At 47.1% G+C, this 62,928-nt stretch overlaps 1 protein-coding gene across 4 annotated transcripts; it reads right to left on the reverse strand.

Moving 5' to 3' along the window:
* Positions 1-6,975: 6,975 nt before the first annotated feature.
* Positions 6,976-58,339, reverse strand: LOC148506581 (major histocompatibility complex class I-related protein 1-like). 4 transcript variants are annotated; one of them, XM_088446540.1, is made up of 7 exons: positions 58,096-58,339; positions 49,390-49,659; positions 41,240-41,527; positions 24,518-24,787; positions 19,875-19,990; positions 15,802-15,910; positions 8,093-8,168 (listed from the first exon to the last, which is right to left on the reverse strand). In XM_088446540.1, the coding sequence occupies exons 1-6, from the start codon at positions 58,193-58,195 to the stop codon at positions 15,803-15,805; spliced, it is 1,152 nt and encodes a 383-aa protein (XP_088302666.1). In that variant the 5' UTR covers positions 58,196-58,339; the 3' UTR covers positions 8,093-8,168; position 15,802. The 4 variants fall into 4 exon arrangements, with proteins under 4 accessions (XP_088302665.1, XP_088302667.1, XP_088302666.1 ...); XM_088446539.1 differs by lacking the exon at positions 15,802-15,910 and having other exon boundaries at positions 6,976-8,168; XM_088446541.1 differs by lacking the exons at positions 15,802-15,910; positions 19,875-19,990 and having other exon boundaries at positions 8,051-8,168.
* Positions 58,340-62,928: the final 4,589 nt, after the last annotated feature.

Raw genomic sequence — 62,928 nt, forward strand, 5'->3', positions numbered from 1 at the left:
TACTAGGGGCAGATGATCTGTCTGTAGGGTTGGGTCATTTTGTGCTAAGGGACGATGATAATCTGTATGGGGGAGGGGGCCTATTCTGTGCTAGGGATGAAGGATGGTGCTGAGGAGATACAGGATGATGTTGCTGGGGAGAAGCAGAAAAATGGCATTGGGGAGACACAAGGATAGTGCTGGAGAGAAGCAGGAGATGGTGCTGGAAAGGCACATGGGGGGATGGGCTAGAGACACGCCAGGGCGATGGTGCTGGTGATACACACAGAGGATGGTAGGACTGCTGGTACTATTAGAAGAAAACACTGGGGGACAGTAATCATCAGTAAGACAACAATTCCACGGAAACCATATTACTGATGCAAATGGTACCAAATGAGCAAATATATTTTATTAATATAAAATTGTTTGATATGGGAAACTCACATTTTGTCCTCCCCCAAAACTTATGTTACTATCTCTGGTTGAACCTATGCTGCATGATAATGATATTGGTTTTATTGCAACACAAACAGGAGGTGGCTTCCAGACCATGTGATCTCCTGCATGAATAGTGAATAGCGCCTCAATACACCGCCTGTACAGGGAGAACCAATTTCTTCAGAGGTTCCCCATTGGAGAAATATCATATAGGTAATAAAATACTCATTCACATGCTTGCTGTGCTTATTCACTAGCGAGAGGGACTGTGGGCATGCCCATCAGCTCCTGGAGTGGTGGGCATACCCCCAGCATGACTAAAATGGGGAGAGTGGCTTGTGGGCATAGCATGTAACATTAGGCCACACCCCTTGCCACAAGGCCACACCCACTTTTCTGGGCGATAGGGCCACTTCAACAGTTTTTACCAGGGCCACTTTAAATTCCCAATCCGCCCCTGGGCAATCTTATCAGATCCCAGAATTGCCCACATAACCTTCATAGCTTCCATGTCTTCTTACATCCCCTCTCACAGTCCACACATAACCTCACATATTGTCTTTCTTTCACATCCTCCTGACATTTGGCCGACAATCCTGTGTGACTGGATCATGCAGCCAACCAAGAAACTCTGCATTCTGGCCGGACCAAAACTCAATATATAGCACCTATCCTTGTGTATCAATGCCTACTTAACTAGATTGCAAGCTTGTGAGCAGGGCCTTCCTGCCTATATATCTGTGTGTTATTACCCAGTTTTGTTCTATTAATGTTTATAATTGTAAAGCGCAATGGAATATGCTGCGCTATATAAGAAACTGTTAATAAATAAATAAATAAAATATTTCTGCAAACTACAGTAGGAAGTTTGTGGTCAGTTGAATATGTTTATAGGTCTACATTTCTGTTCTTTGTCATCTCGTCACCTGGCAGGAGCTGTTGCAGGGCTGCCAGGAGCTCACAGTCCAGCCTAACGGCGGGATTTAAAGGGTCCGGTCTACGAAAAAGAACATTTAAGGCCGGCATAGAGCAGTACTGGCGCAGAGCAGACGGTAAGTACATTGTGATGAGTGCTTGTGTGTGTTTGTATTATTGTTCTGGTTTTCTTGTCTGTTTTCCAGTGTACGTGTAGGGGGTGTGAGACGGCATGCCGCCGGTCAAAAGACAGACAACAGCATCCCAATCATCAGCATAACCCTCCCCATTAGTGCCTAAACATTATTCTCCCCCCTTAGTGCGTTAAACGAACCCTCCCCCTAGTACCTAACCCCCCCATGGTGCCTAAATCTAATTTCCTCCCCCCGCGGCATAAAACTGTACTTTCATACTGTAACATCGTTGAGGATGCCGGCTGTCAGGATTCAGGCGTCAGCAACTCATACCAGGTCTGGATTCTGGCGTCTGTCTTTAGCCGTGGTTCCGGATTCAGGTGACGGGATTTTGACGGCCAATATCCCAAAAGCGGGCAAATTATCTACATCCGTTAGAAGGGCTGTGTAAAAATGTGTTGAAGTTTAGCAATTTAAATTAAAAAAAGTGTTAGAATGACAATTTAGGATAACTATTCTTTAAAAACATGTTATATTTTAAATAATTTATACCAGGAGGGAGGCAATTGTTGGACTATTTAGTCTTCTCAAGCCAACATTGAAAGAACAAAACACAGGTATCCCACCAATGCAAAGTTTATGCACAAATGTATGATGTAGCAAACTCCCAGCCCACAAGACAAATTAAAAAAATAATATTGAAAAAAAAATATTTGAATAACCTGTTCCACTACTTTTGTTCAGATATATTGTAATAATACATAATTCAAGAAAATTGTGTTTTTTAATGTTTAATTTGTTTTTATTTTGACAGCTTTCCACATCTTAACAAACTAAGGACAATTCTTCACAGATGATAATTGGCTGTATTCTGTTATTAAAATCTACAAAATTATGCTGTTGTCGTCATCTTACATCAGGAATGTTGCTGGAGTGCCTGCTGACGTAACCAAGTAGCTGGTGTTGTTTGATGCAACTAATATCACATATCTGTGAGATACTTAAGGGGTTATTTATTAAGTTGCATTTTTTTAAATTGGAGATGGTTTCCTATAGTAACCAATGACATTCTACTTATTTATCTAGCACCTTCTAGAAGATAACAGGTACAATCGGATTGGTTACTATGGTCAACATATCCATTTTTAAAAACACACACTTTAGTAAATATACTCACAAGGGACTAGACTGAGCCTGCAAAACTTCTACAAAGTCAGGAGAAAGCTGCTCTTCCAGTCTCACATAACAATATTTACACAATTCTCCCCTGTGTGACCTAATCCAGCACCTGCAAAGCACTTATATGTAGGCTGACTCGAAAAAAACGGAATTCTCCCATAGAGAATTCCTGAGGGGGTGGGCATGATGTTTAAGGGGTTACACTTCAAAAGCTATTGGACCTACTGAGCTGAAATATTGCATGGAAGGGTAGAACTGTTGCTCAGTGCTGCACACCAAATGTCAAGACAAAAAAATTAAAATGAGGACTTGGGAGTAATCTAAAGTTCCAACTGCCAGTTTTTTCTGACACTTTCCGTTAGGACCACTTTTCTGCTTTAGGTTTGGATTTGGGGGATTTTTGGAAAGGCATAATTCAAGGTAGAGGACGAATTAAGACTTGGGGCCAAATGTAATAGGGTTCGAGTTTTAGATAAAATCCAACTCATAAGTTCTCGCATTTTTTAAAGGTGCGAGTTGGTACTGGCAAGTAAAGTCCCACAGTTATTATTCAAGTCTGTAGCTGCAATTGTATGACCCAATTTTACTAAGGACTATTAATTACCAGTAAAAAGACGTGTGTCACAAAAGCGGCAATCTGTCATGGTGTGATGCCGAAGGTCTGGACTCCGGATATATTAGGAGCTTACTGAAGAAGTTACCAGACCGGCTATAGTAAGCTCGCTGGCTTCGTCATCCTGGTAGGGAGGATGGCAGCCGTGCCGCTGCTGAGTGGGCTGAAACTGCTGATGCCTGATTCTTGATAAAGATTCAATATAGTAGTGAAACTAGTCCGTGGCTCAGGACACCTCCTGTATCATTTGCAATTTGGCACCTTCGCTGTTCTTCTGGCATCGGAGGTGCCACAAGGAGGGTTCGGGGGCTGCGGACTGCATCCAAGTGTTACTTTCCAGGGGAATGACACTAAAATACCAGCTTGTCCAGAATGTGATCACCAGGTCCCGATGCAAAGTCCGCTCTGCGGCATTACATACCTCCAGCCTTTGGTTCACTGGTGCCGAGTGCGACTCCCATCATTTTCAAACTCTCGCTCCTGTGCTGACTGATACTTCTCGTGCAGTAATGCGTCATTCTTCAATACCATCAGCGAGGATGCCGGTTCATGGGCGTGGCCATCTTGCTTCCGCCATCTAGCTCTCAGATCTGCTGGGAATCAGTCGCCAATCAGCGACAAGCACTGCCTATATAAACCCTTCATGGACGTTCATTCAGTGCCTGTACAACGTCTTCTCAAGTCCTAGTATTTGACTCCTGATTCCTTCTAGTCTTAGACTACCTAAGTATTTACGTGTTCTGCTCCATTGTCTAAAGACACTACTTTGGGTTCAAACCCGATGCACCTAAAGACACTACTCTGGGTACTAACCCAGAGCACCTAAAGACGCTACACCTGCGTATTCCATCCATATCTCCGTGACACATCTCAGTGTACTACACCCGGAGTTCGATGCACCTTTGTGTACTCAAAAGACCCAGACTCATCGCAAGCCAAAGTCATCACAGTCTGGCTAGATATACCTCTATACCTTTGACTCCCGTCTCATCTTGCTGGGTGAACCCCAGTGACTTGGACTCAGGATTCCTGCATTCGTCTAGTGAGGATAATTCAGTGTCATCTGACTAGTGTCCTGCTTGTCGTGGATTTTATACACTAGCACCAGTCATCCTACTCCAAGTACACTGTTACCTTTTACTTACAGATTCTCAGGACTCACGTGCTAAAGTCATTGCCCTTCATTCTGGACTATTAGTTCTGCTTCTATTCATCATTTTAACCAGTTCCCTGTTTCTCAATAAAACCCCGCATTATTTACCATCAACTTGGGTTATAACCTTATTTCTCCTATGAGGAAAAGCTTTCTGAAACCTCCTCAGTTTCTCTACCACAGTCCCAGCCCACAGAGTCTGATTCATCACAGGAGGCCAACTTCCTAGAGTCGTGACACAACTTCTCCACAGCCACAGGGAGCCGGGTGGTGCACTGCAACGTTACCCTGCAGCACCATGCTCCTGTCACTTGGTAATCACAGGAGGGACAGCCTGAATGCGGTTAGTTCACGAGGTGCAGGATCTAACAATGGGGAACGTCATACAGAGGAGCTGTTATGTGTTTCTGATAAACTGTGGGTGTTTTATTGGAAATATTAGTAACATACTAAAATACAAACAAAATTGCTAATTTAATAACATTTTCATAGTGACCTTTGGGGATTTTGCAAATGGTTGAATTGGAATTGTTGTGTCCCAGCAAGTTTTTACTTCATTTTATGTCATTATTGTGACATTACCTGTACTTCTACTAGAAATAATCTGCATATTGTTTGACAAAGAAATTGAAATGGTTTTGTTCTGCGGTGTATCAATAAAAACTCTTGATTTAAAAAAAGGTCAAAATATAAAGTTGGGGCATTCAAAATAATGGTCACCCGAATATCTCCTTCTCACATGAGCGAAGTGAGATATAAATTACAGGTGCCAGCTGGCAGACCGACCTGGCAAACACAATTGAGTGTAAACCATCCAAAACAATACTTTCCATTCCAACATTGCCAAATGGAAGATTGGGATACGCTGGGGAACACCTTTTACCCAGACAATGGCCCCTTCTAGTGAGGCCAGACTGTCCCATGAAAATAGGACAGTCGTACACATCTCTACATGTAGTGTCGGACTAGGGAATGAAGGGCCCATGGGGGTCTCGGCAGTGATAGGGGCCCATATTTAGCAGTGTGGCCAGCCTCCAGAGGGGGTGTGGCAAGCCTCTATAGAGGTTTAATAAAAACACAGAAAAAAACAGGCGCTAACCTGTTGGGCAATCTGAACAAACACAGTAATTAACTGACAGCTGCCACCATATGTATGGAACTGGACACCCCCCAAAAATTTGAAAAATACAAGCATAACAGAATGAGGTGCTAGTCAGTTAAATAATTTATTATCAACATTAAAAAATATATTTGCATATATACACCCCTTATATTGGGTCAAAAACAGTGTAATAAAATACAGTGTAATGGTCACAGTTATAAAATCACAATTAAAAAAAAATTCCACCTTACAGTGAAGACAATATTCCCAATTTGTACAATTTACTTAAACTCTCAAAGAAGGAAAAAAAAAAAATATATATATATATATATATATATATATATATATATAATAGAGCAATGATTGAACAGTTGTGCTGAATATTACTAGTGGAAAGAAACAGATAATTGATGCTGTTTGTACGCAGTAATAATTGATCATATGATCCTTAATTAATCCTCAGGTTGATATTTCAATCCTATGATGTCACTGTGTACTTTTTGTCATCTGAAGATCGTTATTATATCCCCTTTTGATTATGTGGAGTCCAAAAGCACTGAATCTGGTATGATTGCAAATAAGTTACATTTAGCACATTCTATCCAAAGATACTCACAGTAACAAATCAGTTATTTGCTATTAGGAATAAGCTAGCATATAGCAACAATATTTTGTTTAAATGAATCGAGAGAGTTACTTTGTATTATAAAGAGCAAACTGTAAAATGTACAGAGATACATAGGGAGAGTTTGGGGCTTTTTAGAATAGCATGCATGCAAGAAAATGCCCCTTTTATAAAGCTCTATCCCTTAGGGCTTACCCCACCGGACCTTCCGTTCAGTGTATAACTTCTGTGTGGCTCGTGCTGCTCCTCACAGGAGCCGGTGTGAATGTAATCCACTTGTGATGACAGAATCTGGTTCACACGAAGAGGGATATTTGAAGGTCTCTCTGGCACTGAATACTCTAATCAATGCATTAAGTAGTCCATTGCTTTATTGTAATTAAACCTTGTAACACAACCTTAAGCTAACTTATATAATAAAATAACCATACATACACCAGTGCATTGGTTTAAGGTCACGATATTTATTAATTGAATGACCATATTTTAATTCCTAAAAAGGTGGCAAAGAAGGCGCTACCAAACCCAGCTCCAGCCAATTAAAAACATAAAAATAGGGGTGGGGGGGCGACTAATACGGTCCCCCCCTGTATATAGGTGTAACCCACGCTGCACAGGTCTCACCACCCTTTAATATGGCACAGTCCGGACGCTACCGCAAGGCAGCGCCCACTGTCCCGCCCGTATGAGTGAGACATACCCGCCGTCATTCAAAAGGGCAAGTGCCCCACAACGACCACTTACACCAAATGTGGCCGCTGGTTAGCAGCGCCTTCCCGCCTACTGTAGCATTTTATTATAATCCCTAAAAGACAAACAAATGTATAGCGAGGCTTTGGGTGGGAGGGTGGGACTTGCAACTGAAAAGAGGCTGGGCTAAATTCAGACTGGCCCTTAAATACTCCTGTAACGTATACGCCCCCTTGAAAACTTCTAATTGGCTACCCAGCACCCATACAAAACCGACTAACCCTGCCTAGCAACAGCTTACTTACACTAAATTACAAAAAATTAGGACTCTTAAATAGCCTCGCGCCTAATCAGCCCTCATCTAGTCTTCTCCGCCTTTGTACTGACTCAGCGGCTTCATCAGGAAGTAGGTTCAGCAAGTGTCTATAGAGGTTTGGCTAACCATTAGAGGGTGCATGGTCTGGGTCCCTTTAACAATATATTTATAATACTGCTAGTGAATGAAAGAGATTGTAACGGATTAATAACAGCAATGCATTGTAGAAAGTACACCATAGTCCTGTGCAGTATAATGTAACATATGTATAAAATTATAATTCAAGTGCACAGTCTGGAACCTGATCCCTAGAGGAGGGGCTGGGGCCCTCAGGCAGTGAGGCTCACCTTGGGTTTCCCCTGAACTCCTGTGGGCCAGACCGACCCAGTCTATATGCACCAGGCTCTGCATAGTATAAGCAAATGTACATCAAATCTTCATCGCCTGCAGGTTTTTGCTAAAAGATATAAGAGCTATGCCTCCCAGCCGGGGTCTACGTATGCCTCTGCAGGTCTGCACGAGCCTTAGTTATTGTACTCAGCCTATGTTTTAGCCACTTCCTTCCCCTGTTCCGCATTTCCAGGCACCAGTGGCAGATACAGTATGTGCACGTCTATATTGGTGGATATGAGTGCCCTCTCTTTGTGGTACAAGTTTGTCTGAGCTGCGCAAAATGTAGTAAACTCAACTGAGTTCACACCCATAGTGTCAGCAGCCACAAAAGGTCACTGTAGATGTACGCTGAGTGTGGCTGCGGGAAGTTGCATCACGCCATCCACCCTGTATTCAGGAAGTGTTCTGATGTCCATTTTGGTTATGTAGTATTTCAAGTAAGGACGTGTTTCTTGCAGCTTTCCAGCCTCCTGTCGTGAATCTGCCACAGTCAACTTCACATGGTGCAAGGAGTCATCAGTGACGGCCTAAGGGTCCCAGAGGCATTGAACCGATGGTCTTTGATGATGTCATTGCGGATACCTGGCTCAACTTCAAGAGGAAATGATGCTTGTACTGCCGTGCTGGGCTGTCAGATAAATAGAAAGAGGTGTACAGGCTTACACTCTTTGAATTGTTGCTGGAGCAGAGGGACAGTGGATAAGACAGATACATTTATCTATACAGGAAAAAAACAAAAAATAAAGTAGCTATTGGCGCTTGAAAAGAGACACATTATATCAATATTTCACCTCACGCAGCTGTTCAAAAAATGGTTGCAAACCAGTAAGAGAGAAAACAAATTAAAATAGAACAGCGCTGTGAAAAGTGAAAAATTTACCCGTAAATGAAAACATTAAATATAATTTATTTAAACACATAAGCAAAAAAACCTACAGAAGACAACAAATGCATATATGATGTAACATTTCAAATTGTATCGATACACAATGGCATGTAACACTATCAATGAATGTCTAAAATGCAACAATAGTAACAATATAAATATTTAGATTTATGTGTCCCGCTGCCAACGGGGTTATATCTGGAAAACAAGAGAGGAGGACGCCTGCACTGAGGGCCTGATTCAGACCCGTTCGCTAAGCCGCGAACACTCGCTATGGGTGATAGTCGCCCGTCTGCGCATGCGTATAAGTTGCAGTGCGCCAGCCAGTCAGTTGCGATCGGGAATTGTGCGCTCGTAGCACAAAGACTGGACACTACTTTGAGTGACAGAGCCATTTGTGGGTGGTAACAAGGGAAGGTGGTTGTGAACGGGGGAGTGGTCTGGGCGTCAAAACTGAGTTTTTTGGGTGTGCATAATTAGCATGGAGGCGTCATTGTACACGTCACTTGGTTGTATTTTGACCAGCAGTGATTGCAGTGCTTGCGGTGGGTAGGGTCTACCGCAAGCGCTGCGTGCAGCTCCGATGGCTCTCGATGTTACTGATTATTCATACACTTCCTGGAGATGACGTGTGCTAAGAGGGAAAAGTGGGCGTCTTTATACCGGCGTGTGATCACTCTGCCATCGCTTTCTAATACATAGAGGGCGTCCTTACACTACACAGTGCGATCGCTGCATTTGCATACCCGGCCCCTTTCGGCTGCGAGAGAGCGCAGCTTAGCGTCTGGGTCTGAATCAGGCCCTGACTCTCCACACAGGCCCCCTCCTCAAAATGCCCCTGACAAAAAAACAATACCAGCAGCAAAGTCTTTGTAGGATGAAGTATATAAATCCAGCACTGTACTGTGGAGATATTGTCCAAAAGCACTAATGCGTTTATTCCTGTAGGGGGATTTCTTCAGAGGGGTGTCAGAAGAAATCCCATATGAGAAGAAACGCGTTAGAGCTTTTAGTGGCGGATTTATATAGTTCATCCTACAAAGACTCTGCTGCTGGTATTGCATTCTTGTCCGCCACCCGCTATTTCTCACTGGACAGGTTTTCCAGATATACCTCATTTACAGCGGGACACATCAGCAGCTCGCCGTTTCCTCTGCTGCCCACTCCACTCACATGGAGGCAGAGAGCAGGAGATCTGGGAAGCCGGGCAGCACTGCACTCTGACAGCTTCATTGTGCTGCTCCACTAATCATCTGCCGCCCACTCCCCCTGCTGATTATTAAGAACTAGAGAGAACGTGGAGCCGAGCAGCATCCTGTGTTAGCTGGTTTACCGGGGAGACTGCCTGACCAGTAGAGGACTACAGTTACCAGCAGGTGATCAAGACTAGACGCCGTTTTACAGCTATATTAGTGGCCCACATATGAGGTAACACCATATATACCAACAGTGGAGGTTTACCAATATTGCGATGGCCATTGCATTAGAACATTGCACTATATGATTATGCTCCCTGCAGTGGACATGTATATATATTAATTTTAAGCTCATATGGAATTGGCCTGTGGGCTTATCATCGGTGACTATATTCAGAGATATCTTCAGCTGGACCCAGCTGTGAGGAAGTATTTAGTCATGTTAACGTTATCTATTTATATGCCGGAGCTGTGGAAATTCTAAATATTTATATTGTTACTATTGTTGCATTTTAGACATTCATTGATACTGTTACATGCCCCAGTGTATCAATACAATTTTAATGTTGTGTCTTGTATGCATTTGTTGTCTTCTGTAGGTTTTTTGCTTGTGTTTAAATAAATTATATTTAACGTTTACTAAATCATTGTGTGTGTATGCAGCTTTAAGCTGCATACACACAATGATTTTGTAAATGAACGATTTTAGTAAATGATTTTCGTTAATTTTTTCAAGGGAAAAAAGAACGAAAATCGTTTACTAAAATCGTTCATTTACTAAATGTAATGAACAATTTTTTTGAACTACAAACGATTTTTGCATATTCCCTTAATGAAAATCATTGAGTTGGTCAGTCTGACTGAACTACAAACTACAAACGTGAACACGCATGAACAATAATAGTTCATCATTTTAACTTTGAAAGTGAATGATTTTTTCAACGATTGAACGATAAACGATATCATTAACGATAATCGTTCAAAAAATCGTTGTGTGTGTATGCACCTTTAGGGGTAAGTTTACTAAAGTGAGACTTTTTAGAAGTGAGTTTTAGAAGAGATTTTGCCCAGAGCAACCAATCAGATTCTACTTTACATTTAACTAGCACCTTCTAGAAGATAATAGCTAGAATCTGATTGGCTGCTATGGGCAACATCTCTTCTAAAACTCACTTCCAAAAACTCTCACTTTAGTAAATTCACCCCATATACTGCCAGGCTTAAGTTATTAGCAATAAAATGTGATTATGGACCACTCACAAGTGAGCTCATCAGGGACAGGATTGTTTGTGGGACTTACAGTGATGTAGCACGTGCGCACTGGCTGCGTGAGAAGGGGATAACAATAGAGACTGCCATACACATCAGCATGCTGAGCGAGCAGTCTAACAAAAGTGCCCAAGAGAGTCTGATGTACGCGCCCTCCAGCATCGCACCCAGCAATCAGTACACTGTGTGATTTGTGATGGTTGCCATTCCTGTGAGCATCATAAATGTCTTGTATTTAATAAATGCTGCAATCTTTGCGGGAAAATGTATAACTATAGAGACTGGTGCAGATCAAAGCCTAGAAACAGAAACAGGCATCCTCATGTTACAGACTCCAGCAGCCCACAGCATCGGATTACCATTGTGCAGTCAGCGACGGAAACTACGCCAGATGACAGCTTCTATTTTGAAAGTATTGATCTTAAGGGCTCAATCCTATTAGCCGTGAAGGGGGCAAGTTGCCACTGCAACGGCATAGACCCGCTGGCAACGGCACCTCAAACTTCCCCCTCGTGGTCTGATATGACCCCGGATCTATGGGGCTGCGAACACTAATCTGCAGTCCAGAGGTACCATAAGTGTGGCACTCAGCTCACTTAGGGCTCTATTTACTACAATCTGCATATTGAATGCGGATTGTAGTGTGATATTACCGAGTGAATTCGCATTGTGAATTCAGGCAATATCACAGGGATTTACTATAAATCCCTTGCAGGGACAGAGCTTGCGATAAAGCTCTGTCCCTGCGGATCCCATCCGCACTCTAGTCGCGGTATTTTCTGAAAAAAATATGCGACTAAGAGCCCGCGCATGCGCCGTCCCACAGTCGCTGCTACCCCCCACCGACGCTAAGCCCCGCCCCCCACGATCGCGGACCCTCCCCTCCCTTCATTACACTTACCTGCATCCTCCTGGCCTCCGGTGATCTTCTCCGGGCTTCCCGATCAGGTGATCTCCCATACTGCACTGGGACCCGATCACCTGATGACCAGGCCCCAGTGCACTGTGGGAGACCAGCTGACCGGAGAGGAGCCATCACCGGAGGTCCGATCACCGGTCCCTGGATTCAGGTAAGTAAAAAAAAAATGTTTCAAATTTTTTTTTTCTTTTTTTTTTACAGCAATCAGCTTGCGGTCTGTTTAGACCACATAGCTGATTACTGGTACCGGCTCCCGCCTCTGCTCTCCCCGTTAGAGCAGAGTGGGAAGACCGGTAAGACCCTGGATAACGCCACCTCCAGGTGGCGTTATTATCACAGGGCTTCCCCCGGTATTTTTTTACAATTTATTTTTAGTAACTCTGGTCGGATCACATTTCCCATTACAATTATGGGAAATGCGATCTGCTTTACTAAAAATAAGTGATACTAGGGGTTGGAGTAGAATTTTACTAATTCTACTCCAATTGCCCTGTAATAACTACAGGTGAAACTAAAATAATGTGAAAAGGGTGTGAAAACACCCTTTTTCACTTTATTTTAGTAAAAATAATGTTAATAAATAGAGCCCTTACTCATGGGATTCAGTGGCAAACTCAGGATTTCTAGAGGGGGGTTTCCAAATGCTTGATTTTAGAGTGAGTGTGGCCAGTCCATGAAGAGAGTAGAATTAGCACTTAACCAGCTTTAATATGCGTCACACAAAGTGTATTGTGTGTCATAATTCCAGCATATACAGGACCAGCGATCACAGTAAGCCATTAGATGCGGCAGTATGGCCATCCTGCCTGAGCTGAATGTTTTTATTTTAGATGTGGGCACCATTCCAGAGTATTAGAACAAGTCCGGGAGTCTGGGATTAATCTAGCACTGCCCTGGACATATATGTACATATTGGGCTCTATAGCAGCACATCCCTAATGGTGAATGTTTTCCAGATCTCCTAGTTGATGCACAGGTTATTTATTACTAGCTGATACATGTTAAAAGATCCACAGGTGGTGCTAATTATTTCATTTGTGATACTGAGAAGAACATGCAGCACTTGTAAAATTCTATTATATTACTATTTATATTGTGGTGATGGAGTGGGCTGGGGAGGGGGGTTTCCAGGCAGATGGAAACTCCCCCCTGCGTTTGCCTATGGGATTGAGCCCTAAGACTGACAAAGGTGAAATATTTTCACCATAACAGAAAGAGAGACACACAACGTAGGTGAATTGCTCCCACCAACAGTGTCTGCCCCAGACATGTACCGCTTGCCATGAGAGACAAGGTAATAGCAGAACTCAACCGTATGACAGCACTAGTCCCCTGTGTGATGATTGAAGAGGACATCCATATTTGGTGATGCACCATGGAGGAACACAATATGCACCTCCAAAGAATCCATGAGATCAATATGAAGCTAAAACCTGACATCTGCCACTTTAGAATATCTAAAGTTCCGTAAGAGGGTCACTTCCTGGCCTTTCAGGATTTCTAGCCAGTCCTAACCAAAACCCTGTCTATCCAACAAATGCCCACCCATGGACAAGCTTACTGGGCAAGACCAACTACCTGTCTAAATTTATGCCGCACTACAGTGCAGTCACTGCTCCAGCCTGCCAGCTCCTGCATAATGACCCTGAGTGGTGTTGGATGGATTGGCCAGATGCAGCGGTCTCTCTAGTCCATGCTGACCAGCAGCCCTGTACTCCAGTATTTTGATGTTCATCGCCCAGGTCTCATTCCTGCGGATTCCTCTCAGCACCATTCAGGTGCTGTGTGCATGCATTGCATTTGCAATTGGGCCCTCACTGAGGCAGAGTCATAGTATGCCCAAATTTAAAAAAGAAAACTGTTGGCATTTCCTGTAAAAAAAAATTATAAATTCACTTATTGACAGCCATGTTGGTTGAAACTGACCATCAACCTCTGTGCAAACCCCTACACTCTGCCTCTGCCAGGGTCCAATGTTTCATGCTCAAGCTCCAGTGTTGCCACTTGTGTACAAACGTGGAGAGGGAAATCCATGTAGTGCCCTGTTGCTGGTGCACCTCCCAGACTCTGATGTCACTGATAGTGATGATCTCGTTATTATGGAATTTGATATATTGTCTTCCGGTGGTTTGGAGCAGCTCTGTGATGCCACGCTCAATGATGACCTCCGCCAATATCTGCCCCCTATAATTCTCACTTGCTGCTCTTCATTGCCCAGGGAATTGCTTTGTGACCCGAAGTCATTTGTGATGAACTGACACCTTCCAATGGCATTCTCCTGCGAGGTCAGTGGTTTGCGATCCCTCATGCCTTGTAGAATTTCTGCAGAGCTTCTACACACACAGTTCACCAAGGTCACCTTGGGTGTGAAGCCAATAAGCGCCGGACTAAAGATGCCCTGTTTTGGCCCATGATGTTGACTGATAATGAGCAGGTTTCAGCTGCTTGTGCTCCCTCTTTACACCAAAGAAACGTTTTCTCTGCATGAAGTTCCCGATCTTCCTTGCTCCACTAATGCTACAGACATTTTTGATTGGAGGGAGAAGGATCACTTGGTGTTAGTTGATTGATACTAGTTCGAGATGGATTATCTACCCAACCTTACAAGTACTACAGTCATCAAAAAGATAAAAAAGTCCCTTATGTGCATGGCATACCACGATAGCACCGACTGCCATGCCATTCATGAGTAGTGAGTTCCAGACCTTCACAAGTCAATAGGACCCTACACACACCCCCGGCAGCCCTCGCTGTGCTACTAAGTAATCTTACACATGAAGGCGAAGGGATGAACGGCATAGACGGGTGGACATTCACATTAACGTACGGTAGTAAGTAGACTGCCACAGCCGAGATGCTTCTGACTTAGTATCAGCCCCAATATGTCTTATATATTCATACCGGAATGGTAATACACCAAAGAATAGTGTTCATAATTCATAGTGACATAAACATCTGGATGTCTTAATAATCAGAGGAGTTTGGCCCATGACACACCTCAGTTATATTGAAACTGCAGTTGTCAATTATCCTTCTAAATTCTGCGGTAACTCCTAACATGCTAATTAAATGAAAACTCGTGTTCCTACAGTGTATGTACATGTAACACCCCCTGACTGCAAACAGCGGCGTCATCGGGGAGGGAAGCAGTGGGAACAAATGCTTCCCCTGGCACAGTATATCCTATATCAAATTATTTGGGCTGGCAAGTGTCTCAGCTGGGTGCGTGCTGCATGTTAGCCTTACAGAGGCAGCACGCAGCCACTTACACTACATGTGTGTGACCGTGCAGCCCAGTGCCCCCCTCCACTTACCCCCCATGCTCCTCCTCCTCCCCTGTGCAGCAAATGAGCACCGATCAGTTACTGCTGACAAAACCTAGTGACATACACCTGGCACAAAGGAGTTTCCTGCATCCTGCGCTGCCTCACATCAAACCTGACTAGGGGCCTGATTTAGAGATGGACGCTATTGCGTTCGCAGTTGCGATTTCGTACGGAACGCAGCTGCGAAAATATGCTAATGGTTTAAATGATCACCCGTGCATAGGGACACCCAGTGCTGCATTCTCAACTGCGTATGCCGTCGCTTACCAGCGCAAACACCGGTAACATCGAGCGACCATCTTGCCCTTGAGCACTACTGACGTGCAGGCGGCTCTCATGCTGCGTATGCCGTCACAGTGGCTACTAATCTATGCACTACCCTGTAGCAGCATTCAAACGGCCAGGCACACCTGCGTTTTGCCGACCACCCCCAAAAGGTACTCACTTCCTGTCAATCACTCTGCAATGTGGTCTGCGTGATCGCAGTGCGATCGCAGAGCTGCCTTCGTGCACTGCAATGCATACACATGCGCAATGGCAAATAATCGCTCGATCTGTGTTAAAACTGCAGTAGCGTCCATCTCTAAATCAGGCCCTATGCCGCTGACTCCGGCCCTCTAGGGGGCGTTAAACAATAAGTAGTGCGCCATTGTGCATCCTCTCACCTCAGTCTCTGGTGCAGTGCCTACACCCAAGTCTTCTTCTGTAGCTTTTTGGCGGATGTGTATCATCACAGGGCAATTCGGGTGATAACATGTCCTCAGTACCAGCCACCTCAAGTAGACACAATGTTTACTTTAAAAACTATCTCTGTATATTTACTGACAGTGAGGTAGGGAAATAAATATATAGTATAACTAAAGGGGTCATGACTATGAATACATACAGTGCATCCGGAAAGTATTCACAACGCTTCACTTTTTCCACATTTTGTTATGTTAGAGCCTTATTCCAAAATGGAATAAATTCATTTTTGTCCTCAAAATTCTACACACAATACCCCATAATGACAATGTGTAAAAAGTTTTTTTGAGAATTTTGCAAATTTAATAAAAAAAAACCCCACTAAGAAATCACATGTACATAAGTATTCAGGGCCTTTGACATGAAGTTCAAAATTGAGCTCAGGTGCATCCTGTTTCCCATGATCATCCATAAGATGTTCCTACAGCTTAATTGGAGTCCACCTGTGGTAAATTCAGTTGATTGGACATGATTTTGAAAGGCGTACACCTGTCTATCTAAGGTCCCACACTTGACAGTGCATGTCAGAGCACAAACCAAGCATGAAGTCGAAGGCATTGTCTGTAGACCTCCGAGACAGGATTGTCTCGAGGCACAAATTTGGGGAAGGATACAGAAAAATATCTGCTGCTTTGAAGGTCCCAATGAGCACAGTGGCCTCCATCATCCGTAAATGGAAGAATTTCGGAACCACCAGGACTCTTCCTAGAGTTGGCCGGCCGTCTAAACTGAGCGATCGGGGGAGAAGGGCCCTAGTCAGGGTGGTGACCAAGAACCCGATGGTCACTCTGTTAGAGCTACAGCATTCCTCTGTGAAGAGAGGAGAACCTTCCAGAAGGACAACCATCTCTGCAGCAATCCACCAATCAGGCCTGTATGGTAGAGTGGCCAGACAGAAGCCACTCCTTAGTAAAAAGCACATGGCAGCCCACCTGGAGTTTGCCAAAATGCACCTGAAGGACTCTCAGACCATGAGAGACAAAGATTGAACTCTTTGGCGTGAATGCCAGGCATTATGTTTGGAGGAAACCAGGCACCGCTCATCACCAGGCCAATACCATCCGTACAGTGAAGCATGGTGGTGGCAGCATCATGCTGTGGGGATGTTTTTCAGTGGCAGGAACTGGGAGACTAGTCAGGATAGAGGGAAAGATGAAAGCAGCAATGTACAGAGACATCCTGGATGAAAACCTGCTCCAGATAGCTCTTGACCCCAGACTGGGGCGACGGTTCATCTTTCAGCAGGACAACAACCCTAAGCACACAGCCAAGATATCAAAGGAATGGCTTCAGGACAACTCTGTGAATGTGCTTGAGTGGCCCAGCCAGAGCCCAGACTTGAATCCGATTGAACATCTCTGTAGAGATCTGAAAATGGCTGTGCAATGACGCTCCCCTTCCAACCTGATGGAGCTTGAGAGGTGCTGCAAAGAGGAATGGGCGAAACTGCCCAAACATACTGTAGGTGTGCTAAGCTTGTGGCATCATATTCAAACAGAATTGACGCTGTAATTGTTGCCAAAGGTGCATCAACAAAGTATTGAGCTAAGGTTGTGAATACTTATGTACATGTAATTTTTTAGTTGTTTGTTTTTTTTTTAATGAAATTTGCAAAAATCTAAAAAAAAAAAAACTTTTTACATGTCATTATGGGGTATTGTGTGTAGAATTTTGAGGACAAAAATTAATTTATTCCATTTTTGAATAAGGCTGTAACATAACAAAATGTGGAAAAAGTGAAGCGTTGTGAATACTTTCCGGATGCACTGGATAGAACAACTAATAATACAAGGGCTGCAGTAAATAACAATTTTTAGACAATAAAAAAACATTCTGTGTGAATCTACTGTATACCTCTGCACATCTCAACATACTGAAACAGACTCATGCTAGTATCTATGGCTAACTAACAGAATAGAATATTTCTGTATGCTACAAGTGAACTCAGGGAAAAAAGCATATTACTAATACCCCTTTTACACCAGAGCTAAAACCTGGGTTATTGCAGGGTTAACCCGGGCAGCTCCTTGGTGTAAAAGGGGTGAGGGTTGCATCGCTGGGTCGAGTGACCCGGCAATCCAACCCAGGTAAATAGCAGGTTTTAACACGGGCGTAGCCCGTGAAACCCTGCTGTGTGTACGGCGCACCCTGGGTCTTGATGACCTGGAGTGAGCCGCATGCCGGCCAATTGGTCCGGCTTCAGTGGCGCTTGGAGATGACGTCATCTCCAAGCGTCTACTTTCACGCCGGAAAAGCCGGGTCTATGCAGACCCGACTGAGGTTTGAGCGGCGCCGACTCGGGAATATCCCGAGTCGGTGCCGGCTAAATTCTGGGTCTGATCCGGATAGGAACCCTGTTCCAACTCCAGGTCAGACCCGGAATTTTGGTGGAAAAGGGGTATTAGTCACAAGAGGCGAAATGCATTGATAAAATGACATAAGGGACTTCCGATCACCACCACTGCTGCTAAACTGCCTTGCTGACTCTACTCACCGCGTCCGAACCCACATCAAGTGATGGGCACCCCCACTGCCAAACCTTTATATATTCTACCTGCTCACCATCTTTCTATGGAACCCGCCGATCCGTCATCCCCAGGGGATACCACGCAGCTGCCGGGATTCCATCTAACTTCAGCAACCGCCCCTCTGGTAAGTTATTATTCTTCCCTGAATCAACTTGTCCCTTATTAGACTATTGCCATATAGTTCGTTTTTATATGCTTTTCTTTTCATTATTCCATACCAATTTATTGTTGTTCTTTGGTAATTAAAATTCATTTCTATTTCAATGGCGGTTTCGCTGCTTTTCTGTGCAGTCACGGAATGAATATAATATGCAGTTATTTAGCGCTATGTCTTTGTGTTATTTTTTGCACTATTGTACATTATTACTGAGGAGAGGTTCTCATTAAGGAACCTATTCATTATCACTAATGGGCCTGATTCTGAATCGCACGCAGAGTGAGCGACCACGGCAACCAGAGTTAGTGCCGTATATTAATGCAGCGATCCACGCCACCCACTGTTTTTGGGTCCACAGCCCCAACTGTCATCATTAGTATCAGCACATAGACCTTCCCCATGCTGGGCGCAAGAGATCCGTCTAACACAGGCAGCTCCTCGCCATATGCAAACAAAAAGTATGGTGGTCGCTCACATCAGCTTAGTGACATTGCACAGGTGCTTGTAAAGGGCGGGGTTTACACTGAACCACAGAAAAAAAAGGGAGATTCCCTCCAGCACAGTGCAGCAATATCAACAAAAATACTTAAATCCTACATGCTACTAGAAATTCAGAGGTATTAGTTACATACATTTGCAAATATATAAATAAGGGTCAGGCCAACATCAAGGCTCCTCTATACTGGCGTCCCTAACATTAAGGGGTTCACGTCCGAGGAGCAGGGTACCCCAAAAAATTCCAGCCAAGGACCATACCCAGGGCATCACACGAAAAAGGTGATAGTGAAGTGTAAAGTATAGATGTGTAAAGATAATCAATAAGTGTTAATAAAATGAGGAAGAATTAAAATGACTTAAATAATAAACAAATATTTGTTTATTATTTATGTCATTTTAATTAGTCAAGGAGCCTTGACGCTGGCCTGGCGCTTATTCATATATTTGCAAATGTATGTAACTAATACCTCTGAATTTCTATTATCATGTAGGATTCAAGTACTTTTGTTGATATTGCTGCAGTGTGCTGGAGGGAATCTCCCTTTTTTTCTGTAGCTCCTCGCCATATGCCATCCTCAGAATAGCGCAGAACTCGGACTATACGCCAATGGCACTGTCACCAAATGGTTCTTTTGTGTGCATTCGCTAAGTAGCCTAAATGCCGAGATCCGCCCAACATGGAATCAGCTTGTTCAGAGCAGTATAAAGGGGCTACAAGACATTTCCATAATGTAAAGCAGTAAATCCCATTCATGTTTTACCCCCAGCTACACACACAGACACACACAATAGCTGTAAATTCTGTACCTACCTGACGCACTTTTAGGTATAAAACCACCAGAAGTATGATTGTGATGAGTACGGCAGCAAAATAAACCCCAATATGGCTTCTGTTTGTTTTGGAAACTATTAGGAGATGGTGTAGTGCTAATGGTAATGAAAAAAAAGATAAATGAAAGGAACAGTATAAGGGGTATATTTACTAAAGGTCGATTTTAATTGATTTAAAATCTATCAAAATCGATAATCATCGATTTTGTGTTTCTGGCTAAATCACACATTTACTAACAGACACTTTTTTATTTAGCTTTTTACGTATTAGCAATAGAGATGAGCGGTTCGGATTCTGTGGAATCCGAACCACTCCGAACATTGGGGATCCGAGTCCACTCGAACGCTGTTCCGGTGTTCTCCGCCTGACTTGGATCCCCCTTCGAGACCGAACGGCGGCCTCCTGATGTCGGATTCTCGCACGAGAATCCGACGTCAAGGTTACTAGTGTACTAGTGAAGGGCAGAACGCAGTGATAGCGGTCTGCCCTTCACAGAAACAAACACACAGTGGCCAGCGGCAGCTGTGTGTTTGTTATAGCAGCCAATGAGAGTCACACAGACTCTCATTGGCTGCTGCACGGAGGGAGCCGGCTGGAGCTCACTCATGAGCTCTGTCTTCCGGCTCCCTCCACAGCGCGTAATAGAGCAGAGCGGACGGCGGCAGGAGCTGGGATTCAGATATGTTTTTTTATTTGTGTGTGTGTAAGGGGGCGCTCCTGGGGTCATACTACTTGGGGCACCACTGCTAATGGGGGCCATACTAATTGGGGCATACTACTGGGGGCACTACTACTAATGAGGGCATACTACTGGGGGCACTACTAATGGGGGCATACTAGGGGCACACTACTAATGGGTGGCACTACTAATGGGGGCATACTACTGGGGGCATACTAGGGGCACTACTAGTGGGGGCATACTACTGAGGGCACTCTACTAGGGGCATTACTACAGGGGGCACTACTACAACATGCATTACTACTGGGGGCACTGCATAGGGGGCCCTACTACTAAGGGCACTGCATAGGGGTCACCACTACTGGGGCATTGTGTAAGGGACACCACTGCTGTGGGCATTGTATAAGGGACACTATTGCTGTGGGCATTGTATAAGTGGCACTACTACTGTGGGCATTGTACAAGGGGCATTACTACTGTGGGCATTGTGTAAAAGGGTCACTACTGTGGGCATTGTGTAAAAGGGGCACCACTGTGGGCATTGTGTAAAAAGGACACTACTGTGTGTCTTAACATAAATAATAGACACTACTTTATGGTGTAATGTGAATCAGGGGCACTATGGGCCTGATTCAGAGCCGCTCGCTCTGAATCAGGGCGTGTTTTTTTTTTTTCTCCAGCCTGCTCACAAAGCTATGGGTGACCACCCACAGCTTGTGCGAGCTGCCTGGAGTCCGTCGCGATTATCGCGACCATACGGCTTGCGACGAGACCCTGTGGTAGGGTCTCGGCTCCCACAAGCCCGAGTGGACTTCCTGTTCTAATAGAGCAGGAAGTCCACTACTGACATCACTAGTGATGTCAGTAGGGCCGCCCACAAACGCCAGGCGTTCCTAAGGGATTGCCTGCGTTTGCCTAACCACCACCCCCTCCCCGCCTACAAACGGGACGAGCTGTTACTCACCATCGACAGCCGCCCCGTCTTGTAGCGAGCCCCGCAGCGACTGAAGCTCATTCGCTCTTCAGGGCTCGCGCACACCGGACGCGATGCATGTGCAGTAGGGAACCATCGAGCCGCTTGCGAACGCCATGAACTTGTGAGCAGCTCTGACTGAGGCCCTCTGGGCCTGATTCAGAGCCGAACGCTCTGACCAGAGCGCTCGCTCTGAATCAGGGCCCTCCTACCTGTTCTTGAAGCAGCTTCATGGACGCTCGCATAGCTGTGAGTTACCACCCACAGCTATAGCGAGCGTCCATGATGATGGTCACGATGGTCAAGACCATCGCGACCATCAAGCTTGCGACGAGACCCTGCGGTAGGGTCTCGCTGCCGTAAGCCCTGGAGTGATTTTGGCTCTATCAGAGCCAAAATCACTCCCACTGATATCACTAATGATGTCAGTGGAGCCGGACTCAGACACGGTAGGCGTTCCCATGGGAACGCCTCCGTCTGGCAGCCACTCCCCCGGCACGCCCACCAAAGGGGGCGTGCTGTGACTCACCATCGACAGCACGCCCCCTTTGGTGTGAGACCCCGAGCGACGGATTCCTCGTTGCTCGCCGGGTCTCGCGTATGCGCACGACGGAGCTCCCTCCATCGTGCGCATGCGCACTTCGGCACTATCGACCCGCTTGCGAGCGTCCTGCGCTCGCGAGCGGGTCCGAATCAGGCCCTATCTGCGGTGTAATGTGAATAAGATTGTGCACTGTGACTCCTTGGGCTGTAGCCCACTTTGTAAACAAGTACTGTGACTCTGCTGGCCGTACCCCACTGGGTGGGTGGGAGGGCTCAAGGACAATTCCATCTTGCACTACTTTTCATTCTGCCACTGCTGTGTGGCAATGTTTCATAGATGTGCTTTATACTGTGGTGTCTGTGCCGCTGCTCTGTCGCTTAGTAACCAGTCAGCTCACTGCAACCTTTGGCCAATAATGGTGAAAACAATATTATAAGCTGTGAGGTGGTCTAAATTGACTGGAAATTAATGTTATCGAGGTTAATAATACTCTAGGAAGTAAAAAAAAAAAAAAACAATTTATGTGATTTTAGCTTTTTTTTTGTCAATTTTTGTAAAAAATCCAAATCCAAAGCCAGTCACCGCAGTTTGGCCAATCCAAATCCGAAGCCAGACGACGAAATAGTACCAAATCCAGCAAAAATGGTCCGGCGCACATCCCTAATTAGTAAATTTGTGTGATTTAGCCCCAGAAACAAAACATCGATGATGATCGATTGTGATCAATTTTAAATCGATTAAAATTGACCTTTAATAAATATATCCCTAAGGCTCATACACTCAGGCATCCATTGTAAGTGTTCAAAACGCATTGTTGGAGCCTGTTAACTTGTTAGTCGCCCTTCAACACTGGCAGTAATAATGTAAGGGAATGGGGGGACACACACGCTTTCTGACAGGCAAAAATGTCGGCATTACCTGTAGCACCAAAAAATAGCAGCTCTTACTACGTTATAATGTATTCCCATGGATGTGCTCAGGGCCTGATTCAACGAAGGACGCAAAGGTGATTACGCACGCAATTGAGCAACTGTTTGTCATTGCGCATTCGCACTGTGATTACGGATGCACATAGGAATTCATCGCAGAGTGAGTTATAGGCCGTGAGCGTTTGGGGATGGTGACGGGGGAGTGGTCAGAGTAACGCAGGCGTGCCTGACCGTTTGAACGCTGTTGCATGGGGGTGCATAAATTAGCCACTGCAATGGCATGCGCTTGTGTACTCACTGCGTGCGATGAGACAGGTCAGAGCTGCTGTAATTGTGCGTGACGGGCCGATGTTCCTCAATGTCACCGATGTGTACGCAGTACTGCGAGGTATTACAGATGTGAGAGAGCGGTAATGGGCGTCTCTATGCTGGCTGAGCGGTGGCAGACATTAGCTTATTTTCGCAGCGGCACTGCATGTGATTACGGAACTGCGATCTCCATAGCGATCCGTGCTGAATCAGGGCCAGAGTTCATTGTGCTGCAATAAAGGCTTTGAGAACACACTTCTAACACTGCCAAAAGCAAATTATACAGTGCAAGGTTTTGTCTACGTTTTTTGAAAATTATAGGATGCGCAACGCATTGTACGGAACAATCCATTAGGTGTAAGACTAGTGTTATAGGTCCACTGCGCCTATAGCAGCCAGACCATTACTTCTCATATTACTGCTATACTCTCTGTAGTGTAATACAGTTCTCCAATATGAACTTCTGTTTCTATACTACGGCTGGTGTTTTCTTGCCATGATCTCATTAGAGAAAGCAGAGGGCCTGATTCAGACCCGCTCGCGAGTGCACAGCGCTAGCAAGCGGGTTGATGGTTCCCCACTGCGCACGCCGGAGCCGGCTCCGGGGTACGCATGCACGAGACCCGCACCAAAACAGGGCGGCTGCCGATTGTGATTGACAGCTCGCCCCGTTTTGGAGGCGGGCAGGGGGGGTGGCTGGCCAAACGGAGGCATTCCCGAAGGAACGCCTGCCGTTTGAGGGCGGCCTCAGTAGTGAGCTTCCGGCTCTATTAGAGCCGGAAGCTCACTGGGGCTTGCGATGAACGAGACCCTATCACAAGGGTCTTGTCACAAGCCCGATGGTCGCGATAGTCGCGACCATCACCTGGCCGCTCGCAAAAGCTGTGGGTCACCCACAGCTTAGCGAGCGGCCAGGAGGCAGACACAAAAAAAAAATAATGCCGCCCTGATTCAGAGCGAGCGCTCTGAAAAAGCGTCCGGCTCTGAATCAGGGCCAGAGTCTATATCACAATGAAAACAGAATGTATATTGTAAAATCAGAGGTGGGCTGCGATCTCTTCATTTCATTTGTAAGGTCTATTATTTTAAATTCAGTTTGCTGATAGGGTGTCATTACTGGTCACTTTATTAGGGTCACTCTAATTTACATGCCGGCCACAGACTTATTCCTGTTTAGCTGCTACTCACCCAATTTCTCACTGAGTGTCTTCTCCAGGCTGTTGTGATCCACATGACAGGAGTAACGCTCCTCCCCGACTGGAACTTCCACAGTGACTGTTGTCTGATAGGTGCCATCAGGATGGGGGAGGATCCGGTTGTCCTCACCTGAGAGAACCTTTTCTTGTTCATTCTTCATCCACCACACATCCACAGATCGGGGGTAAAACCCGTACACCAAGCAGTGAAGCTTTGTGGTCCTGTCTGACTGGTGACCTGAGACCTTCATCTGTGGGCGAACTGACAAATATAACACAAATAATATAGGGAAAACATTATTGGTTCAATTTCAGAACATGGGGCCCCTGGAAACTGCTTCAGAAAATAGGGTCCCCTGGGTTACCATAACTAAACTTCTTCAGAACATGGAGCCCTTGGGTTACTATAACTAAACTGCTTCAGAATATGGGGCCCCTGGGTTACCATAACTAAACTGCTTCAGAACATGGGGCCCCTATGTTACCATAACTAAACTGCTTCAAAACATTAGCACTTTCAGTGTCACTGTCTGGAAGATATAGGAGACATATCTGCAGGAACCAGACCGCAGACATGGTCCCATGGTAATGCTAACAGCCGGCACACCGCAGGATTTCCAGTGGGGGGTTTCCAAATGCTTAATTTTAGAGCGAGTGTGGCCTGTCCATGAAGAGGGCAGAATTAGTACTTAACCAGCTTTAATAAGTGTCATACAAAGTGTATTGTGTGTAATAATTCCAGCATATACAGGACCAGCGATCACAGTAAGCCATTAGATGCGGCAGTAGGCCATCCTGCCTGAGCTGAACGTATTTATTTTAGATGTGGGCACCATTCCAGACTATTGGAGCAGGTCCAGGAGCCTGGAGGAGCAACAGAAGAACCTAGCACTGCCCTGGACATATATGTACATATTGGGCTCTATAGCAGTGCATCTCTAACAGTGCATGTTTTCCAGATCTTCTATTTGGTGCACAGGTTATTTATTACTGGCTGATACATGTCAAAAGATCCACAGGTGGTGCTAATTATTTCATTTGTGTTACTGAGAAGAACATGTAGCACTAGTAACAATCTATTATATTACTAATCTATAGTGGTTATAGTGTGGGCTGGGGAGGGGGGTTTCCAGGAAGACGGAACCCCCCCCTGCATTTGCCTATGCACCCTGCACAGTCACTGCCGCCGCTGATGAGGAGACATGAGGACCCGAGTCACAGACATACTCCCATGGTAATGCTAAAGAGCCGGCACCGCTGCCTCCCACACACAGGACCTCATTCAGAGGCGGTCGTTAGTTGCAAGCTGTTGCACTGAATCAGGGCGGTCGTTTGCATCCTGAACAGCCGCCTCCTTGTCGATCGCTAAGCTGTGGGTTAACACCCACAGCTCTAGCGACCGACATGGGTTATGGTCACGATGGTCAAGACCATCGCGACCATTGGGGCTTACGACCAGACCCTAAGGTTGGGTCTGGGCACTCGTAAGCCCCAGGGAGCTTCCTGCTTTGATTGAGCAGGAAGCTCCCCACTGACATCAGCAATGATGTCAGTGGGGCCGCCCCCCAACTGGAACGCCTCTATTTGGCCGGGCACGCCACCTGCGCGCCCACCAAACGGGGCGAGCTGTCACTCACCATCGACAGCTCGCCCCGTTTGCTGCGAGACCCCTAGCGACGGAGCGCCCGTCGCTAGCCGTGTCTCGCGCATGCGCACGACGGAGCCGGCTCCGTCGTGCGCATGCCCAGTGGGGCAACATCGAGTCAGTTGCGAGCGCTCAGCGCTTGCGACCGACTCTGAATGACCCCCACAGTCCCCGCGGCCCCTGGAGGAGTGATTGAAGGAGAGAATGGTGGCGGCAGGGACTGTACGAAATTGCAAATTACCTATTTGTCCACCTACCACGGGCATGGAAGGATGCGAACATTCTGCATTTGGTCACTGCTGATGGGAAAACAGCAATGTGCCTACTTTGTAGACGCCTGGCCTGAAATGTGCATGCTGGGAATGGTAACAATATTCGTTCCTGTTTATTATCACTTTAATCATTTATACTTTTTTATTTACTTCTTAAAATACTGCTTGTTCATCTTTCCCATATGTATTGGGGGTACCACAGGACCACCTTTTTTGCGTGTCATTTCTCAACCTACAGTGCTGCCATTTACCTCTCTAACCAGTCATATTTGAAGAACCTCATCTCCTCCCAGTCCTCAAACTCCCTTCACCACTTTCAACTCCCTCCTCTGCCGACACCCTCTTCGCGTCCCCTCCACAATCTCTGCCCTTGATTTTGACACCTACTTCACATCTAAAAATATGAGATATGGTAAGAACTTACCCTTGTTATCTCTATTTCTACGAAGTCCATAGGGTTCCACAGGATACCTTGGGGTATAGGTGTGACGTCAGTCGCAGGGCACCATAGAGTTAAGCTTTTCAGCCTCCCAGGATGCACTAGGGTCCCCCTCCTATACCCCGCCCCCGAGCCAAGGCACCTCAGTTAGTTATCTATCAAGCCATAGGCCGGAGGAGGAGAAGGAAGAGAGAGAAAAAAGATCTGGACACATACAAGAATCACATTCTCACCAGAGGGAGACGGAAAACCGGTGACCAGAGCAAAGCCCATCTGCAGCAAAGGTGCGACAGGGCGGGAGTCCTGTGGAACCCTATGGACTTCGTAGAAATAGAGATAACAAGGGTAAGTTCTTACCATATCTCATATTTTCTACTTCAGGGTCCATAGGGTATCCACAGGATACCTTGGGGATGTCCCAAAGCAGTATCCTTTAAGGGTGGGGACGCTCCTGTGCAGAAAGGAGAATCCGCCGCCTGAAGGAAGCATCCTGAGAGGCGAAGGTGTCAAACCTGTAATACCTCACGAAGGTATGGACAGAGGACCACGTAGCAGCCTTGCAGTTCTGAACTGACGAGGCACCACGTCGAGCTGCCCACGAAGGACCCACAGACCTAGTGGAATGAGCCTTCAGAGAAGGAGGAACCGGTAGGCCTTCATGAAGATAGGCTTCAGAAATAGCCATGCGGATCCAGGCTGCCAAAGTTTGCTTTGAGGCAGGCCAACCCTTTTTACGGAAGCCATAGAGGACAAACAAAGCGTCCGACTTCCTAAACGAGGAAGTGCGGTCAACATAAGTCCTTAAGGCCCGCACAACATCCAAAGAGGCCTCACCCACGGAAAGACCCGGTGAGTTAAAGGCCGGAACCACGATTTCCTCGTTAACATGAAACTGGGAAACAACTTTGGGAAGAAACTCGGGCCGAGTGCGGAGCACTGCCCTGTTCCCATGAAAATCCAAGAAAGGGGGTCTACAAGAAAGAGCCCCTAACTCAGAAACACGTCTGGCCGAAGCAATAGCCAGAAGGAAAACAGTCTTAGCTGTTAGCCATTTAAGATCCACTGAGTCCAGTGGTTCAAACGGCGGTCCTTGGAGAGCCCTCAGGACCACTGCCAAATCCCAAGGCGCCACAGGTGGAACAAAGGGCGGCTGAATGCGGAGAACACCTTGCATAAAGGTGCGCACATCCGGGATTGTAGCAATCTTGCGGTGAAACCAGACAGACAGGGCCGAAACCTGTACCTTCAAAGAAGCAAGGCGAAGCCCATGATCTAGTCCCGCTTGTAGGAAGGCGAGAATCCGAGACAGACGAAACTCCCGCGGTGCATAACCTCTCGGTCGACACCACTGGAAGAACGTATGCCACACGCGATGGTATATCCTCGCGGAAGACGGTTTCCGAGCTCACAACATGGTATGCACCACAGAGCTGGAAAACCCCCGGGACCTCAGCATGGCCGTCTCAACAGCCACTCCGTCAAAGACAGCCGAGTCAGGTCCGGGTGAAGACAAGGACCCTGAGACAGAAGGTCCGGTCGTAGCGGCAACCGCAGAGGACTGTCCACGGACAGACCCTGAAGGTCTGAGAACCAGTGCCGTCTGGGCCACGCGGGAGCTATCAACAGGACCGTCCCTCCTTCCTGTTTGAATTTCCGGATTACCCGTGGAAGAAGGGAGACCGGAGGGAACAGGTATGCGAACCGGAACGTCCACCGGACGGACAGAGCATCCACCAGAGACGCCCCTTCGTCTCTTGTGTGAGACCCATACACCGGCAACTTGTTGTTGTGCCGGGACGCCATGAGGTCGATCTCCGGAAGACCCCACCTGTCCACCAGCAGTTGAAAAATGTCCGGGTGCAGGGACCATTCCCCCAGATGAACATCCTGGCGACTTAGAAAGTCCGCCTCCCAATTTAGCACTCCCGGGATGAAGACCGCTGATATGGCCGGAAGATTGCGCTCCGCCCATACCAGGATCCGAGAGACCTCTTCGAGAGCCGCCCGACTGCGGGTTCCTCCTTGCTTGTTTATGTAGGCCACGATGGTAGCGTTGTCCGACTGGACCTGCACCGGGTGACCCTGGAGAACCCGATGTGCCTGCTGGAGAGCATTGAAGACCGCACGGAGTTCCAAGATATTGATTGGAAGCTCCGCTTCTGTCGGCGTCCACCTGCCCTGGAACAGGTGTGGACCCGAAACTGCTCCCCAGCCCCGAAGACTGGCGTCCGTTGTCAACAGGACCCAATTTGGAACCCAGAACGGACGTCCCTTGTTGAGGTGGGTCGTCTGTAACCACCAAGCAAGGGACAGGCGAACCTCTGGGGTGAGCACAATCATCTGGGACTTCAGAGACTGAGGCAGCCCGTTCCACTTTGACAGGATCAGGTGCTGCAGAGGTCTGGAGTGAAACTGGGCATATTCCACCATGTCGAACACCGACACCATGGAGCCCAGTAACCTCATCGCCGAGTGTAGAGACACCCGGCGGCTGTGCAGACAACTGCGCACCCTTGACTGTAAAGCAGAGATCTTTTCCTCCGTCACAAAGATCTTTTGCTGTCCCGAGTCCAATAAGGCTCCGAGATGCAGAATCCTCCAAGACGGGATTAGAGTGGACTTCTGCCAGTTGATTAGCCAGCCGTGCCATTGCAGCAGGGCAATGGTCAGGTCCAAGTGGCGTAACTGGAGCTCTGGAGATCCCGCCACCAATAACAGGTCGTCCAAGTATGGCAACATGCGGACTCCCTGCAGCCGCAGAGAAGCCGCCATGACCGCCATCACCTTGGTGAAAACACGTGGTGCTGTCGCCAGGCCAAAAGGTAACGCCCGAAACTGGAAGTGGTCGCTGCGGATTGCAAACCTGAGGAACTGTTGATGGCGCAAAAGAATAGGGACATGCAGGTAAGCGTCCTGTATGTCCAATGACACCATGTAGTCCCCAGGTTCCAGCGCCAGAATGATGGACCGTAGGGTCTCCATCCGAAACTTCGGTACCCGCAAAGACTTGTTGAGAGCTTTGAGGTTGAGAATCGGACGATACGACCCATTGGGTTTCTGTACCAAAAAAAGATTTGAATAGAAACCCTGGCCCCTCTGGGAGAATGGAACAGGCACTATAACTCCAGCCTGGAGCATAGTGTGCAATACCTTCCGCAGCTCCGTAGCCTTGTTCCGGTCTGATGGTAGACCCGTGGTGAAGAATCGAGCCGGGGGTCTGTGCCGGAAGGAGAGGGCGTACCGGTGGGAGACCACCTCCAGAACCCAAGTGTCTGTCGTAGTGGCCGACCAACACTGGGCGAACTGCAGTAGGCGGCCTCCCACCCTGGGATCCCCCAAAGGGAGGCCCGGACCGTCAGGCCGCAGGCTTGTCATCTGGCTTGGGGGCCGGACGTCTGGTACTCCATGCCTGCTTCCGGGGCTTGACCGATTTCTTAGGGCCAGCCTGTCGAGGAAACGACTGTGGTTTGGGCCTGCCCTGGGCCCTAGATGACCGAAAGGACGATGGTCCAGAACCAGAAGGAGCAGCGGCCGACGGGAGACAAGCCGATTTGGCTGCCGCCAGCGTGGCCACAATTTTATCCAGATCCGGACCGAAGAGAACTTCTCCGGTAAACGTCAACGCCTCCAGACCCTTCTTGGAATCTGCGTCCGCCTTCCAGGATCGCAGCCACAAAGTGCGACGAGCAGCTAACGCTGCTGACGAAATTCTAGACACCAGAGTACTAATGTCTAGGGCCGCCTCGTTGATGAAGGAGGCCGAATCACGGAGATTGCCAATCAACTCCGCCTGTTACGCCGGACAGTCGGAATCAAAAGAAGCCTCTAATGAATCCGCCCAGCGCTCCATCGCTCTGGCAACCCAGCAAATGGTCATAGCCGGCCATGCTGCCCCCCAACCCCGCAAGGGAATAAGCGGACTTCAGGCAGATCTCCACCTTGCGGTCCGTAGCATCCTTTAGGGAGGACATGGATGGCATTGGCAATGTGGCACTACGGACAAGACGGGTCACGTGAGAATCCACCTGTGGAGGAGATTCCCACTTTGCAAAATAATTATCCGTGAACGGATAAGCCACCGCCAGGCGTCTCTGCGGCTGGTATCTTTTGCCAGGCTGTTTCCACGCCTCCTCTAAATGGTCCACTAACTGACCCGAAAGAGGAAAGACTGTGGCATCGCCCTTCTCATCTTTGAAAAAGGCAGACTTAGACTTAGCCGCTGGGGGAACTTCGTCCTCAATCACCAAGGCTGTGCGGCCTGCCCGAATAAGTCCAGGAATATATACTTTGGACTTAGCATCAGCGTCCTTAGTATGGAGAGGTTCCTGATCGTAAGGATCCAGAATCTCCCCATCATCAGACGTCCCCTCGTCATCCTCATAAGGAGCCGACAGAGACGCCGCCGGCCGTTTATGCGGCCGCATCACAGACTCCCCTTGCAACACATCCGACAAGTGCTGTACAGAACTCGTCAGGGAGTTAACCCACGCTGGCTCCTGAGAAACCGGGAGCGGGGAAATAGGGAGACTGTGGGGTACCACCAATTGTCGTGGGAAACCCTGCATGGGTGACGACACCACTGACTGCTGGGACAAACCCATCGGAGTAAACGCGGGCTGCGGAGCTAACTGGCCCACTAAAGCTGTTAGCGCCTGAGCGAAACAAGCCCAGGGCGGCTCCTGTACCGATGCTGTAACCGTAAGAGGCCGCGCCATGGACAAACACTGCCGGCAAAGGCCCTCCGCGCTACCCTCCCCCTCCGCTAACGGTACTTTATTTACACGTGGTACACTGTAGCCGGAGGGGAAAATCACTTTCGGACATGATGGCACCACGTATGTGACCCCTCTCACCAATTATATATTAAATAGGTGAGAGACCACCCTGCAGCACCGCACCGCAAGGGCTTAGCAGAAAGAACAGGGACAGTAATAAAGCTGACAGTTTTTAGAAGAAAAGTTACAGGCAGCAGCGCTAGCACAGTCACATACAATGCAAAGAAAATCAATTCCTGCACTAACAGCGCTGATCACTGGGGGGCGTGGCCTAACTGGCAGAGTGGACAGACGTGGTTTTATATAGTTCCTGCCTTACCTGTCCTTTATAGGGAAGAGCCTGCATCTTATTCGCCTGAGCCATCACTGCTCGGGCACCTGTGGGAGCCCACACCACCCTGGCTCCATAGCCTGGAATTCCGGAGCGATTTGAGCCCCCTGCTCGATTGAGGCCTACATTTTCCCCTGAAGCCGCGGCCTCGAGTTTGGAGCCTCCGTGGATCGCGGGTTGTGCCTCCGCTGCTGTTGCCGCTCCTGACACCAGCTACCTCCCGGGGTGTGCCGCTGCCTTCCCCCGTGGGGATCCTCCGGTGAGTGCCTCTCTCACTGCGGTTTATAGCCCCCTGGACGCCGCTTGGAGGAGCGCTACTTTAATCGCGGCTGCCGTCGCTGCTGGCTCCTGCTGGGCCCCGTGAGGTGATGCTTAAGCCTACAGCTCTTTCCCCTCCGTAGAGGCTCTAATGCTGGGCTCTGCCCCACTGCCCCCCTTGGTGACCATTTAAGGTGGTCTTGCAAAGCTCCGCAGGCCGCACGGATGTGTCCCCCTGACTATACTTATACAGCCTCCAGCCACAACTGAAACCTATTACACCCCTGCCAGTCCATACTCACTATAAGGGTGGGTGGTTGTCTCCAGGAGATCGTCTGCCTCAATGAACATTCTGAAGAGATGACTGGTCCTTCTATCTCTGTATAGCCCTCTGTGGTGTCCGTTATCCTGTTAAGAATTTAACTTGTGCTGGAATCAGTAATTATTCTCCATTACAGTGTTCTCTGACCCAGTGATACTGGTGCTCCCCCCTGTGGTCATAGCTTTTATTACATGCCATAACAGCACTTGGCATTAGATTTATATTTTTCATCTTTATCGACAACACTTTTGTGCGATATTTATGTAATAAGGGCTCTTAACCGCAATGACTGTCTCTAACATACTACCATGAAACAAGATGTCATACATCCATAATGGCTATATAATAATCCCCTGGCCTCTGGGGGTTGGTGATCGACTGCCTCAGCTTTTCATATGACATCGTAACATTTAAACGAACGTTTACTGCCTATCATTAACCTACATTTTCAGTTATCTGTAGCCATGGGCAAAACCGGGAAATCTGCTCATAAAAAAGAGACTCCTCATCCTAGAACAGAACCATCTCAATCTGGTCTACGTCCATTTCTCTTGCCAACTCCTGCTAAACAAGACTCTATCTCTGACTCAGTAGCATCTTCACCAGATCCATCAAGTCCTCCTAGCCCTATGTCAATGGAGACCCCAGCTACTCAATCCTCTGCGAAGTCAAACAATGACATACAGGAACTTCTAACATACGTCAAGACATTACCAACAAAGTCAGATATCCAAAACACTCTTCGTCAGGAATTGGCGTCTGTTAAGCAGGATCTTTCTTTACTGTCGGACCGCCTTACATCCCTAGAAGATAGTCAAGAACACACAGATTCCTCTTTGTCTAAGTTGACAACTATAGTTGCCCAACAATCTAGGGAACTACTCTCGCTTAAAACCAGAATGGAAGACTTGGACAATCGTGGCCGAAGAAATAACATACGCGTTAGGGGCTTACCTGAGGATGTCCTCCCCTCGAACTTAATCGATGCTTTAACAAAGATTTTCAATCAAATACTCGGCAATAACCCAAATGACAAGCTACAATTTGACCGAGTACATCGAGCTTTGCAGCCGCGTGGCTCCTCATCCGACCGCCCGAGAGATGTAATCTGCCGATTATACTACTTTGCCCAAAAAGAGGAAATAATGCGGAAAGTCAGGCAACTAGATGGTGTGGATTTTAATGGCGATGTTATTCACATTTTTCAGGACTTATCTTGGCACACTCTGCAACAGCGCCGAGCTCTACGCCCACTGACTGATGAGTTGCGCAAACGCCAATTAAAGTACAGATGGGGATTCCCCTTCCACCTGCAGGTGACTCTCTCAGGCAAATCACACACTCTCTACAACCCCTCTGACCTATTATCCTTTTGCTCTTCTCTGGGCCTCCCGAAAATTGAAACTCCTGATTGGAAAGAACCATTAGCTCAATGGGACTTGCCCTCAACTGAATCACGTCCTTCCTCGAAACAGGTTTTCCCCAGATCATTCCGAAGCGGAAGTTACCTGATTGTTTATTTCCATCTCCCTTTTCTAGGATAGTGTTCACTATAGAGAGCTATTTTATATTTAATATTGACAGTGTTATATTTTCCCACAATGTAATGTTCAGTAAGCTTTAGTATGTTTTGATGTTTATATCCAGATTTTTATACCTTGCTAACTTTTTGAGGTTGAAGTTGACTCCAACCCCCTGTGCCCCCACACCCGCTTAATGTATATTGCTACTGAGACTTCGGACCATAATTTTTGTTCCGTGGTTTCAGTCGCGGGTTTTTCAGTATTGTTTATCTTGCATATCTTGTTAATGTCTGTTTTTCATTGTTGTTTTTTCCTTTTTTTCTTTATTTGTTTTTTCTTTTTCTCCCTTTGGGTCTTTGAATGCTGTTATCTCTTTGCCATCCATAATGTCCCTGCCTACTAAACTTTTAATCTCCTCCGTCAATGCCCGGGGATTAAATTCTCCAGAAAAGCGTTCTCAAATGTTGCGCTCTCATGGGCAAATAGAGTTGATGTAGCACTGGGTCAGGAAACACACTTTAAAATTGCAGCGCGCCCTCAGTCATTGTGTGATAGACATTATTCTGCTGCCTACTATAATAATAACCCAGAGGGGAAGTCGAAAGGCGTCGCAATTATTTTCTCACGCAAACTCCCCATCTCTGACGTAAACATACATAGATTGATCCCAGGTAGACTCCTCTTACTTACATGCCACATATATAACCAGGTCTTTACTTTCATCAATATATATGCCCCCAACAAGGGCCAATATGACTTTCTCCGGTCTGCAATGGATATGGTTGACCCCCTACTTCAGGGTATTGTTCTTTTGGGAGGAGATCTTAACTGGACCTTAGACACCTCGCTAGATATATCTAATGATGCGCCTAGGTACTCTCTCACTAAGTACAAAAAAGTCAGGACTTTGTTTCATAATTATCAATTGGCAGACTCCTGGAGGACATTATATCCCACGGGCCGTAACTACTCCTTTTATTCCCATCCTCACAACACATACTCGCGCCTGGACTACCTATTCCTCAGCCATAGACATCTCCACATGCTCGCTGAAGCTGACATTGGGCCAATAACATGGTCAGATCACGCTCCGGTCTCTTTGACTTTGATTCTCCCACATTTTTCCTCTAAACAATGGACGTGGCGATTAAATGAATCCCTCCTACAGGACACATACTGTAAAGCTGAAATCGATAATGCGCTTTCTGACTATGTTACCCAAAACGACTTACCAGAAACTTCCCCAATCTCAATATGGGAAGCGCACAAGTGCGTTATCCGTGGTAAGCTTATTCAACTGGGCTCCTATATTAAAAAACAAAAATCTGCACAGATTACGACCCTTTTACAACAAATAAAGTTACTGGAGGCGTCTCATAAACAAACCATGTCTAAAGAGGACTATCATAAGCTTGTGGAATCTCGTAATATTCTTAGCAAATTACTTTCGAACAACATACAGTTGTCCGTTAAAAAGTGTAGAAGTCGCTTTTACCACTGGGGGAATAGGCCGGGAAGACTTTTGGCTAGAGTGCTGAGAGCCCAGCGAGCATGTGGATTCATACACACACTTAAGGATAGTGGGGGAAGGCCTCATGTTGAAACCTCTAAACTTGCAGAATGCTTCCAACAATATTATTCTTCTCTTTATAACCTACCTAATACTAATCCTGTATCTTCTAATCCTCTTGCTTCTCAAAATGTTCTTGACTATTTGGCTTCCATTTCCTTTCCTACTATCTCACCTCTAGATAAGCTGGCTTTGGAGAATCCATTCTCTGTGCGTGAGCTAGAGTTAGCATTAGCTTCTTCACCTGCGGGAAAGTGCCCTGACCCTGACGGCTTAACCATAGGTTATTACAAGAGTTTCCAGAATAAACTAGTCCCTATGATGTTGAATGCTTTCAACCATATCTCAGTGGAACCGCAATTTTCTAAACAATTCCTAGAGGCACACATCTCAGTCATCCCCAAAGCTGGTAAGGACCCCTCCCTGTGTTCGAGCTACAGACCCATTTCATTATTAAATATGGACCTTAAATTATATGCCAAGTTAATAGCTAATAGGCTAAACCCCCTCATTCCTCAGCTGATACATACTGACCAAGTCGGATTTGTTAAGGGACGGGAGGCATGTGATAATACCACAAAAGTCCTTAATTTGGTACACTTTGCTACTACTCAATCAAAGATCCCTATTATCCTACTCTCCACCGACGCTGAAAAAGCGTTTGATAGAATTAATTGGTCTTTTATGAGGTCTGTGCTTGTGCACATGGGATTGGGTACCGTGACACTGCATAGAATTTTGGCCCTTTATTCCTGTCCCTCGGCGAGGGTGAGGGTTAATGGTGAACTGTCTGGATCTTTTTCCATACACAATGGCACGCGACAAGGCTGCCCTCTGTCGCCATTGATTTTCATCCTTTGCATGGAGGCTCTGGCCGGATCTATACGCGCCAATCCCCTTATTTCTGGGATTATGGTAGGTGAACAGGAACACAAACTGGCTCTTTTTGCGGATGACCTATTGGCTACTGTTTCCCACCCGGTGACGTCTTTGCCTCACTTGATGCATGAGTTTGACCGTTTTGGACAGTTGTCCAACTTTAAGATTAACTTCTCAAAATCTTGGGCCTTAAATCTGTCTGCTCATGCTTCTGTAGTTTCAGGTTAGCAGTCGGCTTTTCCATTCCCTTGGCACCCTTCCCATATTACCTACCTAGGGGTTAAAATTCCTAAAAACATGTTGCATCTCTTCAATATTAATTTTTCTCCTATCCTCTCCTCCATTCGAATGGACTATTCCCATTGGCATTTGAAACAACTCTCTTGGATGGGTAGAATTAGCGTGGTGAAGATGAATACGCTTCCTAAATTGCTTTACCTCTTTCAGTCTTTGCCCATTCAGATTCCAGATTCTTGGTTCCGTTCGCTAAATGTCTTAATTCAGCAATTTATTTGGTCTAGGAAACAACCTAGGATTAAACGTACTCTTTTAACTCGACCAAAACAACTGGGTGGTCTCCAACTTCCAGATATCAAAGCATACTATCACACTATCCACCTTAATAGAATTCTTGAGTGGGCTAGATATAGAGAGGTGAAGCAATGGGTTGCCCTCGAAGGTCGCTTCATGAAATTTCCTCCTGAAATAACACCTTGGCTTCCTTCTATTCCTAAACTAGATTTCCATCATCCAACAATTTCTCCTTCCCTTTCGGTGTGGAATTCTTTAAGAAATCTGCCTTATATTTCTTCACGCTTTGGACCTCTTACTTCTTTTTTGGCTAACCCGGATTTTCCCCCTGGTATTGATTTTAGTCAATTCCCTAACTGGGTGAGGGAAGGCCTTTTTCGGACTGGCCAGCTGGTGACTAAGTCAGGTATTAAAGCATTTCTTGATATCCAGGAAAGGTGGTCAATACCTCATTCAGATTTCTGGAAATATCTTCAAGTTCGCCATTACCTGTCCTCTGCGGGTAGAATGAATGTTTCTAGTCGAGATCTTACTGCTTTCGAAAAACTTTGCATTTCACCAACTGATCCCTCCCACACAATTTCTGCTATCTACCAGATACTCCTTAACAACCCTTCCTGTATCATACCTCCTTGGGCTAAAAAATGGGAATTAGATTTAGGCATTACCCTCACAGAGCAAGAATGGCAAACTATATTTCTCAAGGCACACTGCAGCTCAACTTGCTCAATTATCAAGGAAACGCAATACAAGATTTTGATGAGATGGTATAGACACCCTACCCTATTACATGCCATGTTCCCAACAAAATCCAGCTCTTGCTGGAGATGTCTTAAGGCTCCAGGGTCATTACTACATATATGGTGGGACTGTCCACAGCTATCTAAATATTGGTTGGAGGTCATTTCCATTTCACAACAAATTTTAGGCGCTCTTGTCCCCACTGATCCAGCATTCTGGCTACTTAATTACTCTGAGTCTTCATTGGGATACTACAAAAAGTCCTTGCTGCGCCATTTGAGTAATGCCGCAAGAGCTGTCATTCCAATTTTTTGGAACTCTTGTAACCCGCCCACACGTAGGGACTGGTTCCAAAGACTCGACTACTATATGTCAATGGAGGACTTTTCAATCCTCTCCACCAATAGTCCTTTTATTTTCACTAATACTTGGCTTCCATGGTTGGAATACAAAAACTCTATGGAATATAAAAACTATATGTTTCCAACCGTTACTACCCCGTAATATAGACTGCAGCTTCTTTATATTGGCTAACTACTTACTTTTAAAACACGAAGACCCTTCCCTGTTCCCCCCATTTTTTGATACTTATTATATAGTTTTTCTTTTTACTTTATTTTCTTTATACTGTGAGATATGTGTTTATTGAAATGTATAAAAGTGGTTTCTAATTTGTATACATTTGGACACGTACACATTGATAATGTTATGCTTCTGTATGCTGTACGTTCTTTGTTTGAAACCTCTAATAAAAACAGAGTGCAAAAAAAAAAAACAGCGCTGATCACTCAACTACACAGACACAGGGCCTGGTAGGACACAGCGCTGCATACACAGACCTGACCACAGCGAAGGAGAGGTATGCGGGGGGACCCAGACCATGATGCTTCCTTCCAGGCTTCCAGCAGCGTTCACCATGCGTTCAGGAGAAGATGGCCGCCGAGGAGCAGAGAGGAGGCTGGCCTGGGGGAGGAGCGCTGCCACAGGACCAGTCGGCAGCATGCAGAGAGGGCTGTGTGCAGCGGGGGATGCGCTGGCTGTGAGACAGGGAAGGCGCGCTCCCCTGGCATGCATTTAACCCCTGGGACGCCGCAGCGCTACCGCTCTGCTGCGGTCCGCTGTCCCAGGGGGTAGTGGAAGCGCAGGTTGGTCGCCTGGCTCCACGCTGCAGCCAGTCCCCAGGGAGCCCCCTGCCTGGGGACTTAGGACCATGTGACCAGCGGGGACCCACCGCGGGACCCCTCTGCTTACCTTTGTCCCCCTTGGATCCGGCCATGGTCCGGAACATCTGGGGTCACCGCTAGCTGTGACCCCAGATGCTCACCAGCATCCCCGGATCGGTACCGGCGTTCTGGTACCGGCGGGGGTGTAGGGAAGACAGCATGGACGTCAGGACTGACTGTCCATGCTGTACATCCAGATGTGCAGCCACAGCTGCATTAGAAGAAGCTTCAGGGGCTCTTCTAGCCCCCACTCCGACAGGTGCACCCGACTCCGGCCGGGCACCAAACTAAACTGAGGTGCCTTGGCTCGGGGGCGGGGTATAGGAGGGGGACCTAGTGCATCCTGGGAGGCTGAAAAGCTTAACTCTATGGTGCCCTGCGACTGACGTCACACCTATACCCCAAGGTATCCTGTGGATACCCTATGGATCTTGAAGTAGAAATTGACTCCGTATGTCACGATACAATGTCCCACCAAAACACCAGCACTCCGCTCCCTCCTTTCCCTGACCATTCCTTGCCATCCATCTTACCAACTCTGACATACTTCTTCCTTGTATCTGGAGAGGAAGTCATGGCCCTCATCTGGTCCTCCCGCATTTCCACCTCCCCCCATGACCCTATCCCTTCCCGTCTCCTCTGCTACCTCTCTCCTTCTGCCTGTTCCCATCTGGCCCACCTCCTCAATCTCTCCCTCTCATCTGGCACTGTCCCTTATGCATCCAAGCATGTCCTTGTCTCCCCCATTCTTAACAAACCTACCCTTGATCTTAACGCTCTCTCCAATTACCGACCCATCTCTTTCCTCCAGTTTCTCTCCAAACTGACAATATTGTTTACAACCACCTTACCGCCTTCTTTGATCCCACTCTCTGCTTGACCCTTTTCAGTCTGGCTTCTGCTCTCTCCACTCCACTAAGACTGCTCTCACGAAAGTCAGCAATGACCTCCTTGCTGCCAAAACCAAGCACCACTACTCTACTCATTCTCCTCGACCTCTCTGCTGCTTTTGACACATTGGCCCACCCTCTCCTCCTGCAACTTCTTCACTCCCTTGGTTCTGCCCTCTTGTGGCTGGCTCCTACCTCTATGACCCTTCCTTCTCTCTCCTCTCACGACTCCTCTCGAACCCCCCCCCCCCCCCCCCTGTTTACACTTATGGTAGGTGTACTCCAAGGTTTTGTTCTTGGACCTCTAGAGAAGGTGCAGGCGACGGAATCCCATTAGAGAAGGTGCAGACAGCAGTCAGAAACCCGCGCCAGATTCCAGACCAATGGCATCCCGGCAGTAAGTATTAGGGTTAAGGGTAGGGTTAGGTTTAGAGTTAATCACTATGGGGAGGGTTACAGTTAGGCTGTGGGGAGGGGAGACTTAAGGTTAGACTGCGGGAGGGGAGGGTTAGGGGTTAAGGGATTCTGACTGTCGGGTGCCACTGTTGGTATTCTGACTGCCAGCAACCCGTGTTGCACCTACACTATACCAGTAGTTCAGTACATTACACTACAGATTTATGGGGCTTACCCAGGCAAGCCATAGCCAATATATCCATTACCGTAGTTAAGCTTGGGTGGAGACACTTATTAGTAATCAGTAAAGGAGGGTTACAATCACTGGCGGCTTCTTACTAGTCTGGCCGGGGGGTCTGCAGTGCACATTATCCCTCTTCTCCCTTGCCATCCTGGTGATTGACAGGTGATGTCACTGGGAGGCGAGGCTTAAGTCAGCAGCTCTGGGAGTGGCTTAATAAGGGGGCATGGCTTAAGCTTGGAGCTGCTGCTAGGCTAGCAGACAGGCTGGCTTTTAGGGGCTGCATTAGCTACAGCCCCTATAAGCCAGATAGGGCTGTTGTTATAGCTGGGGAGTGGCTTTCCATGGGAAGCCTTCTCTCTGCTATTGCAGTCCGGACTGGCAGTCCCAGGGGGAGAAAACACCTCCCCCTGGGAATGACTGTCTGACTATGATCAGCAGGGAGTGCTTCCAATGAGAAGTCACTAGCACTGCTGCTATCCTAGGCAGTCCCTGTGGGTGGGGGATTTTACTGGTGGTGCTGCAGCCCCTAGGTAAAATACGCCACTGGTTACAATAATCTCAAAGTAGCAGCGACCACACCCGTTGCAGCAGCTAATGCATAGCGTACAACCCTGAACCAGGCACAATGTCACCCGTGTAAACAATACAGGAACGGATGTCACACGGTGCTCTTACCTGTCTTCAGACGCTGCTTCAAGCACTCACACTCCATGTACTGCTTCAGCCACATAATACAGTCATGTTCCATGTAGGACTTTTGCCTCCTAGCTCGGAGCTTTCTGCTGTTCCAGTCTTCTGTTATGGTCTGTGCTACAGATGTCAGGGCAACAAATTCAACAAGATATGTGTCAAGTGAGATAAATTCCTCCCCATTTTCTGCAAACTCTTCATATCCACTGACGCAGTTATCTCCAGACAGCACGCACCAGAACTTCACCTGGAAAACATAGGTGTCCCTGTGACCTGCAATAAACACAATATTATTATTATTATTATTATTGTACTTTGGAAGCAATATAGAGTCACACAACATGCATACTCCCGGAGGGGGATGTGCATGTGGACAGCCCTTTATACAATGGTACATATAAGCAAACACATGTAATCTGCATGATGCCAGTGGCAAACCTCCCAACACCTGGGAGTAGGGAAGAGGGGCTCTCTGCGTGTACCAAAGGCATGTGCCTGAAAAGGGGCGTGGCCTCTCATCAAGGAGGTGTGACCTTGCAACCCACCCCATTTCATAACTCTTGGGATGGGTGGTGCCCGAGACTCCTCGAGCTGCTGGGCAGCACCCAGGCTCACCCCGCACTGTTTAGATGCTGTGAGCATGTGCAGCCAGTTTTGAGTTTTATCATTCAAACATTGCTGCATCACCATTATGTTCTGTATACAGTATCTCCCACTTTCCTCAGTACCCCTCCTCTTCCCTGTGCCAGCCAGCACACTCCTCCCCTTCCCACCACATGGGGCACGTCACAGGAAGCTTCAGGGCAGGATGTACTAAGCATCGCTTCCGCAAAGGACAGCTCCCCGCGATGCTTGCGATGGAGTTAACACCCAGAAGTCCCTCTGGCATCCTTCTACGAATGCGCTGAAGGATGCTGGCCGTGGGGGCCCATGGGAGGGATACGATTGGCTCCCTCCCAGCCAGCAGCATCCCGACAAGAAGCCCATAGGCTTCAATTGGGTAATGCCACCTGAAAGTGGCGCTACCTATCGGGACAAAGCACATTCCAGGTGCTTAGTACAATCGGGGAATGCGGTAAAACCCCCCCGAAAAACTGCATTTTCAGGGGTTTTACCGCATTTTCTGCTTTAGTACATCGGCCTCGAGATGCACTTCTCTACTCAGTAGGGACTGGGGCAGGTCTGTGTAAATGGGGTGTGCTTGCACTACCGCAGGCGTGGCTGGGCGTTTTTACACCAACTTAAGGATGTGAATAAGTAAGACATAGCGTCAGCATACGAGTCATACGAGTGACATAAAGGCAGCGGTGATCGCAGTGCTTGCGGTATCCTAGAGTCTACCTTAAGCACTGCGTGGTGGCTCGATGTCGCTGGATGGTACCAATGTTTTCATACACTTCCTGGAGATAACGTCTGAAAGTGGGCATCTTTACTCCAGGCAGATGGGTGTCTAAGTTCACCCGGCGATCACACGCTCAGACATAGGAGGCGTCCTCATACTTAGTATGCGATGAAATCACTTGCATATTTTCTTTCCTTAAGGCTGCGAACTGACGCAGCCTAGCGAGCGGGTCTGAATCGGGCCCTATGTGTCATAAGTATCTTCTTTGTATTATTTTAATCAATAATGACAGGGGAGGCACTGCCTCCCCTGACTGCACATCCCTGGCTAAAACCTGGATTGTTAGGGTGCCTTGAGGACCAAGTTTGGGAACCTCTGGTCTATGCACATTAGCAAATTAAAATGATCTGCATATTATGACATCAATATCCCACTATAAAATATCAGCCACTGGCTCCCATACATCATTTGCCATCTTGTGCCTGTTCATGGCACACCAGCCATGTGCCCACAAGCTTATCAGCCAAAGGCCTGTACCTAGCATGCTGCAAACCTGATGTATCTACACTATTATACTAGGGGTGAGCGGGTTCGTATTTCTGAAATCTGAACCCCCCCGATCTGAGATGGATCCGAGTCGGGCTCGACTTTTCCCGCCTGACTCGGATCTGAGATCGAGGCAAAACGTGATCATCCCGTCTTCCCGGTCTCGCGGGTTTTGGATTCTATATAAAGGTACCCACGTTGGCGCCATTTTCTCACTCAGCTGTGGACAATGAAGAGGGAGGGTGGGAGTTAGGGCTGGCTGTGTAGTGTAGTGCAGTGTAGTGTAGTGCAGTGTAGTGCAGTGTTGTGCTGTGCTGCTGTTGTCCATAGGGGCAGTGTCCACTCCTCCAAAGTTCATAGGAGCTGGCTGTGTTGTGATGTGCTGCTGTTGTCCATAGGGGCTGGCTGTGTTGTGCTGTGCTGCTTTTGTCCATAGGGGCTGTGTCCACTCCTCCAAAGTACATAGGGGCTGGCTGGGCTATGTTGTGCAGTCAGTTGTCCATAGAGGCTGTGTCCACTCCAAAGTCCTGTGCAGTGTCCCAGTCCTAAATGGGTGCTGCTGTGTTGTCCAGGGGGTGCTCTGTAAATCAGGGGTGCTCCCCCCAAGTGCAAAAAAAATTTTTTTTTCTGTGTTTGTGAATTGTGTGCGCAGTAGCCGCACGTGCATCAACAAAGTAGTGCCAAGCGTGCGCCTGTGTCATAAGTAAAGGGCCGGCTGGTTTGACCGTTAAAGGGTGCTGTAACCCCCAAAGTGCACTCCAAATAATAATATTTTTTTTCTGTGTTTGTGAATTGTGTGCACTGTACGTGCATCCTCAAAGCAGCAGCGCCAATCGTGCGTCTGTCTGTTAAAGGGTGGTGTAACCCCCAAAGTACGCTCCAACAAAAATAAAATCATCATCTTTTTTTCTGTGTTTGTGTGTGAAATGTATGCGCAGTGGCCGCACCTGCATCCTCAAAGCAGCAGCGCCAAGCGTGCGTCTGTATGTTAAAGGATGGTGTAACCCCCAAAGTGCGCTCCACAAAAAATAAACAATTCTTCTTTTTTTTCTGTCTTTGTGAATTGTGTGCACAGTAGCTGCACGTGCATCAACAAAGTAGTGCCAAGCGTGCGCCTGTGTCATAAGTAAAGGGCCGGCTGGTTTGACCGTTAAAGGGTGGTGTAACCCCCAAAGTGCACTCCAAACAAAATAAAAAAAATATTTTCTGCGTTTGTGAAATGTGTGCACTGTGGCTGCACGTGCATCAACAAAGGAGCAGCGCCAAGCGTGCGTCTGTCTGTTAAAGGGTGGTGTAACCCCCAAAGTGCACTCCAACAAAAATAAAACATTTTCTTCTGTGTTTGTGAATTGTCTGCACTGTACGTGCATCCTCAAAGCAGCAGCGCCAAGCGTGCGTCTATCTGTTAAAGGGTGATGTAACCCTCAAAGTGCGCTCCACAAAAAATAAAAAAAAAAATTTTTTTCTGTCTTTGTGAATTGTGTGCACTGTGGCTGCACGTGCATCAACAAAGGAGCAGCGCCAAGCATGCGCCTGTGTCCCATAAGTAAAGGGCCGGCTGTCTCATCTCTTAAAGGGTGGTATAACCCACAAAGTGCACTAGTCTCCAACAAAAATAAAAAATTATTTTCTGTGTTTGTGTGCGCCTTAGCCGCACGTATATATCAATATAACATAAATGGAGGACCAAACTTTCTCCGATAAAAATAAAATAGAGAAAGATCAAGAACCACTTCCTCCTAGTGCTGAAGCGGCTGCCACTAGTCATGACATAGACGATAACATGCCATCAACGTCGTCTGCCAAGGCCGATGCCCAATGTCATAGTAGAGGGCATATACAATCCCAAATGACAAAGTTCAGGAAAATGACCTTAAAAAAAACATTTAAATCATCTGAGGAGAAACGTAAACTTGCCAATATGCCATTTACGACACGGAGTGGCAAGGAGCGTCTAAGGTCTTTCCCTATGTTCATGACTAGTGGTTCAGCTTCACATGACGATGGAAGCCCTCATCCCGCTAAAAAAATCAAACGAGTTAAGCTGGCAAAAGCACAGCGAAGAACTGTGTGTTCTAAGAAGATATCACAAATACCCAAGGAGAGTCCAAGTGTGGTGGCGGTTGCGATGCCTGACATTCCCAGCACTGGAAGGGAAGAGGTGGCTCTTTCCACCATTTGCACGCCCTCTGCAAGTGCTGAAAAGAGCACCCACAGTCCACTTGCTGATATGCAAATTGAAGATGTCACTGTTGAAGTACAACAGGATGATTATACTGGTGTAGCTGGCGCTGAGGAGGAAGTTGGCGAGGAGGATTCTGATGGTGATGTGGTTTGTTTAAATCAGGCTCCGGGGGAGACAGTTGTTGTCCGTGGGATGAAAAAGCCCATCACGGTCATGCCCGGGCAGAAGACCAATCATTCCACCTCTTTGGTCTGGCAATATTTCTATCCAAATCCGGACAACAACTGTCTTGCCATATGTACCATATGTAAAGGTGAAATAAGTAGGGGTAGGGACGTTAACCACCTAGGAACATCCTCCCTTATAAGTCACCTGCAGCGCATTCATAAAAAGTTACTGTCAAGTTCAGAAACTTTGGCTAAGACCATAAGCAGTCCAGGGACACCTAATTCCCTTCATCCAAGCGCCTGCAAACCACACCGTCAACTCCCTCCTCGTCAATTTCCTCCTTAGTCAGGATCGGAAGTAGTCCTGCAGGCCATGTCACTGGCATGACTGACTCTCCTGTCCGGGATTCCTCTGGAGGATCCTGCATTGCTACGCCTACTGCTGTCGCTGCTGCTGGGAGTTGATCATCATCCCAGAGAGGAAGTAGGAACACCGCTACTTTTACTAAACAATTGACCCTCCAACAGTCCTTAGCGAGGAGGATGAAGTACGACAGCAGTCATCCTGAAGCAAAACGTATAACTGAGGCCTTGACTGCTATGTTGGTGTTAGACGTGCATCCGGTATCCGCCATTAGTGCATTGGGATTTAGACAATTGATGAAGATAGTGTGTCCCCGGTTCCAAATCCAGTCTAGATTCCACTTCACTAGGCAGGCGATACCGAGACTGTACAGAAACGTCAGAAAAAGTGTCCTCAATGTCCTGAAAAATGCGGTTGTACCCAATGTCCACTTAACCACGGACATGTGGACAAGTGGAACAGGGCAGACTTATGACTATATGACTGTGACAGCCCACTGGGTAGATGTATCACCTTACGCAGCAACAGCAGCAGCGTCACCAGTAGCAGCATCTCAGAAATGCCAGCTCGTTCCAAGGCAGGCTACGCTGTGTATCACCGGTTTCAGTAAGAGGCACACCGCCAACAACCTCTTAGAGAAACTGAGGGAAATCATCGCCCAGTGGCTCACCCCACTTAGACTCTTCTGGGGATTTGTGATATCTGACAACGCCACCAATATTGTGCGGGCATTACATCTGGGCAAATTCCAGCACGTCCCATGTTTTGCTCACACAATAAATTTGGTGGTGCAGAATTTTCTGAAAAGCGACAGGGGTGTGCAGGAGACGCTTTGGGTGGCCCGAAAAATTTCTGGCCACTTTCACCATTCAGCGACTGCGTGCCGAAGACTGGAGCGCCAGCAAACACTCTTGAACCTGCCCCGCCATCACCTGAAGCAAGAGGTTGTGACGCGGTGGAACTCAACCCTCTATATGCTTCAGAAGATGGAGGAGCAGCAAAAGGCCATTCAAGCCTATACATCCACCTATGACATAGGCAAAGGAGGGGGTATGCACCTGACTCAAGCACAGTGGAGAATGATTTCCGTGTTGTGCAAGGTTCTCCAGCCCTTCGAACTTGCCACACGTGAAGTCAGTTCAGACACTGCCAGCTTGAGTCAGGTCATTCCCCTCATCAGGCTTTTGCAGAAGCAGCTGGAGAAAGTGAAGGAGGAGCTAAGACGGAGCGATTCTGCTCGGCATGTGGGACTTGTGGATGAAGCCCTTCATTCGCTTTACCAGGATTCCAGGGTGGACAATTTGTTGAAATCAGACCACTACATTTTGGCCACCGTGCTCGATCCTAGGTTTAAAGCCTATGTGGTGTCTCTCTTTCTGGCCGACACAAGTCTGCAGAGGTGCAAAGACCTGCTGGTGAAAACACTGTCAGCTGAAGCGGAACGTGACACGTCAACAGCTCCATCTTCATTTTCTCCCGCAACTGGGACTGCCAGGAAAAAACTTAGGTATCCTAAGCAACCCGCTGGTGGTGATGCAGGGCAGGCAGGACCAAGTTTGGACATCTGGTCCGGACTGAAGGATCTGGCAACAATTTCTGACATGTCTACTGTCACTGCATATGATACTGTCACCACTGACAGAATGGTGGAGGATTACATCGGTGGCATCATCCAAGTAGGCATGTCAGACAGTCCGTACCCTGTACTGGCAGGAAAAAGAGGCAATTTGGAGGCCCCTGTACAAACTGGCTCTATTTTACCCGAGTTGCCCTCCCTCCAGTGTGTACTCCGAAAGAGTGTTTAGTGCAGCCGGGAACCTTGTCAGCGAAAGGCATAGGAGGTTGCTTCCACAAAATGTGGAGAAGATGATGTTCATAAAAATGAATTATCAACTCTTCCAGGGAGACCAGCCTCCGGAATGTACAGAGGGACCTGTGGTGGTGATTTCCAGCTGGGACAAATTAATACTCTGTGAGGATGAGGATGTACACAACACTGAAGAGGGTGAGGAATCGGTGGATGAGGAGGATGAGGAGGACATCTTGCCTCCGTAGAGCCAGTTTGTGCAGGGACAGATTACTTGCCAGCTTGTTTTGTGGGGGCCCAAACGAACCAATCATTTCAGCCACAGTCGTGTGGCCGACCCTGGCGCTAAAATGATTGGTTTGTTAAAGTGTGCATGTCCTGTTTATACCACATAAGGGAGGGTGGGTGGGTTGGGTAGGTGGGAGGGCCCAAGGACAATTCCATCTTGCACCTCTTTTTTTTCCTTTGCATTATGTACTGTTTGGGACCTAGTTTTTCAAACTGCCATCCTGTCTGCCACTGCAGTGTCACTCCTAGATGGGCCACGTGTTTGTGCCGCCCACTTGTGTCGCTTAGCATAGTCATCCAGCTACCTCGGTGCAACCTTTTGGACATAAAAACACTATTGTGAGGTGTTCAGAATAGACTGGAAATGAGTGGAAATTAAGGTTATTGAGGTTAATAATAGCATAGGAGCAGAAAAACCCACAAATTCTGTGATTTTAGCTGTTTTTATGCTTTTTTTCAAAAAATACAGATCCAAAACACAAAACCCAGAACCCAAAACACGGAAGGATGGTTTTGGCAAAACCAATCCAGATCCAAAACACGAAGAAAGATCCAGATCCAAAACACGAAAAGTGGCCGGTGCACAACCCTATATTATACCAGTCATATACCCTCACACATTGTACCACCAATATCATTATTATTTATTATTATCATTATTATTATAAGTTGCAGGAGCTGAGCTTCTGCTATTCTCCTGATAACGGGAATCTCCGGATCCTGTAGTAGCACACTGTTAGGGTCTGGGCGTGATTCGGAGATGCGCACAAAGCGGGCACATCTGTGCATATTTCGCCTTCTGCGCCCGCACCTGAGGTGATCATACTCATCTCTATGACTCTACAGAGAGGCATGTAACTGCGACGCATCTCCACTTGCAGATACATTGGTGTAACTGAATAGCAATGGAGTGTCTGCTTATCAGAGAAACACTCAGGTGTGTGGTGTGTAATAGCGGAATGTTCCGAGGTGATTTCAGATGGATCACTTGTACCAGGTATAGGACTGGTGCTAGTGGCCACTGATAGAAATGACTGGTTATTTCCCCGTGGGATGAATAGAGGCGAGGCAGCCGCAGAGATGCATGCAAGTCCACATACTGGTAAAGTCCACATTTTTTCCCCTGCACATAATGCAACCACTTTGCATCTGACTCTGGCCGTCTGTATTCACTTTTTCTTTTCAGTTCCGAATGGTTTCCGGCTGATGTACTTGAGGTTGGCTCTCTTAATAAACACTGATTTTCACCCACTCATTCTCCCTACTATAGAGATTGTTATAGAATTTACACCATACTAACCTATGATGATTGAACCCCATTCTACTACTGTATCTGTAACTGCAGATGTACTTTAGAATATGCAGCTTATGAACACAAATACAGAACATTACAGTTATAGGCCACAAGACAAACAGCATAATGGGTTTATTCTTACCTTTAGTCTGGTTAAAAGGTTTTATTCTTTTTATCTCATGTATGATCTGCTGCTGCCTGTTCTCATAATACTTAGCAATGTCAGTTTGATTCACCCAGTGCTGAGGGTCCATAGAATCCTCCAAACAGGACAGCAGGGGCTGCACCCTACGCGTTTCAGTGGTATATCTCACAACTTGTACATCATCCACATATCCACCAACGTGATAGTAAGGCTGTCCGGGACCAGGAGATGAGGTTGTGGTGAAATAATAGCGAAGACTGCGACTTTCTGTGTGAGATAATTAACTCTGTATTAGCACGGAGGACCAAGCATTCATACTTTTACATAGCAATCCTCTCTGGTGTAAGCTGTTCAGCTCTATTTCACTTAATTTTCAAAAATGTTCCATTTGTACCCATGGGGCATAGAATGTTGGACAACCACAATCCATTCCCAAAACTTCTCTCCACAGCAGTGGCGTAATGATGCACAAGGGAAACGTTCTCTGAGCAGCACCCCCCCAAACCCTGCATTTTACCCTGTGCCAGCAAGCGGGTCTCTCCTGCTCCACAGCGCCATCCTCCCAGTGATATTCAGGAAGATGGCGCATGAGCACAAGAGAGCAAAGGCTCTGGCACAGTGATAAAGGTCTTTGCTTTTACGGTGCGGCACCATCTCTCTGAAGATTTCACTGGGAAGAGTCCAGACTCGCTTACCGGCACAAGGTAAGGGTACTATAGGTGCAAGGTGTGCTCTGCAGGATCCCTTTGGGCCCAGGGGACAGTGGGTGCGGGATGCTGGTGCTTGGGATCCCCGTGGTCAGAATCGCAACATCAGCATCCTGTCTGGTTTAGGATACTGACACCTGCCGGTATGTATACTAACCCTACCTCTAAACCTAACCCTCCCTCCCCACAGCCTAGACCTAGCCTCCCCCACTAGTGCCTAAACCTAACCTTCCCCCCCTTGTGCCTAAACCTAACCCTCCATTTGTTCCTAACCCTCCCCCTAGTGCCTAACCCTAATGTATAACCTAAACCCTCCTCCACTAGTACCTATCCCTAACCCTCCCCCTAGTACCTAACCCTAACCCTCCCCCTAGTACCTAACCCTAACCCACCCCCTAGTGCTTAACCCCAGTGTATAACTGTATAACCTAAACCCTCCTCTCCTAGTACCTATCCCTAATCCTCCCCCTAGTACCTAACCCTAACCCTCCCCCTAGTGCTTAACCCCAGTGTATAACTGTATAACCTAAACCCTCCTCTCCTAGTACCTATCCCTAATCCTCCCCCTAGTACCCTCCCCCTAGTACCTATCCCTAACCCTCCCCCTAGTGTATAACCTAAACCCTACTCCCCTAGTACCTGTCCCTAATCCTCCCCCTAGTACCTATCCCTAATCCTCCCCCTAGTACCTATCCCTAACCCTCCCCCTAGTACCTATCCCTAACCCTCCCCCTAGTACCTATCCCTAACCCTCCCCCTAGTACCTATACCCTAACCCTCCCCCTAGTGCCTAACCCTAGTGTATAGCCTAAACCCTCCTCCCCTAGTACCTATCCCTAACCCTCCCCCTAGTACCCATCCCTAACCCTCCCCCTAGTACCCATCCCTAACCCTCCCCCAGTACCTATCCCTAACCCTCCCCCTAGTGCCTATCCCTAACCCTCCCCCTAGTGCCTAACCCTAGTGCATAACCTAAACCCTCCTCCCCTAGTACCTATCTCTAACCCTCCCCCTAGTACCTATCCCTAACCCACCCCCTAGCACCTATCCCTAACCCTCCCCCTAGTGCCTAACCCTAGTGTATAACCTAAACCCTCCTCCCCTAGTACCCATCCCTAACCCTCCCCCTAGTACCCATCCCTAACCCTCCCCCAGTACCTATCCATAACCCTCCCCCTAGTACCTATCCATAACCCTCCCCCTAGTACCTATCCCTAACCCTCCCCCTAGTGCCTAACCCTCCCCCTAGTGCCTAACCCTAGTGCATAACCTAAACCCTCCTCCCCTAGTACCTATCTCTAACCCTCCCCCTAGTACCTATGCCTAACCCTCCCCCTAGCACCTATCCCTAACCCACCCCCTAGCACCTATCCCTAACCCTCCCCCTAGTACCTAATCCTCCTACTAGTGCTTAACCCTAACCCCACTACTACTTACCGTCGGGATGCTGGAGATGGGATTGTAACTGAAGTCGAATTTCCGGGGCTGGCATTCAGAACGATGGCATCCCGCATGCCGGGATTTAAACTAACACCTTGCACCCATTATAAATACGCCTATGCTCCGCAGGACTTATTGTGGGGATGGAAGTTAGAAAATTACCCAGGTTATACAGTGAAAAATCATTACTTCAAAAGGACCACCCAATTAAATAATTCATCTTTTCCCTTTTCTTTCCAAATCCTGCTCATACACTTTGGCAGAGATGTACTAAGCCTTGGAGAGAGATAAAGTGGAGAGAGATAAAGTACCAACCAATCAGCTTCTTATACTGGGAACACATTTAACGCCCAGATCCGACGGGCGATGTCGCTGACAACAGCATCGTCAGTGACATAGTGAGTACACACTACTAGATGATGTGTCCAATATGTCGTCCGATCCGTCGTCTAATGTGTACCCGGCATAGCTGTCATTTTACAGTTAAGCTGGGTACACACTTGTCTAATCTTCAGGAGATCAGACTCCAGCTAGACTGTTTATATAACCCTTCTGGAGCCCTACATCCAATCTATACATACACACTTGTCCAATTTTTCAGCAGACCTCTAATCTGTATCCGCTGAAACAGGCAAAAAACTATGTGGGGTTCCCCCTTTTCTTCAAGAACCAGCACCAGGCTGAACCAGCGGGGGTATAATGCCATAGTAGAGGGACACTCATCGTGAGGCCTCCATGCCATCACATGAATCAACCCCCCAAACTGGTCAGCCCAGGGCTGGAATTCCTCAGGTTCATGGTGTGAAAAATAGATAATATTGTTCTTTACAGGTGGACTACAGGTCCCAGCAAGCCTTCCCAGGCATGTCAGCACTTGTGTAGCCAGCAGGGCCCCTTATACAGTGCCCCCAGTAGTGGTCCTCCCTATTCAGTGCCCCTTGTGCCCCCAGTAGTAAGCCCCTTATATAGTGCCCCCAGTAGTAGACCCCCCTATGCAGTGCCCTTTATATAGTGGCCCCAGAACTAGAGGATACCAAAGGTTTTAATATTTTATTTCACATGCACCCACTCTCACACATACTCACCTAAAATCCCTGTAGCCATTCACGTCCTCCTGTCCATGTAGCATCCACAACACCTGTAAAAAAAAAGAAAAAAAAAATCCATACCCGCCTATTCCTAGTGTAGATCACGTCCTCTTCAGTCAAAGTAGCCATCCGCGGGGGTAAAAAAAAAAAAAATCACACACCCGGTCCAAGGCGGACATGAAGTAGTGTATGTGTTTACACATACAATTCCTCCGTACGAATGAGCGGGATCCGGGTGACTCCTGTCAGTGGAGGAGCCAGCAGCCAATCAGTGGTGACCTCCATAGGAGCTGTTTGCTGATTGGCTATAAGCAGTCAGGCTGTCTGTCAAACTTTCCCCCTATAGACTACAATGGTGGGAAAGCGCCATTGAAGTCTATGGTGAGAACCGCAAGGTTAGTAGAGGTAAATGTGTGAGGAGGTTCATATACCTTTTATTCGTATTCATGGGAGCTGACATGGGATCTTCCATTGCTTCTTTATTGTTAAAAAAAAATTCTGAACTTCCACAAACATGTCAGTTTGGCAGATATGATTGGGTGGCGCTAACTTCAGGCCATTTGTAAGTAAATATATTTTATCCCAGGCATTAAACATTTTCTCCTTGTCCACTTATTTGGGTTGAAACTGTATTATTATTTATTAACAGTTATTTATATAGCGCACATAGGGCCTGATTTAGAGTTGTACGCAATTCCAATATTTATGGGTCTGAGCAATTATTAGTAAACCGGCATGCAGCTAAATCACACTGCTGTGCTGCCAGGATCGCTGACCAGAGATGACTGCCGAGGGGACCAGAGGAGGTCTACAACTGGAGGAACACAGCTGAAGACGGATCCTGCCAGAGATGCTGCCCACTCTAGTGCCAGATCGGGGTAGAGGACTACACGGGGGGACTGTGCTGGTGCCCTATTGCCGCCATGTCCTTTGAAGAGGATCCCATAGTGAAGGTGATGCTGCCTCAGAGAGAGGAGGACCACTGGGCAGAGTAAGGGCACCTGTAAGGAAGAACCACGGATAAGAACCCTGCAAGAGGACCCTCAGTGCTTTAGGACATCGCCGACAGACTCTACTTGCTATAGGACCCTCGTCAAGGAGTGGAGGGCCCCACACCGCACTTACAGGAGAGGAGCCTGTGAGGAAGGACCCACTGCCGCCATCATGGGCCCCGTTGCCCATGGTACGGGACCATGAAGAGCAGAGGGCCCAGCACCCGCTCCTCCGGACATAGCGCAGGACGGTGCTGTGCCTTGCCTCCTGGGTCTGCTGGCTGCTGTATTCCTGGAATGGTATTGGGCGGAAGGTGGTGAGAACTGCTGCCCCTACCCAGAGCTGTAACTAGACTTTTTGGTGCCCTGTGCCAGAGAGAGCATTGCCTGCCCCCCCTCATTTTTTACATAAAGACATAAGATAGTGCTCCTGAAATAGGGCCCTGGGAAGAGATAGGGGATGCCAGGAGATGCTGGGGATAAAAGAAGAGGAAGCTACAAGTGAGAATGATAATAAACAGGAGAACTGACAGTCCCAAACAGCGCCCCCTGCCCTGCGGTGCCCTGTGCCATGGCACAGGTCGCACTACCCTAGTTACGACCCTGCCCCTACCCCTTTAGGTCACTTTCAGTAAGTTACTCCCTGTCCCTTGTTGCAGGGAGTAAATTCTCCCTGCTGTAATGTTGCACACCTCTCAGCTTGCTCTTTACAGCTTTGCAGCCTGTTTAATAGAACGCGCTTCTGAAGTGCCAGCTTACTAACTCCAGCACACAATTTATCTGCCACAATACTGTGGTTCTCTTTCATGCTAAAAGCAACTATATTCATTGTAACAACATCACATTGATTGTTTTCCTGTTACTAAGTAGCTGTTAAATTTGAGATGGACTAGAATAGTGACTAATGTATAATGAGTATAATGAAGCTACAGGATCAAATACGAGTGCTAAGATTTATAAAGCATTCTATTATCAATTGCTTCTACTAACAACAGCATAAACTATCTATTCTACTAATCCTTTATTATCCATCGCTATATAATCCAAACTAACAATATTTTGCTCAGTAATCTCTATATTAAATTACATTAGAGCTCAGTTTTGTGTGATGAATAGGATTCCCTTTTCTTCTACGTGCAATTTTTAACTGTTATTATTAGATTGTATTTATATCGATGTGTTCTTTGATCTAAAATCTTTGGTATGAATAATATATTCTTTTATGTTAGATATAAACAATTTAACTGACTAGCGCCTCATCTGCTCTGATCGATTTAGGATCAGTTTCTTTTGTGTCAACCTCAGTTGGAGGAAGAGTGTTTAAGAACTGTTATACTCAAGGCTGGTTGCATATTATTCCCATCAGTGTGTGTGATCACCTACTAAGCCAGAGGCAGGCCCGCCAAGAGCCGTGGTGGATCCCGGTAATAGGGAGCGTGGCCTAATCACGGGAGGAGTGGCCACGCCCCCTTGCCGAGAAAGAAACAAGATTTGCAGCACCGCTGCGCGCTGGGGAGGGGGGGCGCTCTGACCCGTAATTTTCCACCAAAATTACGGGTCTGACCCTGAGTTGGAACAGGGGCCCTGATTCAGAGCCGGTCGCTCTGACAGAGCGCTTGCTCTGAATCAGGGCCAGTCTTTTTTTTTTTATTTAGAACGGCCTCCTGGCCGCTCGCACAGCTGTGGGTGACCACCCACAGCTATAGCGAGCGGCCAGGAAGATGGTCGCGATGGTCAAGACCATCGCGTCCGTCGGGCTTGCGACGAGACCCTTGTGGTAGGGTCTCATTGCCGCAAGCCCCAGAGAGCTTTCAGCTTGTGATGTCAGTGGGGCCACCCACCAGATAGTAGCCACCCCCCCCGCCCCAACATCGACAGCACGCCCCCTTTGGTACGAGACTCGGTGCGACGGATTGCCAATCACTATCCGGGTCTCGCGCATGCGCACGACGGAGCCGGCTCTGTCATGCAAATGCGCTCTGGGCCACCATCGATGCGGTTGTGAGTGCTCAGCGCTTGCGACCGGGTCTGAATCAGGCCCAGAGTTCCTATCCGGATCAGACCCGGAATTTAGCCGGAGCTAACTCGGGATATTCCTGAGTCAGCGCTGCTCACACTGGAGTCCAATCGGCCGGCTAGCAGCGCACTCCAGGTCATCGTGACCCGGAGTGCGCTGTTCTCACAGCAGGGTTTCACGGGCTACGCCAGTGTTAAACCTTGCTGGTTACCTGGGTTGGATTGCCGGGTCACTCGAACCAACGATCCAACCCTCTCCCCTTTTACACCAGGGAGCTGCCCGGGTTAACCCTTCAATAACTCGGGTTTTAGCTCTGGTGCAAGTCACCGGTGTTCAACCATGGATATCTCGAATACCTGAGCTGTTGGGGAGCCTCTGTACTAAGCTACGACAGAGACTTTGCTTGGCATTACTTCTGGGAAACAGCATATACTTACATGAACTGTTATTGCCCAAAGCCTGTTGCATATTATTCTCACCAGTGTGTGTGATCACCTACTAAGCCAGAGGTTCCCAAACGCGGTCCTCAAGGCTCCCCAACAGCTCAGGTTTTATAGATATCCATGATTGACCACAGGTGGTTACATCAAATTGACTGATGTACTAATTAAGTCACCGGTGCTCAACCATTGATATCTAGAAAACCTGAGCTATTGGGGAGCCTCTGTACTAAGCTATGACATAGAGACTTTGCTTAGCATTTCTCCTGGGAAATAGCATATACTTACATGAACTGTTATTGCTCAAAGCCTGTTGCATATTATTCTCACCAGTGTGGGTGCACACACACCTACTAAGCTTTCTGCATAGAGACACTGACAACGCCCATATACTTGCATTCACCTGTTACTGCTAATCACGTGTGTGCAGCACAACTGTTAAGCCTGCTGTGTAAAGTCATGTGCTTTGTCATTGTCTGGGAACAACGCCAATACACCTTCATTCCCCTGTAAAAGACCTGCTGCATGTTACTAATGCTCACGTGTGTGCACAACTGATAAGCATGCTGTGTAGAGACCCTGCTTTGTCATTTTCTGGTTACAAAGCCCATACAGTACACCTGCATTCACCTGTCGAAGGCCTACTTTCATTCACTTCTGCATGCGTGTGCTCAGATTGCTAAAAGCTGTTTTATAGTGACTGTGCCCGGTCTTCGTGCAAGTGTATTAAACTGGGGGTAACAGTTTAATTTCTGATTGCAGCCAGCTGAGTTTTGTAATCAGAGGTTGGCCAATCAGATGTGCTACATTAACTGCTGTCTTGTAACGATCAGTTATTTTATTTGCTTTTAACCACTTAACTGAAGATTATTTTTTTTCAAAACCGCACAGAAATTTATGGGGTTTTTTTTAAATGTAATTAAGTTTAAAAAGTATTTTTTCAATATATTTAAATATTTTATTTAAAAATATATATGATACAGGTAAGCTAGGCATCCACTATACAATCATCTGTCAGATATCTGTCTGGTTGGAATAAAAACCTGGTAATGTAACCAATTTGAACATTTTTTTTGTCCTTTTTTCAGTGTTTCAAACCATATGATGGACTGTCAGTTACTCCCATACATTGCCAGGTTTTCATTGCCACCAGCCAGATTGGACAGATGTCTGACAGATAATTGTATAGTGGATGGCCAGCATTAGACCCTGGCACTGTGACGGCAGAGTAACAGAATGATGGAAACATTTCACAGAACAATCTGCATAGATAAACCCATGAAGCCAATACACACTGCATATGAATGAATACAGGTACATCATATTATCAGTAATGTATATAAAAACCTCCAATGGCCTCACACAACACACTTTGACAGCTAGATATAAAATCCAAAAACAAACAGTGTAAAAGCAGCATACTATGTATCATGAAAAATAACACTTTCTTAAAGCAAATAAAATATAATCCACTATTAAGGCCTATCCACCCCAACTTATCATTTATCATATCTGCATCTATGATAGGTAAGACCTAGATAAATTAATTAGTGTGTTAGTATTAGAGATGTTAGGGACCCACCTGTATAAGGTTCACCATGACGTGGTAGGTGGGCAAACATCTTTGGCCAAACATGTACTAAGAAACCTTACATTTAAAACCATGTTTCTTACATTTTAAACCATGTTAATTATTGCAGTCTATTATAGATATTTTGATCATTTGTATTCTTAGTGCTTATAGTGTGCACCTGCAATTCCCCCCCCCCCTCTCCCCTCTCCCCTCTCCCCTCTCCCCTCTCCTCTCTCCCCTCTCCCCTCTCCTTTTTGCTGTAGATCATATCTGCATTATCCAGGTGTCTGTGAATCTGGATAATGTTGACAAACAATTGTTCACACAAATTCTCTCCGTAGGATTATGAAGCAGTTGGACTCTGCACCTTTGTATAGTACTTACTCCTTCAGGAACAACAGATAAGTTCATCATAACAGCTAATTTACAAAGAAATAAACACGTACCTGCATTGCCTGCTGGTAAATAGTAATACAGGCAGCTGACAAGGAGGATCTGCAGGCTCTTAGTGGAAGTCAGTGCACCATGAACTCTTGGGGATTCCATATCTGCCTGGCCAGGGTCTAATCATTCCTTTTCCTGTTTGTTCCAGTCTGCAACACATAAAGATGTGCATCCAGGGTCTGTAGCTGTCTGTATCCTGCTGTATGATACAGTAGCTATTCTATGCACGGCTACTGCTGCAGTGTAGCCCAGGTCCCAGTCAGTAGGGAGGAGGGATAATGTTACTTTCAGTTTCCTCTAAAATTTCCGTTTCTCATAAGTGCACAGACGATGCCAGGTATATTCCAATACCTACTAGAGACAAGGAGGAATGAGAACTCCTTGGTGGGGTCACTTCATTTGTATGTGATATGATTTACATTAAACCTGTAAGATATACATAGAAAAATGAGACACAAATATACAACATTAATATAATTAATAATATACTGAAATAAAAAACCCTGTGAAGAACAAGATAATTGAAAACAATTGATTCAGTATAGGGGTGCGCATCGACCATAACATCGATGGGGCCTATCGATGTTAACTAGTTTTGCAATTGATGGCAGAGAACCAATGGTTCTCCACCATCAATGGATGAGTGGGAGCCAATGTTTCTTTTTTTTTCCCCTCGACAGGACAGAGCATAGCCCTGCCCCCAATTTTTATTGGTCCGTGGCCCGGCATGCTCCCCGCAGTAGTGACCATCGAGGGGGTGAAAACCATTGTTGGTTCACTATAGATGGTTTTTGTACCATCGATGGTAATCACTAGTGACAATGGATGGACACCCCACCGACCTAACCGATGGCCATCCATAATTCAGTATGGGCTATTTTTTTTGTGTGCATTCAGGGCCTGATTCAGAGCCGCTCGTAAGCGGCCGCTTTTTCGCTCCGAGCGATGTTTGCCCCACTGCGCATGCGTACGGATCGTTATACGCATGCGTGAACCAGTCAGTGCAGTCGAAATTCATGTGCTCGCAAAATAGCGAATGCCTGATAATTTGAGTGACAGAAAGAGGCGTATGTGGGTGGTAATGGGGAAGGTGCTTGAAAACGGGGAGTGGAGATCAGAACGCAGGCGTGCTTAAAGGTCAAAACGGGCGTTTTATGGGTGTGCATATTTAAAACAGCAGCGTAATTGACCACGTCACTGGGTTATTTTATAGCCAGAACTGCTCGCAAAATTGTGGTAGCAAACACCAGCCCCAAGAATAGCGAGCAGTTCTTACCCTGGTCGATGTACTCAATTAATCTAATAAATAGTGGACATGACGTAGGATGCGAGCGGCCAGGGGGCGTATTTTTACAAAAAACAACCGCAAGTTTTGTTCGCTCGTTCAGACCTAGAGGCGTCAACAGACCGCAAAGAGCGAACGGTTCATTTGAATAGCCAGCCCTTTTTGTAGAACGAACGACCGCAAATAGCGACCGGCTCTGAATCAGGCCCTCTGTCTTTATTAAAGATTCGAAATAAACATATATAAAAGTAGTGTAATACGAATACAGCCATATCAGGACAGATAATACAGTAGACATTTACAAATATTTTAATCCAATATGATTAAATTCAAATAAAAAAGAAAAAAAACTGGGACAAGGGGAGGGGAGAGGTCACCGTATGTGGGGTAAACTGGCATTAGTAGAGTAACAAAAAAAATACCTGAACATTTTCTGGGAGGAGAGGTGGAAGACATATAAGTTTTAAATTCTGCGGTGGATTTATATTCCAGCCATGGGAACCAAATACTGGTGAAAGTGAAGGACCTATCTGTAGAGAAGCTTAAAAGGTCTTCCATCGACATGTAGTAATCGATCCTCTGGAACCAATCTTTACGGGTAGGAGGGGTGCGGGAATTCCAAAGCAATGGAATAACCGCTTGGGCCGCATTGCTAAGATGGCGAAGCAAGGATTTCTTGTAGGACCCTAATGAGGTGGGTGAATGATCCAGTAGGGATCAGTAGGGACAGGGAAACCTAGAACTTGTTGCGAAATGGAAAGAACCTCAGACCAAAATTTAGACAATTGAGGGCAGCCCCACCATATATGTCGTAAAGACCCAGGAGCAGAAAGACATCTCCAACAGGAGCCAGATATCGTTGGGTACATGGTATGGAGTAGGGAAGGGTGCCTATACCACCACTTTAGAATCTTATATTGAGTTTCCTTAACAATCGTGCAAACAGAGCTAGAATGGGTTTTGAGAAATATAGTTTGCCATTCTTGTTCTGTGAAGGAAACCCCTAGATCTGATTCCCACTTTTTGGCCCATGAGGGGATAGGAGAGTCTGGATTGGTTAAAAGAAACTGGTATATATTGGAAATTGTGTGTGAAGGAGAAGTTGGAGAGACACAAAGGCCCTGATTCAGAGCTGGACGCTCTGACAGAGCGCTCGCTCTGAATCAGGGCCGTCCCTCCTCCTTTTTGGAGCGGCCTCCTGGTCACCCACAGCTATAGCGAGCGGCTAAAATGATGGTCACGATGGTCAAGACCATCGCGACCATCGGGCTTGTGACGAGACCCTGCGGTAGGGTCTCACTGCCGCAAGCCCTGGAGTGTGAATCGCCACCCCCCGCTGTGTCACCCACAGCTTAGCGAGCGGCCAGGAGGCCGGCACACACAAAATAAAAATGCTCTAACAGAGCGTCCGGCCCTGAATCAGGCCCTGAGTCTGGGAGAACCAGACTCAGGGTCTCATTCAGACCCACTCGCAAGCGCCGATGCTCTCGCAAGCGGGTCGATGTAGAGGCCCTGCGCACGCGCAGCGGCCGCACTGCGCGTGCGCAAGCCCGGGAGTGAGAGAGAAATTCTCACTCTTGGGCTTACTACAAAAGGGGCGGCTGTCGATGGTGATCGACAGCTCGCACCGTTTTGTAGGCGGATCGGGAGGGTGGCTGGCCAAACGGAGGCGTTCATGATGGAATGCCTGCTGTTTGGGGTCGGCCCCACTGACATCACTCGTGATGTCAGTGGTGAGCTATCGGCTCTAATAGAGCCGAAAGTACACTGGGGCTTGCGGCAGACGAGACCCTACCACAAGGGTCTCATCGCAAGCCCTGATGGTTGCGATGGTCTTGACATTCGTGACCATCAACCTGGCCTGCTCGCTAAAGCTGTGGGTGGTCACCCACAGCCTAGTGAGCGGCCAGGAGGCTGGCTCGGAAAATAGATGCGGCCGCCCTCATCCTGAATGAGGTCCTCAGTCCTTGTGCTTAATGGAATTCTCCCCTCCCATGCTGCCTGGCAGGCTCCAGCACTATTGTAAGTCTCTGATTTGGGCCCTAATTGCACAGCAGCAGGAGGGGGTTTGGGGAGAAGGTGGGGGGGGTTCGGGGAGAAGGGATGGGGGCCCTGTCTAGTTTGTCAGTCCCGGGCCCCAGTGGCGTATCTATAATGGGTGCAGTGTGTGCAGGGCACACGGTCCCCCGGGTCCAGGGGGGGCCCACACCGCACACACTGTACCCATATTTTCTTTAAACATACCTGTCCAAGGTCCCGCGTCGGGTGTCACTGCTGCTCAGAACACTGGAAAAATGGCCGCCGCTGCCATTTTCCGGTGTTCTGTGCATGCGCAGTAGACTCTGGGCACACTCTAGTGCCCGGAGTCTACTAATGCTCCGGTGGCTGGCCAGCCAAGTCAGTCGGCTGCCAGCCACCAGGGAGAGAGGAGGGGGCCCCGCACGGGGAGTGTACAAGGGCCCCCTCCTCTCTTAAAACGCCCCTGCCGGGCCCCATAATTTCTGATGGCAGCCCTGGTCCTTGGGTAGGTTTATCATGTACTTCCTTGCACTTTCTCAGCAATCTATATTCCCCACGCCTCTATGGACAGCGTAAGGCAAGTGCAATCCGACTGAGCCAGTGTAAACCCCGTGGTTGTGGGAGCAGTATACCTGTAAAGACTTTTGTTGTTAAGTGTCAGTCATTAGTGTTAGCCTATAGGGATCCTTGGGGGTGTGGCCTTGCTGGTATATTAGGTCTGTTAGCCAAAGATGACTCCTCTTTGTTTCTGGAAATCCCACCCTCCCTCCCTGTGTGTTGTGTGTGTGTTTGTTTTGAGTGTTGTGGCGGAAAGAACGGTAGTGTGCTTTTAGTTATACAAATTAGATGGGTGCGCTCTCCTGGTTCAATGATAGGCCAAACCCCTCCCTTCCGGGAATGACACAGCTCGTCCGGGCGTTCTTTTTGGGGAGAGTTGAACACCAACGAGTGATGTGTTTGGTCTGCATGTGTCTGTGGGAGTGTCCGTTCTTTGTGGTCCGCCACCATACTAACTTTAAGCTCACAATTAATTTCAATTGGCAACATCTAATTATCTAATTAGATAACCCAAATTTAATATGATTAATTATTAATGAATTATTAATAATCTGATGTCAAATAAATTTGACCTTTCATTTTAAATCCAACTCCTGTTGTCCGTGTGTTTATTCTTAGATAAATTTTAGTTGTGTGAAGTCGGTAAGGTATAGTGCACATATCAACCATAGGGAGTTTAAAGCTTTTATAGTTAACTATTTATATCCTTCAACCTCTCTAGAGTTAAATATAGATCACAGCAGCCATTAATTGCTTCAGACAGCATAACCTAGCTGCGTGTATACTCCTCCCCCAACTAATCCCTATAATAATGTCAGTGTAGCAGGCATTTGAGGGGCCTATTCATCAACACTAAAATAACGTTTTTAAGGACATTTTCCTTAAATAACGTTATTTTGGTATTCATGTAGCCACTTAGCACAGGAGATATCACAGATATCTCCTTGCTAAGTTCCCCTGCGTTCATTTCCAC

This window comes from Taudactylus pleione, unplaced genomic scaffold, assembly GCF_031769625.1.
Source record: "Taudactylus pleione unplaced genomic scaffold, aTauple2 ptg000400l, whole genome shotgun sequence".
NCBI lineage: Eukaryota > Metazoa > Chordata > Amphibia > Anura > Myobatrachidae > Taudactylus > Taudactylus pleione.

Coding starts and splice junctions, on each gene's coding strand:
- LOC148506581 (XM_088446539.1), bottom strand. CDS start 58,195: ATGGAATCCCCAAGAGTTCATGGTGCACTGACTTCCACTAAGAGCCTG. Junction 24,788..41,239: donor GAAGCAGCGTCTGAAGACAG/GTAAGAGCACCG, acceptor TATATTTGTCAG/TTCGCCCACAGATGAAGGTC. Junction 19,991..24,517: donor GACACTCAGTGAGAAATTGG/GTGAGTAGCAGC, acceptor CATTACCATTAG/CACTACACCATCTCCTAATA.